We start from the raw sequence: 72,089 nt of genomic DNA, 5'->3' as shown, positions 1-72,089 counted from the left end.
TTATAATTATTCCACTCACCTCAACGATTTGGTGATGATTTTATACTTTCGAATGCTTTAAAGCCGAGTACCTAATTGTGACGATCGCTCCAAATCCATATGGACAATACGTCATTAATTGATTTCATTGCGAGGTATTTGACCTCTATATGATACGTTTTGTAAACATTGCATTCTTTTGAAAAGGCACACCATAAATGAATATTTAAATCAAAGGTTTTCGACATCTGATGATTTATACATATAGACAATCACCGTAAATAATAGTTTACAATAGTACTTCCATTGACAATGCAGTCAAAATAAGATACATGGTGATGATTTGGTGAATGCAACGTTTCCTTGATAAATATGCCATGTAAGACTCCATGCACATAGCTTGTCTAACATATAAGCAAACAGCGAAAGACTTCTAGGAAACCTGAGAATAAACATGCTAACAAGTGTCAACACAAAGGTTGGTGAGTTCATAGTTTTAATGTTTTGCATAATATGTACATAAAGGTGGATCACAAGATTTCAGTTGTTTCATCCAAAAACGTTTATCAAAATATTCTACGAAGTTGAGCACCCTGGTAACTAAACTTAACGTATATATAATTTGTACCCTTTGTATAATCATCTTAGTAATACACGCAAACCAACGTGTACGCTTCTTAAATAGCATACGTCCGTTAAAAGGCTAGTGCTCTAGCTCGGACGGGGATATCAAGCCCTATGGATCCATATACAACTACTCGCGCCCACCGGTTCTTATAACCGGCAGTTACTAGTTACCAAAGTTAAGGGATTTTCGGTTCAAACTCGGTGTAGAATTTAGTATGTATTTGTATCCATTGCATTTAAAATAAAGTGCATTTATTCTCAGCCCAAAAATATAGATTGCAAAAGCAATTAAAAGGGGAGCATATGAAACTCACCTTAGCAGCATATAAAGTCGTTCACCAAAATGTGACTGAAACTCAGATTACCAAATAACCGTATATCTCAACCTAGAGAACATATGTTGGTCAATAAATGTCTATCAGGCTAGGTCAGGTCATAGTGTATCACAATCCTAATGCTCGAGATCGATATACAAAAGTTTATCAAAAGTCATTTCAAAAAGTCATTCTGACTTAATACTATAGTTGAATGATCATGGCAATCGAAATATTTTAACATTTCACATAGTTTCCCAATTTTTGTAAAATTAGTCTATAGTTTTTATAAGGCTTTAAAACATGATAAAACAGTCAATTTTGACAATTGTTCAACAAAACGAGACGTGCCTTAAATAAGAATTCATTTACTCGGCTGGTAATATTTAAAAATCCATTTTATCAATCTCGTAAACAAGTTGTTTAAATCTTAATTGCAGATTCAAAAGCAATTTCAATTAACATTGATCATAATTCAGTTGCCCATATCTTTTAATTCGTTCATCGAAATTTCGCGATTTCTAAATGAAAAGTTATTGATTTTTCGCCAGCTTTCCAAAAACATGCATATCATATACCTTTTATCAGTAATATATATATTAAATTCGTGATTCATCATAAACTGTTTAACGACAAAATTTAGCATACAAGCATGCATAAACATATATACTCGAGCACTAGACATGGATACACAATTAATATATAAAAGATAAGATATGAATGCTTACATATCAATATTGAGATTCAATATTGTAGGAAAGTACGTAGACGCAACAGAGATGATAAACACTAGATTTGATTCACAAATATACCCTCGAACATTACCCATAACCTCCTTGGCAATAACCCATAATTTCCTTAGCTCTATCCCGCTCAAAAACCCATTTTGAAGGTGACACGCTCATAACCTCGTCGTAGTATTTTATGTATATATACTACTAATAATAATATTATAATAAGATTAATAATAATAATATTAATCTTAATAATAATAATAATAATAATAATAATAATAATAATAATAATAATAATAATAATAATAATAATAATAATAATAGTATAATAAATAATAATAGTATGTGGAGACCAGATCGAGCTTTTATAGTATGTGGCCTGCTACAGTACCTCATGCGATCGCATGAGTTTTCAGTGTTTTTTCCATGCGATCGCATGGCCGCCTTATCCGTTTTTGTTTGCTAGTTCGTCAACATCAAATAGTTCACTGTAGCAAATAGTGTTTTACTGTAGCAAATAGTGTTACTGTAGCAAATAGTGTTTTACTGTAGCAAATAGTGTTTACTGTAGGAAAGTTGTTTTTACTTTGTAAGACCCAAATATTTATTGTACATAATGTATTTATGGTGTACGATGCGTGTATGAAGTGTACGCAGCGTGTACGTGTTGCTTGCTCGAACGCCGAAGGAAACTGGACGTTGTCTGAAGTGGCAAAGTGTGTACGTATCTTTTCAACCCCAAATAAAGTTTGTGTTGATGTTTCAAAGCCTTAGCATTGGAAAGGAAATCTTATTACGTTTCCAACGATATTTGATTCATCGAAAACGGAGCTACGGTCAAAAAGTTATGGCCAAAACAAGTTTCTGAAAACTGACCTGTAGGTTGGAGCGGCGCTCCACCTTTCGGCGCGGCGCGCCGAACCCGTCTGAGCAATTTTCAGCCTTTTTAAAAGGTCTAAATGAGGGGTACTTTGGTCTTTTCATTTAGGGTCGGTTTAGGGTCATTAAGACTGATCTAGAACTCCACTGGAGCTCATTTCTCACCCACACAAACACTCTCATCCACATCTAGAGAGAGAGGAAGAGTTCTAGAGTGAGAGAGTTTGATTTGGAGAAGAAGGAGTCGAATTCTCGCCAAAGCTCAGGTTTTAAAGTTGTTCATCTCGCTCCTAGCTACGTTTTGGTAGTATTGGTAAGTTCTAACTCCGAATTTCATTTGTTAGATTTGATATTCAAGTTAGGGTTTGAGATTGTTAGTTATAAAACCCATTTGGTTGATGAAGAGGGTTTATGGAAACTTTCTATTTTGATATTTGGCGGGTTTTGGGTTGGTTAATGATTTAACCATGTTTAAGACTCGTAAATGGCGTATAATCACTAGTGTTAGTGGTTATTGGTGTTTTAGAAACCATTAGGGTTCTTATGGTTGACTAACTTTGACTAGAGTCAAAATTTGGGTTTGGTGATGATTATGACCCAATTGTCGATTTAATAAGGTTTATAAACTTAAAATGGATTAAGTTGAAGTATAAAACCGAGTTAAATATGTTTTGTTGTTAAAACTTGATAATGGCGCGATATTGACTTCTTATGGGTCAAATTAGGGTTTAAGTGCCATTTTGGGCAAGATAGGTGTTTAACACCTATGATTGGGTCTAATTGGCGTATTAGGACCATTCTCACTTGTGTTAGTGATTATTGGTTAGTTTGGACACGGTTTGTGCTTGGAAGTGCATTTGGGTCGAAATTGCACTAGTTGTCAATTTGGGTTGATTTGTAAATCCACCCTAATTGTGTTGTTATGTTTGTGATAATGGAATAGGTACATTCCATCGGTGTGTTGCGGATTATTCGGTGGCATTTCTTTAAGGCGACAAGGTGAGTGGAATATTTATACATGTATGTATGTAGTTTATTTACTCGTACGCGATGTGGGCCTTTGGTGCCACATCGTGAGTATTGGGTGTTATGTCACAAGATGGTGACTTATTGAGGTTAAGGGTGAAGAGAACTACGGGTTGGTAGTGTCTCGTTAGGTGCCTCACAAGTCGGTGACACCTCATGGTGGTTCACGAGGCGGTGACCCCTTTGGTAATTGGTTGATGGTTCACAAGTCGGTGATACCATAAGTTAGGGAAGTGATTCACAAGTCGGTGACACTTCGTAGTGTTCACGAGTCGGTGACACTAGATGGTGATTCACAAGTCGGTGACACCTTATGATGAGTCACAAGTCGGTGACATTTCTTAGTGTTCACAAGTCAGTGACACTAGGTGGGGCTTCACAAGTCGGTGATGCCACATGGTGATTCACAAGTCGGTGACACCTTACGATGAGTCACAAGTCGGTGACATCATACGAGTGAGACTCGACGTTAATGGTCGTCTACAAGTCGGTAGTGCCATAGCGGGGAACGGTTTGTTATATTTATGCATTATTGTGATTTAGTATATTATTGTGGCGATTTATATACTAACGTTGTTGCTAGTCGTATGTTTGGTGTTGCTAGCTCGTTTATGCATTTTGTTTGCATGGTATTGTAAGTGGATGCGTGTAGGTAAATTACATATGTATATATATAAGTATTGCATTCACTAAGCATTAGCTTACCCTCTCGTTGTTGACTTTTTTATAGATTGCATGGATGCGGAGGCTCGGGTAAGCGGGGACTAGTGGACTTGTGTAGTTGCTTTGGAAGGCTTGATTTTGGATTGATTAGGATTGGGTAGCGTATTCTCAATCGACATGCTCGGCCTTTATTTTGTATTTCAAATCATGTGGTTGAAAACTTGTATTTTCGTACGAAAGTCGTAAAACGGCCAATGTGGGCCCGGTCATCGTAAAACAAATTTTATTAATGGGACGTGTTAGTTCTACATATATTAATGTATGGTTAAAAGCGTTTTGTCTAAATAAGTCGGGAAGTGGTCAAACATTTTCGCATTTCATGACTTTTTGGACAGGCCAGTTTGGCGCGCCGCGCGGCCATATGGCGCGCCGCGCCATATGCTGTTCCAGTAAAAAAAAATTATTGATATTTCTGCGTGATCGTTTGTATTACGGGTTTGGATGTTACATACTTGTATATATATATATATACATACATATAATTGTTCATGAATCGTCGAGAGCAGTCAAATGTAATTGAATACATGAAACAGTTCTAAAATTTTGAGATTCAACTTCATAGACTTTGATTATCGTGTCGAAAACGTTAAAGATTAAGTTTAAATTTGGTCAGAAATTTCCGGGTCATCACACTAATACAATAAGTACTCAATCAACAAACAGACTTGTTGGGCTAAACACCAACAATTCACTCAAGTGCATTTAATGACTTAAATGCCCCATTTTCACCAAAACCGCCCCTTAAGGGTCAAGACCATCGTCAATCACTTAAAAGCTAGTGATTAAGGTCAATCATCACTAACTATAACCCAATTAGGGTAATTCATATCCATAATCCCAAACTAGGTCAATCATTAACCCCTTTGACTCATTTAAAGTCAACACACCCATTTCGGGTCATCCACTAACCCAACTAACACCCATTTACCAATTAGCTAGGTGTGCTGGTAATTAACTAACCAATTAGGACTTATAAACATCAATTAACACTTTAAAACCCTAGGTTAGTTACCATTGAGTCTTCATGACTCCATCTTACCCAAGAACACCCAAAATCAACAAATATGGGTTTTATGTTCTTCATTTACCCAAACCCTAACCCTTAAACAAAATCAAAGTAAGGAAAACAATATTAGAGCTTACCACTACAACCACAACGTAGCTAGTGAGTAGATGAACGACTTTAATACCCGCACTTTGGCCCGAGAACAACTTCTTCCTCTTGGATTTAAGCTTTCTCACTCAAGAAATCACACTCTCTCTCCAAAATTAAAGTGAAGAAGATAAGGTTGTTGAAAATGGAGTGAATGATACCCCAAGATCTGACCTACTGGCCTCCAACTCGTCCACAAGTGAAATTACCAAAATGCCCATCAAAATATCAGAATAAAACAAACAGAACCCGGCTACAGTGAGGAGTACGCCAGGCGCACCCCTAAGTGTGCGCTGAGCGCACCCAGCCCAGTTCGTTCTCTGACCTCTGTTTTAATATACAAAGTCACCCACACTTCATGTACCATAATTACACTGCTGTACAATTATTATTAGGGTCTTACATGATGTGTGAGTACTTACCCGATTGTTTGCCATGATTTAATAATGTTAGTTAGGGATGATTATCGTTTTGTACTTGTCATAACCCGTCCTTAACCATAAGAACGTGTTAGATAACGTATGATTTCATTGCGAGGTATTGACCTCTATATGCGACATTTTTAAAAGAACAACTGCATATATTTTACATTACAAACCATAATTCTTATTTTGATACAAGCTTTAGACAAAATAAAGATGATTATCATTTAGCGATAATCTTAGACTTACAAACTTTACATGTGATGATAACAATACGATTTCTAGCATATTTTACATTACAAATCCTCCGATATGCAGTTTTATTTTTGACACAAATATGCATACTCAAGATCTTGTTTAAATTCAACATGTTGCAGCGGAAACTTTTAGTTATCACCTGAGAATAGACATGTTTAAAACGTCAACATAAAGTTGGTGAGATATAGGTTTAATGCCGGCAGCAATATATATATAGACCACAAGATTTCATATATAAACGTTTTAATAAAAATATTCTAAGTGGTTGAGCACTTGGTAACCATACTTAACATTTAATCACGTCGCATATTCCCTTTATTATGAAATCTTACTACACCGTACCAAGTGTAGTCACGAAACGAAGTACTGTGCAACCGTTGAATACTGGTCGTCCAGTCCGGTTGGGGTTGTCAGGCCCGATAGATCTATCAACAGGATTCGCGTTTACAATACCGCTGTAAATAACAGTTACCAAGCTACAGGGAAGTATGCCAGTGGTACAACTCAACGTAGAATATATTTTTCAGTTACTTGTGTCCATAACGTAAAACATAAAATACATGTATTCCCATCCCGAAACATTTAGAGTTTAAAAGTGGGACTATATACTCACTTTCGTCTTGAAGATATATAATTTTGACTTGGTCTCCGATTGATATCACGAACCTATCCATACATAATATATCAATACCTTTTCTTTTTAAACAATCGTCACATATATATACTTGTTATACTTTTAATACTTGTAATAATTCCTTAGTCCGTAGTTAGCAGTTCGTTGTTAGTAATTCAATTTTAATGGTTCATATTTAGATGTTTAATAACCCCCAATGAAATAAATAAAACCCCCATCGTATATGTATTGGTCGAGATTAATCTTGACCCACGGTACCGGTGTTGTCAAATGACGTGTTGCGTACATAAAGTACCGGTGTTGTCAAATGACGTGTTGCGTACAATCATGGGATCTTATGATTAATCTTCTCGTGTTGTTTACGGGTGATCCTGAACCATATAAAATTAAATTATGAGTACATATATATAAAATATCATGTTATTTTAAAAAGATGAGATTTATTTAATTTTTCTCCAATTATTTTCGTAGCTAAACTAGTCTTAGATATCCGATCTCGTTTTGGTCATAGTTTCTTCGTTACAACTCCGTTTTCGTTGGTTCAACTTGCCACTTCCTTGGATCGAGTCCCTATTTAAGACTATGAACTGTAAATACCTTAGTTTGTATTCTAAATCACAGGTCATAGGTCAAACTTTAGTGAAACTTATGAAGTTAATCATTTTCCATCATGTAAACAACCTTAAATAATTATTTTTCTAAAAATACTTATACTTTGAGTTAAATCATGAAATTTTTTTGTGTTAACATATTCATAAGAAATATCATTTTTCCAGAATATAAACCTCTAATTCAAAGTTCAAGATGGTTTTTAATTATCCAACCCAAAACAGCCCCCGGTTGCACTCCGACGTCGTAAAAACAGTTTTTAAGGTGTTCTTTGAAAAACCAAGTTATACTTTGTTAAATTAGCATATATTTAAGTTATATTACAGGTCTTGAAGTATTTTAAAAGTTAAGTTAGAAGGATCTATTTAGTTTGCAAACAAGTTTGAAAACATTCAAACTATGTTCTTGTTGTTAAAATTTTATACCATAAAATAAGATAGCTATATATATATGAATCGAATAAGGTTATGAACAAAGTTACTACCTCAAGTTACTTGGACAAGATTGCTGTAAAAGAGGAGTAAGAACCTAGAACCAAAAGGGTGATGGAATTGGATGAAAGATTGGAAGTAAGTTTGTGTTCTTGGAAGGATTTCTTGAAGTGTTGTTGTAAGAGTTTTCTTATGGTGATTAAGTAAGGTTTTTATGGCTAGATCTTCTTGGTAACTTGCTGGATTGTTATGGAGTTTAAGGTTCTTGAAAGAGTGTGTGTTTTTAGCTAGAAAATGGAAGTTAAAATGAATCAAAATGATGATCCATGAGCCTCCTTAAAAACGTGATATGGGGGGGGGGGGGGGGCAAGGACAAAATTTTTAACTTGTAATCTTGTGTATTTGTCAAACAATCATACAAAAGCAATTACCTCTACCTTAGGGCAGTAACAAGGGCTAGTTAGGTGGTGATTTGATGTGTATATACCAATAGTAAATACGTATAGAAGTTAGGTATGATACGAGTACATATACTCTAGATATACGTATAGAAATCTTGTGAAAAATGGAATGAGAATTCAAATATAGCTATCTTTTGTGAATACACTTATATGGTTTTATGTATTTAAGTCCTTAAAAGTGATTAAATACATTACTTATACGATATATGTATAAACATTATATGTTATAAGTATTTATGTCAAATAACGTTACGTATGGTTATCGTTTTGAAAACTTAAGTTAGTAGTTTCAAAATATACTTATAACTTATTGTTATTAATACAAAATGAGATATTAAAACATCCTTAAATCATGTTAAATATGTATATATACATATATATACACAAACGTATAATTATCATATATTGTATAGTTCGTGATATCATCGGTCAAACTAGACGGTCAAACGTTGTGTAAAACTCATTTCAAAAACATAAGTCTCATCAATTTGGATTGCTTATCATGTTGGTAAGGTTTAATTTATGTAAATATTATTCTTATAAGTATAGAACGATCGAAAAAATGCGGGTCATTACAGTACCTACCCGTTAAATAAATTTCGTCCCGAAATTTTAAAATTGTACCTATTTTGCGTCATCGAGAAACAAGTGTGGATACTTTTGTTTCATCTGATCCTCTCGTTCCCAAGTAAACTCAGGACCTCTTCGAGCATTCCAACGAACCTTAACGATCGGTATGTTGCTCTGCTTGAGCTGTTTAACTTCACGGTCCATGATTTCGATTGGTTCTTCGACGAATTGTAGTTTCTCGTCGACATGGATTTATTCAAGAGGAATGGTGAGATCTTCCTTTGCAAGACACTTCTTAAGGTTTGAGACGTGAAAGGTATTATGTACTCCGGCGAGTTGTTGCGGTAACTCGAGTCGATAAGCTACCGGTCCAATGCGTTCGATGATCTTGAACGGGCCTACATATCTTGGGTTCAGTTTACCCCTTTTTCCAAAACGTATTACACCTTTCCATTGTAACGACCCGCACTTTTTCGATCGTTCTATACTTATAAGATTAATATTTACATAAATTAAACCTTACCAACATGATAAGCAATCCAAATTGTCGAGATTTATATTTCCGAAAAGAGTTTACACAACGTTTGACCGATGATATCACGAACTATATAACATATGATAATTATACGTTTGTGTATATATATGTATATATACATATTTAACATGATCTAAGAATGTTTTAATATCTCATTTTGTATTAATAACAATAAGTTATAAGTATATTTTAAAACTACTAACTTAAGTTTTCAAAACGATAACTATACATAATGTTTTTCGACGTAAATACTTATAACCTATATTACTTATACATGCATCGTATAGATATGTATTTTATCACTTTTAAAGGGGCTTACATACATAAAACAATATAAGTATATTTACAAAAGATAGCTATATTTGAATCCTCGTTCCGTTTCCTCAAAGATTTCTATACGTATACCTAGAGTATATGTACCCGTATCATACGCAGCTTCTAGATGTATTTACTATTGGTATATACCAATAAAAATCTGCTCCTTAGCAGCCTTAAATGATTAAGAAACATGTGGAACCAACCATTTGTCAAGTAGCATGAATTATTTAGCAAGAAAACAAAGTTAGGTATCTTTTTTTTCCTTTATAACCTAAAAACGTTTTTATGCATGCACACCATTTCTTCACCCCATTTTCTCATACTTACACTTCCATTTCTCTCTCAAAATACTCTTAACTTCATACTTGATCATCTCCAAGCATTTTCCCCATCATTTAGCTTCAAAAACAACACTTAAACCTCATAAGAAAACCTTACAAAAACACTTCAAGAAATCCTTCCAAGAACACCAACTTACTTCCAATCTTTCATCCACTTCCATCACCCTTTTGGTTCTAGGTTCTTACTCCTCTTTTACAACAACCTTGTCCAAGGAACTTGAGGTTCGTGATATCAACCGGAGACCAAGTCAAATTATATATATCTTCAAGACAACAGTGATAATTAGAAGCTTCCGCTGCATCATGTTGAATCTAAGCAGGATCTTGCGTACGCATATTTGTGTAAAAAATAAGACTGCATATCCAAGAACTTGTGTTGTAAAATATGCTAGAAATCGGGTTGTTATTATCATTTGTAAAGTTTGTAAGTCGAAGATTATCGCTAAACGATAATCATATTTATTTTGTCCAAAGCTTGTATCAAAAATAAGGATCATGGTTTGTAATGTATAATATATGCAGTTTTCTTTAAAAAAAAATGTCGCATATAGAGGTCAATACCTCGCAATGAAATCATACGTTATCTAACACGTTCTTATGGTTAAGGACGGGTTATGACATCCATGGTGACACCTTTAACATAACCATGTCACCGATCTGAAACTCTAATGGTTTCCTTCAAACATCGGCGTAGCTCTTTTGGCGACTACGGGCTGTTTTCAATCTCTCCTTGATTTGTACTATCTTCTCAGTCGTTTCGTGTATGATCTCGGGACCAGTTAATTGTCGATCTCCTACTTCATTCCAACAAATAGGAGATCTACACTTCCTTCCGTACAATGCTTCGAATGGCGCAGCTTTAATGCTCGCATGATAACTATTATTATACGAGAATTCTGCTAATGGTAGATATTTATCCCATCCGTTTCCAAAATCGATCACACATGCCCTGAGCATGTCTTCAAGAGTCTGAATTGTTCTTTCACTCTGCCCGTCGGTTTGCGGATGATATGCGGTGCTCATATCCAAACGAGTTCCTAGTACCTCCTGTAGTGATTGCCAGAACTTTGAGGTAAATCTACTATCACGATCGGATATAATGGAAATAGGTATTCCATGCCTTGAAACAATTTCCTTTATATACAATCGTAATAGTTTCTCCATTCTATCCGTTTCCTTTATAGGCAAGAAATGTGCAGACTTGGTGAGATGATCAACAATCACCCAAATGGTGTCGTATCCCCAGGCAGTCTTTGGTAACTTCGTGATGAAATCCATGGTAATACCATCCCATTTCCATTCTGGGATTTCTGGTTGTTGAAGTAACCCTGATGGCTTTTGGTGTTCTGCTTTGACTTTGGAACAAGTTAAACACTCCCCAACATATGTTGCAACATCTGTCTTTAAATTAGGCCACCAATAATGTGTCTTAAGATCTTGGTACATCTTTCCAACTCCAGGATGTATCGAGTATCTTGTCTTATGTGCCTCGTTCAATATCAACTTCCTTAATCCACCCAACTTCGGTACCCAAATACGATTTGCAAAATATCGAATTCCATCTTCCCGTATAACGAGTTGCTTCTCATACTTCTTCATTATTTCATTTCCTATATTTTCTTTAGTAAGTGCTTCTCGTTGAACTTCTTTGATTTGTGAGTTGAGATTCATGCGAATTTTTATGTTCATCGCTCGTACTCGAATTGGTTCTCGTTCCTTTCTGCTTAGTGCGTCAGCCACCACATTTGCTTTCCCGGGATGATAACGAATTTCACAATCATAGTCGTTTATTAACTCGACCCACCTACGTTGCCTCATGTTCAGCTGTTTCTGATCAAAAATATGTTGAAGGCTTTTATGATCAGTGAACACAGTGCATTTAACCCCATACAAGTAGAGTCTCCATATCTTCAATGCAAACACGACTGCTCCCAGTTCTAAATCATGCGTCGTATAATTCCGCTCGTGAATCTTCAATTGTCGGGATGCGTATGCAATAACTTTCTTCCGTTGCATAAGAACGCAATCAAAACCTTGTCGCGAAGCGTCACAATATATTTCAAGATCATCGTTCCCTTCTGGTAACGATAAAATAGGCGCCGTAGTCAACTTCTTTTTCAGTAATTGAAATGCACTCTCCTGCTCAGAAGTCCATTCATATTTCTTCCCTTTTTGCGTTAACGCTGTCAACGGCTTAGCTATTCGGGAAAAATCTTGAATAAACCTTCTATAATAACCGGCTAAACCCAAAAATTGGCGTATCTGCATTGGTGTCTTAGGAGTCTCCCATTTTTCAATGGCCTCAATTTTTGCTGGATCAACCTGAATTCCTTTGCTACTAACAACGTGGCCAAGAAATTGCACTTCTTTCAACCAGAAAGCACATTTAGAAAATTTAGCATATAGCTGTTCTTTTCTTAACAACTCTAATATCAACCTTAAATGCTGTTCATGCTCTTGCTCACTCTTGGAATAGATAAGAATATCATCAATGAAAACGATAACAAACTTATCTAAATATGGACTACAAACTCGATTCATGAGGTCCATGAATACAGCTGGCGCATTCGTCAATCCAAACGGAATGACCAAAAATTCGTAATGACCGTAGCGTGTCTGAAAAGCAGTTTTCGGTATATCTTCTTCTTTGACACGTAATTTATGATAGCCCGATCTTAGGTCAATTTTCGAGTACACACATGATCCTTGGAGTTGATCAAATAAGTCATCAATTCTCGGTAGTGGATACCGATTCTTGATAGTTAACTTATTTAATTCACGATAATCTATACACATCCTAAAAGATCCATCTTTCTTCTTAACAAACAAAATTGGAGCTCCCCACGGTGAAGTACTTGGTCGTATGAATCCACGATCCAGTAATTCTTTTAACTGACTCTGAAGTTCTTTTAACTCGGACGGTGCAAGTCTATATGGAGCACGGGCAACCGGTGCAGCTCCTGGTACAAGATCTATTTGAAATTCTACAGATCTAAATGGAGGTAATCCCGGCAACTCTTCCGGAAATACTTCAGGGAAATCTCTTGCCACAGGCACGTCATTGATGCACTTCTCTTTTTCTTTCTTTTCGACTTTATTAACATGTGCTAAGATAGCATAGCACCCTTTCTTCAAGCACTTTTGAGCTTTTAAATAACTAATGAGTTTTAGCTTTGAGTTACCCTTCTCTCCATAAATCATTACTGGCGTTTTATCCTTACGAGGAATGCGAATTGCCTTCTTGGCGCACACAACTTCAGCTCCTATTTTGGACATCCAGTCCATGCCGATTATTACATCAAAACTTCCTAATTCTACGGGTATCAAATCAATCTTAAATGTTTCTCCGGCTAAATTTATTTTACAATCACGGCAAATTTTATCGGCTTTAATTAGTTTACCATTAGCTAACTCAATCATGTACTTAGCATCTAGAGGTAATGATGAACAATTCAATTTAGCGTGAAAGTCTCTACACACGTAACTTCTATCAGCACCAGTATCAAATATAATAGATGCGGATAAGTTATTAATGGTAAACGTACCCGTAACAAGCTCCGGGTCTTCACACGCCTCTCTAGCATTAATAACAAACGCTCTTCCACGTGCAGCTCCATTATTCTTCTCTGGATTCGGACACTGGCTCTTATAGTGACCTTGTTTTCCACACCCATAACAAGTAATGGTAGCCAAAGCAGTTCTATTTGCATTGGTGGCAGGAGTCTTGGTACCATTTGTATTTGTAACGAGAGCCCTACAATCTTCAGCAAGATGACCCTTTCGATTACATTTGTTGCATACCACATTACAGTAACCAGAGTGATGTTTGTGGCATCGGTTGCATAAAGGATTTTGTCCTTTATAACCAAAGCTTAAACCACTACCCGCACCTTGCGTGATTTCTTGTTTCTTAAAAGATTGTTGTTGGTTACCTCGATCATAATTTCCATTCCACTTTCTTTTGTTACCTGATACCTTCACATCAGTATTGGATACTTTCTTATCCATGATGACCTGATCCATTAGCTCGTTTGCCATGGTTATAGCTTCATGAATTGTCTTAGGTCTCGATGCTGTAACGTTTGCCTTGACCTTTGTGGGCAAACCATCTTTGTACATTTCAATCTTCCGTTCTTCGGTTGGAACCAATTCAGGACATAGCAAAACTAATTCCATGAATCGCTGATTGTAGTTGGTGATTTCAGTACCAATAACCTTCAGACTTCGTAATTCATCTTCCAACTTCCTAACCTCGTTCCTTGGACAATACTCGTTGATTAACATTGTTTTGAATTCTTCCCAAGGAGTATCATAAGCTACATCTCCTCCTACAGCCTTCACATAATTTTTCCACCACGTGAGTGCACTATCTTGTAAAGTGCACGATGCATACTTGGTCATGTCCTTTTCAACACAACCACTTATTTTAAACACAGTCTCCATCTTTTCTATCCACCGGGTTAAACCGATCGGTCCTTCCGTTCCACTGAATGATGAGGGCTTGCAAGCTTGAAAAGTTTTGTAAGTGCACCCCACACGAGGATTTGGGTTAACTGCAGCACCTCTTGCAGCCTCGACCCATAACATTCTGTCGTTCACTCGCTGATTGATGAGTTCCTGGATTTCTTGTTCCGTCATTCGGTTCAATCGCGCCATAATCTTCAATAAGAATGAAAAAAATAATTATTCACATGGAATATTATAGATGTAGTATGTATTTACAGTACATCGTAGCTTATTAATAATATGAATCAGTTATTATTATAAAAGCTTTTTCTTCTTATTAGCATTTTATAATTATATCTAGGGTAGTACCTACCCGTTAAAGTTCATACTTAATAGCTTAGTACGAAAATCATTTACTACCACCCAAATAATACTTAACCATGGAAAATTATTGCATTTCACACTTCACTATTTTACATATGCTTATCTTACATCGAACATTAAGCAAACCACACTAATAATATTATACAAAACATTATATGATCCCATGGTTTAATACGGCAGCACATCGTTTGGTCTATTTTCTAGGACGTTTAGGTTCAAAGAATCGCTTAACGCTTATCCTGACTGTCTGCCTATATTTTGGCTGTGGGGCTGAAGAACTGGATGCCGGGATAGAATGAATAGGAATAGCGGGAATAGGGGTGGTAGTATCTAGTGGAGTTGGTGCCACATCATCCTTACTAAACTCGGGATTTGAATTTTCTAATTCATTAGCCTTTCGTTTCTTTCCTAGTTCGAACTCGTCTTTTGTAATTTCCTGTATTTCTTCCTCGGGTTCACTTTCCTCCTCTGGTTCACTTTCCTCCTCGGGTTCACTTTCCTCCTCGGGTTCACTTTCCGGGTTCTTTATTGTTGGTTCATCCGGAATTTGTGAGTCTTCCCCAAAGATATTATTTTCGTCATCGGATAGGTTAATGACTGAAACACCATCTGAAGATTCTGGTTCGGAGTCGCTGAATGTGATGACAAGTTTTGAGCCCGACATCTATCACACAACAACTAAGCCATTAGTACTACATAATATTTACATATAAATTTTAACCAACAATGATAAGCAATGGTTTTTAAATCAGACCCGGTCAAAGTCCAGACTTACTAATGTATCCTAACGACTTATCAGTTAGACACACTAATGCAAACCTGGTTCGCTAAGACCACCGCTCTGATACCACATGTCATAACCCGTCCTTAACCATAAGAACGTGTTAGATAACGTATGATTTTATTGCGAGGTATTGACCTCTATATGCGACATTTTTAAAAGAACAACTGCATATATTTTACATTACAAACCATAATTCTTATTTTGATACAAGCTTTAGACAAAATAAAGATGATTATCGTTTAGCGATAATCTTAGACTTACAAACTTTACATGTGATGATAACAATACGATTTCTAGCATATTTTACATTACAAATCCTCCGATATGCAGTTTTATTTTTGACACAAATATGCATACTCAAGATCTTGTTTAAATTCAACATGTTGCAGCGGAAGCTTTTAGTTATCACCTGAGAATAGACATGTTTAAAATGTCAACATAAAGTTGGTGAGATATAGGTTTAATGCCGGCAGCAATATATATATAGACCACAAGATTTCATATATAAACGTTTTAATAAAAATATTCTAAGTGGTTGAGCACTTGGTAACCATACTTAACATTTAATCACGTCGCATATTCCCTTTATTATGAAATCTTACTACACCGTACCAAGTGTAGTCACGAAACGAAGTACTGTGCAACCGTTGAATACTGGTCGTCCAGTCCGGTTGGGGTTGTCAGGCCCGATAGATCTATCAACAGGATTCGCGTTTACAATACCGCTGTAAATAACAGTTACCAAGCTACAGGGAAGTATACCAGTGGTACAACTCAACGTAGAATATATTTTTCAGTTACTTGTGTCCATAACGTAAAACATAAAATACATGTATTCCCATCCCGAAACATTTAGAGTTTAAAAGTGGGACTATATACTCACTTTCGTCTTGAAGATATATAATTTTGACTTGGTCTCCGATTGATATCACGAACCTATCCATACATAATATATCAATACCTTTTCTTTTTAAACAATCGTCACATATATATACTTGTTATACTTTTAATACTTGTAATAATTCCTTAGTCCGTAGTTAGCAGTTCGTTGTTAGTAATTCAATTTTAATGGTTCATATTTAGATGTTTAATAACCCCCAATGAAATAAATAAAACCCCCATCGTATATGTATTGGTCGAGATTAATCTTGACCCACGGTACCGGTGTTGTCAAATGACGTGTTGCGTACATAAAGTACCGGTGTTGTCAAATGACGTGTTGCGTACAATCATGGGATCTTATGATTAATCTGCTCGTGTTGTTTACGGGTGATCCTGAACCATATAAAATTAAATTATGAGTACATATATATAAAATATCATGTTATTTTAAAAAGATGTGATTTATTTAATTTTTCTCCAATTATTTTCGTAGCTAAACTAGTCTTAGATATCCGATCTCGTTTTGGTCATAGTTTCTTCGTTACAACTCCGTTTTCGTTGGTTCAACTTGCCACTTCCTTGGATCGAGTCCCTCTTTAAGACTATGAACTGTAAATACCTTAGTTTGTATTCGAAATCACAGGTCATAGGTCAAACTTTAGTGAAACTTATGAAGTTAATCATTTTCCATCATGTAAACAACCTTAAATAATTATTTTTCTAAAAATACTTATACTTTGAGTTAAATCATGAAATTTTTATGTGTTAACATATTCATAAGAAATATCATTTTTCCAGAATATAAACCTCCAATTCAAAGTTCAAGATGGTTTTTAATTATCCAACCCAAAACAGCCCCCGGTTGCACTCCGACGTCGTAAAAACAGTTTTTAAGGTGTTCTTTGAAAAACCAAGTTATACTTTGTTAAATTAGCATATATTTAAGTTATATTACAGGTCTTGAAGTATTTTAAAAGTTAAGTTAGAAGGATCTATTTAGTTTGCAAACAAGTTTGAAAACATTCAAACTATGTTCTTGTTGTTAAAATTTTATACCATAAAATAAGATAGCTATATATATATGAATCGAATAAGGTTATGAACAAAGTTACTACCTCAAGTTACTTGGACAAGATTGCTGTAAAAGAGGAGTAAGAACCTAGAACCAAAAGGGTGATGGAATTGGATGAAAGATTGGAAGTAAGTTTGTGTTCTTGGAAGGATTTCTTGAAGTGTTGTTGTAAGAGTTTTCTTATGGTGATTAAGTAAGGTTTTTATGGCTAGATCTTCTTGGTAACTTGCTGGATTGTTATGGAGTTTAAGGTTCTTGAAAGAGTGTGTGTTTTTAGCTAGAAAATGGAAGTTAAAATGAATCAAAATGATGATCCATGAGCCTCCTTAAAAACTTGATATGGGGGGGGGCAAGGACAAAATTTTTAACTTGTAATCTTGTGTATTTGTCAAACAATCATGCAAAAGCAATTACCTCTACCTTAGGGCAGTAACAAGGGCTAGTTAGGTGGTGATTTGATGTGTATATACCAATAGTAAATACGTATAGAAGTTAGGTATGATACGAGTACATATACTCTAGATATACGTATAGAAATCTTGTGAAAAATGGAATGAGAATTCAAATATAGCTATCTTTTGTGAATACACTTATATGGTTTTATGTATTTAAGTCCTTAAAAGTGATTAAATACATTACTTATACGATATATGTATAAACATTATATGTTTTAAGTATTTATGTCAAATAACGTTACGTATGGTTATCGTTTTGAAAACTTAAGTTAGTAGTTTCAAAATATACTTATAACTTATTGTTATTAATACAAAATGAGATATTAAAACATCCTTAAATCATGTTAAATATGTATATATACATATATATACACAAACGTATAATTATCATATATTGTATAGTTCGTGATATCATCGGTCAAACTAGACGGTCAAACGTTGTGTAAAACTCATTTCAAAAACATAAGTCTCATCAATTTGGATTGCTTATCATGTTGGTAAGGTTTAATTTATGTAAATATTATTCTTATAAGTATAGAACGATCGAAAAAATGCGGGTCATTACAGTACTCGCTTTCTGTCTATGATATTAAACCTCATTATATCGTTTTGTACTCGCTTTCTGTCTATGATATTAAACCTCATTATTATCATCCTTACACCAATAAACATGATTAAAACCTTTTATAAAGTCGACAATTATAAGGTAACTAATTATCTGTGTTTATACATTGGTCAAGGTTTGAACCCATTGAAAATACTATAAAGTACATGGAGAATTACCGTAGGACCAGATCAAGACATTGGTGAAGAGTATAAGACTCGAGGAAATACTGTTGCAACAACAGTAGAGTACAGTGTTGATGTACTATAGGACCACTTGAGCATGGCCAATGTTAGAAGCTATGGAACCACTATAAGTGTAGTACATGGTGGATAACTAAGGGATTTATTAGGTAGATTTAAGTAAGGGTTGGTTTGAACATTAATGGAAATTTAAGGCACTACAATACAAACTAAGCTTATAAATCTTTAAGGATAACTGAGAACTATCAGAGGTTCTAATTTGTTTACAAACCCTTAGATTTTACCAAACCATTAACAGAAATGAATTCGAAAAACAATCATAACCACTCACTTGGGTGATACACTAAGGTGTTAAGAAAGGTTATATATATATATATATATATATATATATATATATATATATATATATATATATATATATATATATATATATATATATATATATATATATATATATATATATATATATATATGGCTATGCTACTTTATTCGTGCGCCCAAGGTATGCATTGCATCCAAGATGGGTCGTTTATATCCTTAAACCAGATAAGCGTCGGGAGTTGAGCATAGTCCATCCGATCAGAATCACGATATCCTAGTTCCTCGTGACATGCTAATCGAGAAATCGATTAGTAGGGAATCTAGTGTTTACACCAAGGTATATCTATCCAATGGGTGTCTCAAAATCATCCCAACACTACGTTATCTTAAATCATGGTGAACCACATTTTCTCTATCATTAGCTGTTGCATGCTAGCTAGCTTATTCTAATTATATTACTTTAATATTTTAAATACAATTATAAATAAAATCAACCCAACTATAGCCTTTACACAACTTGATATTCTCGATAAAAGTGGTGTCTAGAATAAACATGTTGGACTTGGTTGTTGGATTTTCCGAACAGTCGCCAATTTATTGGGACCAAAAGGATCCTGTCTATCCACAAAAGGTGTACCTGGCCACTAGTTTGGATACTAAATTGTGTACGAACCCAATCTTAATTACTAAATTATCTGAATAAGCTCCGTTTCAAATTCGACCGCTCAAGGACGACCCTAGGTCATATTTGCCCTTGCTAATCCATAGGAAAAGAATAATAGATTTAGGTCCAGCAAAATATAAATTTCAAACTCTGTTAATAAGTTCGTATGGACACCTTGTGACGTAACGACACCGCATAAATAAACCGTCCAATTCGGGCATATCAGCGAACACACCTTGACTTACGGACATATCAAGGCCCTATTTAAGAACAAAAGGGGGCTAGAGACCACTGATGACGATCCCGTCCGACTAGCTATTATTGTTATCGTATAAATGGGAATGATGGGTAAGCAACCACATTACAAGATTGACAACGCGTTTTTACATTTCTTCGAGGATTTTAATGATTTAGCACAATATCCTTGGGGTTCTCGTGTCAGGGATTATACGTACCCAGGGTTAAAAGACCCTCTTTCAAAGCGTGATCTGGAAACAACTATTAAAGTCAAACACATCATTCTTGGATTCGTCTGGGCATTTCAGGTATTAATTAATTAATATTTAGTTAATTATTTAATAAAAGTTAACATATTTTAACTTAATGATTATATACTCGTAAATTGCATATTTGAATTTGGGAGATATTCTCGAGGCAAATTGGGAATAAAGTCAGGAAGGTCTTGAAGAATGGTATTCTGAGGGCGGTTTACTGGGCGCGTCGGAAGAAGACACTTTGGAATGAGTGTTTGACCCTGCTAGACTTGGTAATTTGTTTGTTATTTCCGCCCGTTAGCCTATTCATATATCTTTTAACATATTGTCGTGTTGATGAATCAGGATGGTGTTGCTACTGATGAATGATGACAGACCTCCTAGGACGCTGGAGCCAACGGAGCGGAGGCAGCGTCCGACTGGTGGGTCGCTTCTTGTAGTTATTTTAATGGTGAGTTGCCTGCTGCTCATGCACACGAAGCATCACCACCACCATCACCAAGAGCACTCCGATCACCACCACCATCACCATGAGCACTCCTATCACCACCACTATCACGAAGAGCACTCCCATCACCACCACCATTACCAACAAGACCCCTATCACCTGCAGCACCCCCGTGTACGTCTACCGCATCTTGTGATGTTCGAGAAAATTTGAATGACCTGACAAGACGGGCTGCAATGATTGGACGACGTATTGTCATTATAGATCGTAAGGTAATATCGTAAAGTTATGTTAAACGTATTATACTAATTAAATATATGTATTCATGTTTATAACTTAAAAGGTTGGTTTATGTATATGAGAATCAGTACGCTTCTGACACATATGTTGCGTCAGTAACTAGGGCGTTGCCTAAGTTACCGTTGCCCGGTTATCATCGACGGCCCATAAAAAGGAGTGGTCATGCCAGGTCACCGTATGCTACACCAGGGCAATATGCCCCTAAAAGACAGAAAAGGCTTGTTGCACAAGAAGAACAAACCGTAATCGGAGAAGAACCAAGTGAAAGGACTGAACATATTACAACAACATAAACGGATCAAGATATGGCGGCTACGAATATGGTTGGGCAGACTGTTGAATAAGAACTGCGAGAACAATAATAAACCAGAATCGTAGAAGAAGATTGTGAAAAGGGATGAACAGATTCCTACAACGGACAAGGATACTGCAGGTACTGAAATGGCTAAACTAATTGTTGCAACTGAATTGGATGAATGTAATGTTTGCTGAAATGGATGAAAAAATAGCACTTGAATAAGATAGATGGGAGAGTGTCAAGTTGGCCATGTGTCCAATTGATAACTTGAATTAATTGAATATTATGATGGTAAGAAGATGTATCTAACTTTGACGGATAAATCTGTAAAGATTTTGTTGTTGGAAGATCTGTATACACTTGGGTTTCCGGACTGGAAGGACATTGCTGTGATGTCAACGAAGTATGTGAAGGATAAGGATGAACGATGGTGGATTAAAGCCGAGATAATTTTTCTGTTAGAATTTTCAAAAGAAAAAGATTTTATAACCGATGAGTGGTATGACCAGTTCTGTGTTTGCGTTGGGGTTAAAAATAAGGGTAGACCGGCTGGTCTAGCTAAAGAAAAAAAGGATGAGACGAGGGTTCACAAAGTACCAGAAAAAGACAATGTTTGTCGACGGGATGTATGTGAACATACCGGATGTGAGGGCTTGTGTTATAAAGATCCAAATGGAGTGGAATGCTTTCAACATATGTTTACAATTCATAGTGAAACCATATCTCATAACATAGCATTGCTACAATAATGCAAAGACTAGTCATGCCTACCTTTTAGAAAAAGATTGATCAGCTGGTTATATAGCGGTGAGAATGTACACAAGATCGCAGCAATCAAAGGACTTGAAAACGTTGCAAAATAAATCATCGTTGAATATCAAAAATTTGAAAACATGTCTGATGAAGAACTTAAACGTAATATACTTATTTTGAGAAAGAAGCTAATAGAGAAACTAAAAGATGAGAAGAAAAGAAAAAGAAAAATATAGTTGTTTGTTACTAGACGATTGTATGATTTGTATTAATAATATTTTTTGTTTGTAGCCATGTTTTTATAAGTACTTTTTGTTTGTACGATTGTATTTAGTAGTATATGATGTTTTCACTACTTTATTGGATGGCGATATAACATCTCAAAATTTTTTGTGCATTCACTCGAGATGTTATATAATGTTTTTTGCTTGACAAATTAAACCACGCAACATTATAAATTAGTAATTAAACATTATAATTTTAACACCACTAAGTAACAGATTAAACAACTCAAAAGGGCGTCGCTTTGACTTGATGATAAATACATATATGCTGCATGATCTTGAAACAACGCATCAACTTCAACCAACAACTTTAGTTTTAAGGGTAAGTGATCTTGCTAATGCGAACCTCGATCTTACAAAAATCAAAAATCGATTTCAAAAAATTAGATTATTATCCATTTTATTTATTTATTTATTATTTTTCATCTATCATTCAATCATATATTACCATATCACTCAAAACATTTTCACTAATATTTGACATCTAAATTTGATATTCACCGTAACATAACTTCAAAAATTTAACACGTCACAAGTTAAAATCTCCTCTCCTTCAATTGGGAGAAATCTTAAAACACACTGAACTCGATCTCCTGCTAATGCGAACCTCGATCTTCCATAAATCACATATCGATCACGAACAATTAGGTTTTATATCTCAGATCTCATTTGTACTTTCATCTTTATTATTCAAATTTCAGTTGCAGTACCACTCCATAATTTCATACATTTCAACTGTATTCCTTAATTGTTGTTGCTAATGATGATGATCAGGTGATTAGTAAGGAAATGAATAGTACTACGACTAGAACAAGTGTTCCGAATTCAGAAGCTGTATCCAGAGGTTATAATTTCGCATCTACGTGGGAACAGGTGTTGTGCTTATGAATTTTTATTTTCAGTTTACTGTTTATTGATTGTTAATTATGATAATTTGTAGTTAATTGTAATTTTAATTAGTTGAAATTGATGCATGTTTGTTTTTGTAATGTGAAGCGTAGAATTAGGAAGTTGAATTTTAGGGTTGAAAAAATGTGAGTTAGTGAGATTTGTGATTGTGAGTCATGAATGAATGAAAATGTATATTCTAGCCTCGAATGTTATAATAAGGTGCACGATTTAAGTGATATGATCACGTAATAAAACTTAACAATGTAAAACATCATTGATATTCATATAATGAGGTTGTATGGGAAACATGAATAGAGAACTGAGCTAATGAAATAATTGATTGTTGTACAGTTGTGTAGATTTATGCTTGTGACAGTATAAAACGACATAGTTACTAACTCAATAAGGATGCAAATGAATAGAAGCGGAGAGAATTGATGTAGTTAGGTATATATTTTAATGTGGGGATTTGCATGTTGCTTTCGGTAATTAAGCCATATTCTTGTTTTTTATTCAATAGAATGCTCCACTGACTGAGCAGCAACAGGCAGCAATAGTAGCACTCTCTCATGCGGTTGTGGAGCGTCCATTTCCTTCCAAATTGGTGAGCTTTAGCGAATACATAATATTACTTGGTTATGTATCACTTTTAAGCATAAGTGAAAAATATTGCAACAAATAAAATGGTTTGCAGTCACAGGATAATGTATCTGGAAAGAATAATGGCCTATCTATTTCGATGAAGCATGAAACTGTCGAAGAATCTGGGGAAATTGATGGTGTTTTGGTCAATACAAATCAGGTATGAAACAATTCCCCTTCTGACTATTCTTCTTCCATATTCAATTTCAATTTGACATAATAGCTGCATGTTCTTAGATAAATAATACGGAGTGTATATTTATTTAGTATGTCATATAATAATTATACACTCATTGTCCTATATACTTTGGTAACAAAATTCTCCAGAAATGTGGATTGTTATGGAAATGGAAAAATGAGTTTGCCCCATGAACTAAAAAAACCTTGAACCTTAAGATCTGTATCAAATATGATGGTTATCTTTCTTTTGTTATTTTTCAGGAGTATCCCTGTTATGTAAAAACTTTCCTTGTTTGTTTCCTAATCCTTTTCAATTTCTCAACTCTCTTATAGTATTAGATGTCTCTTTTTGTTCAAAAACTTTGATGCAATCTTCGTTTTCTTTATTGTTTTCAATTTGTATAATCCACCTTTGTTGTGGGTGGCCGCTATATTGTTAAAAAGAAACTTGTGTGTGATTGAAGGGTGGCATGCGGGTCCAACCTGAATTGGTGAATAAGTTTTTCAGACCTGGATTCTTTTACACTTTAAAACTTATAATCTTTCTAATCTCACAATACTATTGTTGGTGGTGCTAAACCATCATACTATGGTGGTCTCGATGATATGCACTTCTTGAAGTTAAGAATAGTCACAGTAGGATAAACCTCCAAACTTATTAAGACCTAAGTTTGTCTGAATTACTAAGGTTTAATTTCCAAGACACTTTCTGTTTTTTCTTCCATTTTGGATTCTTTCTTTTAGGTTCATGTTTCAAAGTATCTAAGTTCAGCTGAACTTTATAATCAAACTTGTTGGAGTATTAGTGTAAATATTCATAGCTAATGTTCATCATTTTTTAGTCTATTAGTCTAAAGCATAGCAAGTTTGCTAATGCTATATATGTAAATTGAATGTTAGGGTATTTTATTGAAGACTTAATTAATGGATGGCTATTTGACCTTGATACAGTTCTACAAATGGTTTATGGATCTCGAAGCTGCAATGAAATCAGAGGTTAGTAGCATTTAGCTGCCCGGTTTTTCTTGTTCGTCACTAGCAATCTCTGTCTATTTCATGGGGTCTGATTTGTGTTAAATTTGTAGACAGAAGAGAAGTATCAGCAATATGTTAACACCTTAACTGAGAGGATACAAACATGTGATGGTATTCTTCAGCAGGTATACGTCTACCATTAGACACATTATTTCTCCAAATGTTCATGTGGCAACTACCACTCTATATTTTTTTCTTCTTTTAAGATAACACAGTTGATTTTTGACTTAACTACCACACTTTTCAGGTGGATGAAACACTTGATTTATTCAGTGACTTACAAATGCAACATGAAGTAGTTGCAACTAAGACCAAGACACTACATGATGCATGCGACCGAATGGTGGGTCCTGTTTATTCTTCTCTGAATGCATAGTTCTGTTGCCTATTGTTAGAATGTAGGAATGCATTTATCATTGTTAGAAAGTAGTTGTTAGATAGTAATTAATGCTAGAGGCTTCTAGGTGTTCTCTTGTATATATATGTTTGAGTGTTGTAAGCACCTTAGCAACCAAGTAATTCAAGATGTAGTCTTGTTAGTATTTGGCGTTATATTTTGTTCTTCTCTTTTCTTCTTTTCTCTTGTTCTTAATCTTTAGTTTTCGATTCCTTGTTTCTGATTATATGGTATCAGAGCTTGGTTATAGAGTTGTTTACGTATGAATGTGCCCATGTTTCAAGATATTACACCCAGGAGAGTGTAACGGTGAGAAAAGAAGCACCCAGAAGAGTGCACAATCAGCGAGGTTTTTATGAGTTAAGGTTCGGGTTTTTCAGATCTGTAATTCGAGATATTCTTACTAGTTCCCTGGTGTGATCTAGTCTAAATCTGAGATTTTAATTATTTTGGGATATGCTACTTTGAAGTTCGAATCCGAATATGTACAAGGGTTTATTGGCTGCTTCTATTTCCGATTTGATTATTGGCTGCTTCTATTTCTGATTTGCTTGTCAGTTGCTTCTGTTTCTTATTCCCGACCTTCTGATTTACTAAGTTTCTGTTCCTCTATGTATTTGGGTATATTTGGGGTTGTTTTGATCTGCATCAGTCTTAAGGGTTTGACTGCTTCAATCAGAATATCCCATATATATTTGGTCAAGAATGCCCCTGCCAAGGAAAATGATGATTTAAGCTTCATGTGTGGATGGGTTTTGTTGCCCTTGGTGAGGCAAGGAGAGTTTGGTTATTTGGTAGCCCCTTGTGAAGCTAATTCGGTTGTTGAGTAGTCCCTAGTGGGACTAGTTCGGTTAGTTGGTAGCCCCTCGTGAGGCTAATTTGCTTGTTTGATCGTCCCTAGTGAGACGAGTTCGGAAGTCCCTAGTGAGGCAAGTTTGGTTATTTGTTCATCCCTGTCGAGATGAGTTGTTGCTCCTGTGAAGCAAGATTAGTTGGTTGGTCGTCCCCAGAGAGGCGAGTTTGGATGCTCTTGGGGAGGCAAGTTTAGTTCTTTCTTAGTCCCCGTTGAGACGAATTTGGTTGCTCATGTCTTTCGGTTTTGTGACAAGTTGGATCATTATCTATGCTCTAACTTGAGGGGGAATGTTAGAATGTAGGAATGCATTTATTATTGTTATAAAGTAGTTGTTAGATAGTAATTAATGCTAGAGGCTTCTAGGTGTTCTATTATATCTATATATTATTGAGTCTTGTAAGCACATTAGCAATCAAGTAATTCAAGATGTAGTCTTGTTAGTATTTGGCGTTATATTTTGTTCTTTTCTCTTGTTCTTAATCTTTAGTTTTCGATTCCTTGTTTCTGATTACACCTATTAAATGTAGTCAATAACCTTTTCCCGTCTTTTATATATATATATATATATATATATATATATATATATATATATATATATATATATAGTGGTAGGATCAAGAGGGAAGTAACCAATCGGGGGAAGCTGGGGGAAGCAAAATCTTTTTTTTTTTTTTTTTTTCGTTTTTTGAAAAAACTTTGTTTACTAACATTATAGATTGGATGAAAATATGAACATTTAGTAAAGACACTTTGTGATAAATGTTTTTATTTTGGCTGGAAAACGCTCGAAGAACTAATATATAACAATTATCGTGTTTTTCGAGCGTATGTTGAGGTTTTAGATATTGGGGTTTAGATATTAGGGTTTAGATATTAGGGTTTAGATATTAGGATTTAGAAATTTAGGGTTTAGGGTTTAGATTTAGGATTTAAATTGAGTTTTTAACACGGATGGTTTAGAGTTTAGGGTTTAGGGTTTAGGGGTTGGTGTTTTGGGTTTATGGAATAAACCCAAAACACCAAACCCTAAACCCTAAACTCTAAATCGGGCTAAATTTTACTTCACAAAACATGAAAAAAAACGTTAACATTCTTCACGAACAATATTATCTTGAATGTTTTCATTGTCGATCGTTTTCCCGCCTAAATAATAACATTCGTCACGAAGTCTCTTTTCTAAATGTTCATATTTTCGTGTGATCTTGATGCCTGAAAAAAAAAATTCCAAAAAAACGAATTTTTTTTTTTTTTTGCCTCCCCCGCTTCCCCCCGATTGGTTACTTCCCCATTGATCCTGCCCCTATATATATATATATATATATATATATATATATATATATATATATATATATATATATATATATATATATATATATATATATATATATATATAAAATATGTAGTTATGACATATTTTAAACTGAAAAATAATGATTCGCTCACTTCTTTTGTGTTTTATGAGACTTTTTTGAATTTATCTTGTAGTTCCATGTCTTGCACATGGGTTGGTGCATGATAAGTTAAAGTATTCTACTTTTCTTTTTAGCTACATTTGCAAACCGTGGGTGTGTAAAGCAGTTGTCCTTGTTATTATTATTATTATTATTTTTTTTCTTTTTCTTCATATTGTCTACCTCTTGTAGAATAAGGATGCTCCTGGTATCCCTTATGTCCTAAATGCCAAATGAGGTGAGGGTTACATGGTTTAGATATTTTTGTTTAAACAAATGTTGTATGTCATGCCTTATAGTATTTTATGCTGTAACCCTTGTATGGTTTAGTAAGAAACAAACCTTTCATCACATGATCATACCTCCTGTATAATTTGGTGAGGTTGTTTTAGTTAATACATATCTGAGCTTAAACTATATAATTTTGTAGTTAATGTTACTCCTAATTAAATCAAAATATAACTTATATAATGTCATATCTGAGTATTTAGGTAATCAGCATGTTCTATATTTCAGGTAATAGAGAAGCAAAGATTGATCGAGTTTGCAGATACCCTTCGGAGTAAACTTAATTATTTTGATGAATTAGAAAATGTAAGTCTAAGCTCTTTGAATCTTGTTTGCATCTTGTAAGCTGTCGGAACCTTGTTCTCTAATGTAGGTACTTGATGAGTGAAGTAATTTATTTACTTGTCAAAACTACAATATATTTATTGTGTTTAGCAAGTCATGGGCAGGGTTGCAGAACTCGGGGAGTACTCTGTAAAAACTCGGCCAAAACTCGCGATTATTCGGAAAATCAGTCAAAACTCGATTAAAACTCGATTGAACCTCGGGATTACTCGGAAAATAGGTCAAAAATCAGTCAAAACTCGGCCAAAACTCGCGATTACTCGGAAAATCAGTCAAAACTCGACTAAACCTCGGGATTACTCGGAAAATTGGTCAAAAATCAGTCAAAGTCAAACTTGGCTCAACATCTGAGTACTACCGTAGTTTTGGAGTATTCCCCAAAATGTCCCGACGGAGTACTCCCTGAGTAGCGATTTTGATTTTTGCAACCTTGGTCATGGAAAAAGTAGAATGTTTACATGTTTATGTTTTTACTTTTTTGTTACAAAAAGTTACAGATACTATATACTATGATTTTAAATGTTGTTTTAATCTGTGTAAAAAGTAATCTTGCCATGTTCACTATAACTATTTTATATTACCACGTATGATGCATTCTTATACAAAAGAAACAGACTCTTAGTACTACTTCAGTTGCCATAGGTTGGTATCCTCTAAATGTATACGATCTTGATCTGTGGAGTGACTAGTACCTAGAAGAGATGATTGTGATAGATAGTTGTGAATTTAAGTTAAAGAATACTTAAGAAATGAATAGGATACCTGATACCAATCACTTGAACATATGCACATAACTGGCAAACTGAACTTAGATAGCTGGTGGATGTATGCAGTTTTTGCTGATGAATCCTGTAGGTTGGATCATATTCTTTTTCTAACTAAAAAACTTTGAAATTATTAGTATTAGTTTATGTCAACTAGTCATCCATTGTTCTGGCTGTTGACCTGTTGTAAATGTGCTGATTATATTATATATCACAGATTGCTACCAGCTTTTATTCTTCAAATACAAATGTTTCAAGTGAAGACTTCCTTCCCCAGCTTAAAAAGCTTGATGAGTGCATCTCGTAAGTAATTTCTCATGATACTAAGTCTCTTATATATAACTTCTAAGCTTGTGCAACTTACTTGATTCTCTGCCCCCTCCAAAATGAGAGCTCTAAGTTCCTTGTTTAGGTTGAAACTATTTTACTTGGTTCATGACTAGTGTCGGGATCGTGTATTAATGCGTCGATGTGGTGGGTGATTCAGGTATGTCGAAAACAATCCCCATTATGCCGAGTCCAATGTTTATCTGGTCAAGTTTCGTCAGCTTCAAGTATGTAGCATGTCTTTCATTTCATGTCTTATATAAATAAATATATCTCAGTTCCCCATTTTGAAGTTTCTTTAGGGTTGTACAATGTTGAGATCGTATCATATTACTGTAATTACAGTCTCGAGCACTAGGGATGATACGGACTCATGTTCTTTCTGTTCTCAAAAGTAGTACATCTCAGGTAAACCACCTAATTATGTTGAACCACTTCTGCGTTACTATAGTATAGATGTTCACAACAACAACAAAATGTTTACATACTTTGTTTCTTTCTCCTTTCCCCTCTTTGGACAGGCCCAAACAGCCCTTCGGGGTAGTAGCAAAACTGCTGTTTCTGAAGGTGTTGAGGCATCTATTATTTATGTTCGCTTCAAGGCGGCTGCAAGTGAGGTAATGTCCCACTTTATCTTTAATTCGTTTTAGTTTTCCGATAATTATTTCAGATTTTGAAGACATCACTTGTTTTTGCGTCCAGCAGAGTGGGACTGTTAAGCCTTCACAAATTTTCAAAAGCTCTGCACATTAAACTGATTGTTTGTAGAATTATAAGAATAAGTTTAAGCATATTACTGTTGAGGTGTAGGCTTCTTTAATCGGCAGATTACTTGGTGACCAAGTTAGGGAATGGCCAACCCTAATTTGGTTTGGGCCGGTTTAGGGTTACTTAGATTAGGGTTTTGCTTAATCCTTTTTCTATAAATACTCTCTCATATGTACTTGTAATGTATCACCTCCAAATTAATAATAATACTCTCTAGTTCCAAAGTGGATGTAGGTTTCACATCGAAACCGAACCACTATAATTCTCGTGTCCTTTTTTCTTGTGTTTATTATATTCGGCTATTGTGATTGTGTGTGTGATTTCTTAATCAATTAGGGTTGTTACTCTGATAAAGGCAGGTCTAGCCTTAACAACTGGTATCTAGAGCTCCAGATTTAACCCTAGCCGTCACCAACAGCTGCTGCAGTTGCAATCAAGGTCTGATTGCAGGCTGTTCCAGATCTGATTAAAGGCTGATCCAGGTCTGATCGAGGTCTGATCGCAGCTGATCTCCGGATTTAATTCTAGCCGACTGCAGGATCAACCCTAGCCGCCACCAAAATATCTACTGCTGCTGTTTTTTTTTTCTTTTTTTGATCCAGATAACAGGATCTAACAGCTGTTGCTGTTACGAAGATCATCACAGCTGCTATTCCTCAGATCTAAGCTAGATCAATGGCTAAAGAAGGGAGGATTAAAATTGATAAGTTTGATGGGCAAGATTTTGGGTGGTGGAAGATGCAGGTTGAAGACTTGTTATGTCAGAAGGATCTGATAGATGCTTTGAGTGAGAATAAACCAGAAAAATTGAAAGACGACGAATGGAAGACACTTGACAGGAAAGCCCTAGCTGTTGTCAGGCTCACGCTGACAAAAAGTGTTGCCTTTAACATTGTGAACGAAACCACGACACATGGTTTAATGAAGACCTTAGCAAATATGTATGAGAAGTCGTTTGCTTCTAACAAGGTGTTTTTGATCCGACAGTTGGTGAACACCAGGTTGAAAGAAGGTGCTTCAGTAACAAACCATGTTAATAACTTCAACAATATTATCTCTCGGTTACTGTCAGTTGATATCAAGTTCGATGACGAAGTTAAAGCTCTTCTATTATTATGTTCATTACCTGAAAGCTGGTCAGGTTCTGTCACAGCTATCAGTGGATCCACAGAGTCCTCAAAGCTCAAGTTTGAGGGCATTCGTGATTTTATTCTTGGAGAAGATATAAGAAGAAAGAGCTCAGGAGAACCATCAGGAAACTTGCTTAGCACCGAAGAGAGGGGTAGGAGAAAAGGCAGAAGTAACACCACCAGGGGCAGGTCAAAGTCAAGAAGAAGGAGTGTGTCGAGAACAAGGAATGGTATTAAATGTTGGAATTGTCAGGAGACTGGGCACTTCCAAAACCAGTGCACTAAGCCAGTAACATCATCAAATCCAAAGGAAGTTAATGTTGCAGTTGCAACAGATGATTATGATAACGTCCTTGTGTGCTGCATTGAGAATACAATTGATGCTTGGGTTATGGACTCAGGAGCATCGTTTCATGCTACTCCAAGTCCACATTTGATGAAAAATCTACGAACAGGTAATCTTGGTAAAGTTCGTTTGGCTAATGATCATTGTCTTGACATTACAGGGATTGGAGATTTAGAGCTGAAGACCTCTTTGGGCACTAATTGGACCTTGGAAAATGTCCGAGTTATTCCTGGCCTAAAGAATAAACTAATCTCTGTTGGACAACTTGATGATCAAGGATACAGTGTGCTATTTGGTGAAGGTCAGTGGAAAGTAATAAAGAGGAACTTAGTAATAGCCAAGGGTAAGAAGAGAGGCACTCTTTATATGGTAGAAGTTCCAGCTAATGAAGTAAATGCAGTTTCCAATGATCGAAGCTTAACCAGTCAGTGGCACCAACGTTTAGGTCACATGAGTGACAAAAGAATGAAAATGCTAGTGTCTAATGGTAAAATTCCTGGTTTGAAGAGAGTTGAATCAGACTTTTGCGAGTCATGTGTTCTAGGAAAGAAGAAGAAGGTCACCTTTGCAAAAGCAGGCAGAACTTTAAAGGCTCAGAAGTTGGAGCTAGTACACACGGATGTGTTCGGGCCTACTCCTGTTTCTTCATTGGGAGGAGCACGCTATTATGTTACTTTCATCGATGATTCAACACGCAAGGTATGGGTTTACTTTCTTAATAATAAATCTGATGTATTTGAAGCTTTTAAGAAATGAAAATCTGCTGTTGAATTATCTTGTGATTTGAAGCTAAAATGCTTGAAGTCGGATAATGGGGGAGAATACATCAGCACCGAATTCGTTAACTATTGTGCTTATCATGGCATTCGGATGATCAAGACGGTTCCAGGTACTCCACAAAAAAACGGGGTTGCAGAAAGGATGAATCGTACTTTAAATGAGAGAGCACGTAGCATGAGACTTAATTGTGGGCTACCAAAGACTCTATGGGCTGATGCAGTAAGCACTGCCGCTTATTTGATCAACCGTTCTCCATCAGCTCCACTTGATTTCAAAATACCCGAAGAAGAATGGAGAGGAAAAGCTGTTAGTTATGAGCATCTAAAAATCTTTGGGTGCAGTGCATATGATATTAATAAAGATGGTGACAAACTTGATGCAAAAGCAAAGAAGTACGTGTTCATTGGTTATGGGGGAAGTGACATGGGTTACAGGTTATGGGATAACAAGGGAAAACATGTTATTATAAGTAAACATGCCACCTTCAATGAAGTAGAATTGTACAAGGATTTCAACTCAATACCAAAAGAAAAAGAATCAGTTGAATTTGAGGTTGACACAGAGACAACAAGAGAAGATGAAAGGGAAACTCCAGAGTATGAAACTGAAGTTCCAGTGGGAGTTCCTAACAGTGAAAGCTCGGATTCTGATCACGAGCAGATTTCTGATAGTGGGAGCTCAGATTCTGATGATGAGCAGCCCCCACAGCCCCCACCACAACCTGACCAGTCCAATTGGGTCAGGAGATCTACATGAGTCACAAGACAGCCAAATAGGTTTAGTCCAACAGTTAACTATCTTCTTTTGACAGAAAATGGGGAACCAGAAAGTTATTCCGAGGCAATGAAGGTAAAAGATTCGTTCCAGTGGGAGCAGGCTATGAAAAGCGAGATGGAATCTTTATTGAAAAATCAAACTTGGAAGTTGACCAAGTTACCACCAGGAAAAAGGGTCTTACGGAATAAATGGGTTTTCAGAGTCAAAGATGAAGGGGATGGTTCTAAACGATACAAAGCAAGATTAGTTGTCAAAGGATTTCAACAAAAGAAAGGAGTCGACTATGCTGAAATCTTTTCTCCAGTAGTGAAGATGACGACTATCAGATTAGTTCTAAGTATGGTGGCAACCGAGAAGTTACACTTAGAACAGTTGGATGTTAAAATAGCCTTTCTGCATGGCGACATTGAAGAAGACATTTATATGTCTCAACCAGAGGGGTTTTGTGTCAAAGGAAAGGAGAGTCTTGTGTGTAATCTAAAGAGAAGCTTGTATGGTTTGAAACAAGCTCCCAGACAGTGGTACTTGAAATTTGATAATTTCATGGAGAAGACGGGATTCGTGAGAAGTTCTACAGATCATTGTTATTATTTGAAGAAGTTCAAGAGCTCCTATATTATATTGCTTCTTTATGTCGATGATATGTTAATTGCAGGTTCTGATATGGTTGAAATACGATATTTGAAGAAGCAATTATCTAAAGAATTTGAAATGAAGGATCTCGGGCCAGCTAAGCAGATTCTCGGTATGAGTATATGCAGGAATAAAGATGGGTCAGTTTCTTTATCTCAAGAAAAGTATATTCGCAAGGTTCTTGAAAAGTTCAGAATGAATGGTGAGTCTACAAAGCCAAGAAACACACCGTTGGGAAGTCATCTAAAGCTTTCTAAACATCAGTCTCCTAAAACTGAAGTAGAAAAAGCAGAAATGGCTAAGGTTCCTTATGCATCCGCCGTGGGTAGTCTAATGTACGCTATGGTGTGTACAAGACCTGATATAGCACATGCAGTTGGGATGGTTAGTCGCTTTATGTCAAGTCCGGGGAAAGAACATTGGGAAGCAGTGAAGTGGATACTGCGGTATTTAAAGGGTTCTTCCAAAGTTGGGTTATGTTTCAAGGGCAGGGATACTACTCTCAGGGGTTATTCTGATGCAGATCTGGGTAGATGCAATAATACCTTCAATGTATTCACTATAGGAGGAACAGCAGTGAGTTGGATGTCTAGACTTCAAAAGAGCGTGGCTCTATCTACTACTGAAGCAGAATACATACATGGCTTTGACTGAAGCCAGTAAAGAACTAGTATGGTTGAAGACATTCATGAAAGAACTGGGTAGCAAACAGACGAAATATGTCTTATATTGTGATAATGAGAGCGCAGTCAAGTTAGCGAAGAATCCAGTCTATCATGCTAAGACGAAGCACATTGGCATGAAGTGCCAATGAGGCCTTGCTTCATTGGTATCCATGTTTCATGGATTCGAGAGTGACCCAGGTTCGAGTCTAACAACTAACAACTAACCTTGCCTTTCAAAAAAAAAAAAAAAAAAAAAAAAAAAACATTGGCATGAAGTATCACTTTATCAGAGAACGGATAAGCAATGGAACATTTAATCTGGAGAGCATTCCAGGTTTAAAGAATCCAGCAGATATGTTCACCAAACCAGTAACGCTGGATAAGTTGAAGATGTGCATAGCTTCAACTGGCCTTCAGGAACATTGAAGAGAAGGCAGGAACTAGAGAGAGAAGAGATGAGCCGAGTCTTACATTGCAGAAGTACAAGAGTGCAGATCGATGATATTCGAAGCCTCCAAGTGGGAGATTGTTGAGGTGTAGGCTTCTTTAATCGGCAAATTACTTGGTGACCAAGTTAGGGAATGGCCAACCCTAATTTGGTTTGGGCCGGTTTAGGGTTACTTAGATTAGGGTTTTGCTTAATCCTTTTTCTATAAATACTCTCTCATATGTACTTGTAATGTATCACCTCCAAATTAATAATAATACTCTCTAGTTCCAAAGTGGATGTAGGTTTCACATCGAAACCGAACCACTATAATTCTCGTGTCCTTTTTTCTTGTGTTTATTATATTCGGCTATTGTGATTGTGTGTGTGATTTCTTAATCAATTAGGGTTGTTACTCTGATAAAGGCAGGTCTAGCCTTAACAATTACTTGCTATAGAACTGCAGCAGTACTATTTATCAACAAAGTATCTCTTATGCATATTTACCTCAACCTCCTTGAGTTTCTAGCTTAGGGGTCAGCAAACTTGACTGAAAAGTTGAACTCATAACATATCAATAGAGTAAGAAGATACACTAACCTCTCTAATCGAGTTTATTTCCTGCATGAGAAAGGTGTTTCTTGTGAATTCGGGCAGTATCTAATGTCCCACACTATGGTGAACACAAATAGATAACAAGAACAAGGTAGACAAGAAGCCTGTGGCTTTTTTTTTATTTCATGATAACAGTAATCTCAGAAAAAACTGATCAGTCCACCACTCCAAGAACTTCTTAAATACTGAAATAAAATAACATAATAGGTAACTGAATAGTTGAGTAAACCAAAGGTCTTCTTTGCCTCTTTTTCAAGTCATGGCCCAAATCACCCCTGGCCCAATCAGTCTTCAATTATCTCATGCCATTCTAAGAAATCCTGCAGGCCCACTTGAACATTCTTGGACCTACGTTGGTAAACTTGGCCCCACTTGCTATTGTTAGGCAATCCTGCATCATCCTCCCCACCTTGGGAAAGACTCGACCTCGAGTCTGAATCATCCTCATTATCACCAACATACGGAGACAAATCAGCAACGTTAAATGTAGCCGACACGTTATAATGACCGGGAAGTTCAATCTTGTATGCGTTGTCATTAATACGTTCCAACACCCGAAAAGGACCATCGGCTCGAGGCTTTAATTTACCGAAACGGCCAGCTGGAAAACGCTCTTTTCGAAGGTGGATCCACACGAGATCACCCACATTATATACCACCCGTTTACGATGTTTATCAACCCGCGCCTTGTACACATTATTTTGCTTAGTGATGCGATTGTGAACCTGTTTATGCAACTCTTGAATGTGTTCAGCAAGTTCACGACCCTCAACATTGGCCGGATCAGTTGTAGTCCGAGGGTGTAAGTCTAACGGAGTTGTTGGGTTTCGGCCATAAACAATTTCAAACGGAGTTTTACCCGTTGTGCGATTAACAGACCGGTTATATGCAAATTCAGCTTGAGGTAACGTTAAATCCCACTGTTTAGGATGATCACCCACGAGACTCCTTAATAAATTCCCCAAACTTCGATTCACAACCTCCGTTTGCCCATCCGTTTGCGGATGATGAGAGCTACTAAACGACAACTTAGATCCCACACGAGCCCATAACGTGCGCCAAAAATGACTAATAAATTTCACGTCACGATCAGAAGTTAATGATTTTGGAATTCCATGCAAGCGAACTATTTCGGCAAAGAATAAACGAGCAACTTGGCTTGCATCAAACGTTTTCGCACATGGTATAAAATGAGCCATTTTCGAAAATCGATCCACAACCACCATGACCGAATCCTTTTGTCTTCGTGTGAGTGGCAAGCCAAGTACAAAATCAAGACCGATATCCTCTCATGGCTTAGAAGGAACTGGAAGAGGCATATATAATCCGGCACTAGCACTTTGAGTCTTTGCTATATGGCAAGTACGACAACGGCTAACCACCCGATTCACATCCCGTTCCATATGAGGCCAATAAAAGTCGGACTTGACAAGTAACAAAGTTTTGTTTGTACCAAAATGACCCCCCAGACCCCCAGCATGGTTCTCGGTGATGATCGCTTCCCTATTTGATCCACCAGGTACGCATAGTTTATGGCCTTTAAACAGAAAGCCATTACAAATTACAAACAGGAGGTATGATCCACTAGCACATTTGTCCCATATGTACCTGAAATCTCTATCAGAAGGATAAAGATCCTTCCAGGACTCAAATCCACAAACATTAATTCTCACTGTTGACAACAAAGTATAGCGTCGACTGAGCGCATCAGCAACTTGATTTTGTGCCCCTGATTTATGTTTAATAACAAACGAATACGATTGCAACGTTTCAACCCATCTAGCATGACGTGCGTTTAACTTGTGTTGCCCATGAATATATTTTAGCGACTCATGATCGGAGTAGAGCACAAATTCCGAAGGTAATAAATAATGACGCCATGCTTCTAAACATCGAACAATGGCATAAAACTCCCTATCGTAAGTAGAGTATTTACGACGGGTATCATTTAATTTTTCGCTAAAAAACGCAATAGGACGCTTATTTTGGCTTAACACACCACCAATCCCTACCCCGGAGGCATCACATTCCACATAAAATACATCTGAAAAGTTAGGCAAGGCTAATACCGGTGCTTGGGTCACTTTCGCCTTCAATTCATTAAAGGCCTTAGTCGCGGATTCATTCCAAGAAAATTTTCCCCCTTTCATGCATTCTGTGACGGGGGCAATAATAGTACTAAAGTTTTGAATAAAACGGCGATAAAAAGAAGCTAACCCATGGAAACTTCGAATGTCGTGTAGTGTGGTTGGCACCGGCCACTTCAGAATGGCTTCAATCTTTGTTTCATCCATGCGGATGCCCTCGCCCGAAACAATATAGCCAAGGAACGTAACTTCGGGAGTGAGAAAGTGACATTTTTTCCGGTTAGCATATAATTGTTGGTTACGCAAAGTGGAGAATATTTCGCGCAAGTGCTCCAAATGTTCCTGAACCGTGGAACTATAAACGAGAATGTCATCGAAGTATACTACAACAAACCGTCCAATGAAGGGTTTAAAAACTTGATTCATCAGCCTCATAAAAGTGCTCGGGGCGTTGGATAGTCCAAAAGGCATGACCATCCACTCGTAAAGTCCGTCTCGAGTTTTAAATGTCGTCTTCCATTCATCACCCGGCCGCATCCGTATTTGATGATACCCGCTCCTAAGATCAATCTTGGAAAAAACAGTGGCACCATGTAGTTGATCGAGTAAGTCATCAAATCTTGGGATAGGAAAACGGTATTTAATGGTAATTTTATTGACAGCTCGGCTATCGATACACATGCGATACGTTCCCCCTTGTTTCGGTACTAGGAGGGCCGGAACCGCACATGGACTCATGCTCTCCCGTATCAACCCCTTCTCCAACAGTTCAGTTACTTGCTTCTGTAATTCTGCAAATTCTATAGGATTCATGCGGTATGCGGGTTTGTTTGGTATAGTGGCGCCTGGAATCAAATCAATACAATGTTGAATATCCCGCATCATTGGTAACCCTGGTGGGATCTCATCTGGCATGACATCCGAAAATTCCCACAATAAACTTTGAACCTGTTCCGGCACCACTTCATGAATTTCGTTAGGTTCCTCAATGACTACTGCAAAAACGAGGGGGGATGCTTTTGCCGAGTCTTCGAAATCTGCCCTGTTCAAGATAAGGGTAGACTCATGCTCTTGCGGTTTACGGACATCCAAAGGTGCGAGAGTAACATTAATTCCATCCTTGACAAAGGCGTACGTATTTTTGAACCCATCGTGCTTCACCCTGCGATCATACAACCAAGGTCGCCCCAGTAGCAAGTGACAAGCATCCATCGGAATAACTTCACACCATACCTCATCTTTGTATTTCTTCCCGATTGAGAATTTAACAAGACACCTTTTTGTCACCTTTATGCGATTTCCTTTCTTTAACCAAGTCAACTGATATGGTTCAGGATGATCTTCCGCCTTTAGACCCAACTTTTCCACCATCTCATTTGATACCACGTTTTCGCAACTACCACCATCAATAATCATATTACATACCTTTCCCTCGGCGGTGACCCGAGTTCGAAAAATATTATTTCGTAGCCAAGAATGTTCATCAGTTGTAGGTACGGGGATAACATTTAAAGCTCGTTGCACGACTAACGCTTCTCCTTGATCGGGGTAGACTAACTCCTCCTGATCTAGTTTTGTGTCCCCTTCATCTTCTTCAGTATCATACTTTGGTTCGTCATGATCGTCCCCCGTGGTAAAGGTGCGTTGGTTTGGGCAGTCACGTGAGTAATGACCCATTCCATTACACTTAAAACATCGAGGAGCCCGGACGTCATTAGCTTTATTATTGGGACCAACACTAGATGATGGTTGTTCTCGTTTTCCTTTTTCAACCGTTACTGGACTAACCTTGTTAACAGGTGGAAATCGTGAAAAAGGAGCTCGGGTTTTGACTCTGATTAATTGCTTCTCAACTTTTAAAGCTAACTTGCACACATCATTAAACGACCAGAATGGTTGTAAAGTTACCACGTTTGAAATTTCTGGATTTAAGGCTCCCAAAAATCTTGCAATCAACTGCTCTTCTTCTTCGTTTGAATCACACCGAATGCGTAGCTTATCAAACTCCCTAATCAATTCTTCAACACTTAAGGACTTTTGTTGAATTGCATGGTACTCCAAGAACGCTTCCTGTCGATAGTTTCCTGGTAGAAATTTGTTTTTTAACAACTTCATCTTTTCCCACGTCTCGATTTTTGATTTCCCCGCTAAAGCTCGATTCTTTTTAACATTATCCCACCACAACGAAGCATGCTTTCTTAACTTTATTGCGACTAACTTGACCTTCAAGCGCTCGGGAACGTCACGCAAATCAAAGATGCGTTCCACCGTACTTAGCCAGTCAAGAAAATCATCAGGTTGCAAGACACCCGTAAACTCAGGAATCTCAATCTTTACTCCCAGGTTCCGTAGCGGATCATCACGAATACCCCTTTGGAATCCTCTCGGCGCATTGGCGAAAGGATTCATGTCAGACAGATCACTGGAGCGATCTGAGTCACTCCCCACAAAGTCATGATCACGATCGAACTCTAGCTCAGCAATTCTTCTATTCAACCGATCAATTTCAGCATCCCTTGGATCAACATCGCCGCCTCTAGTGGCATGTTGGCGATGTGGTACTCGACGGTAACCTCCACGATGCATGTGTTCAGCCATAACCTGTGCTCTAGATACCAAATAATGTCCCACACTATGGTGAACACAAATAGATAACAAGAACAAGGTAGACAAGAAGCCTGTGGCTTATTTTTATTTCATGATAACAGTAATCTCAGAAAAAACTGATCAGTCCACCACTCCAAGAACTTCTTAAATACTGAAATAAAATAACATAATAGGTAACTGAATAGTTGAGTAAACCAAAGGTCTTCTTTGCCTCTTTTTCAAGTCATGGCCCAAATCACCCCTGGCCCAATCAGTCTTCAATTATCTCATGCCATTCTAAGAAATCCTGCAGGCCCACTTGAACATTCTTGGACCTACGTTGGTAAACTTGACCCCACTTGCTATTGTTAGGCAATCCTGCATCAGTATCTTTTGCTAATATGATGAGATAAACTTTATCTGGGGGAGACCCTTCAGGTAGTGACTTGTTACTACTATGTGGTGCCTCTAGGACCTGTAGATTTCATGGTTCACTCAAAAGTGATGACTAGTTGAAACGAGAACCAAACGTCAATTGTGAACTACCGTTTCTTTCTTATCTCTCTTTTTTGAGTTACTTTTAATGAGCAATATGATACTTATTGGATTTACCAGTTTACCACATTGTTTCATTCTTGACTGCGTCAATGTATAAACCTAATAGTAGCCACATATGTTTGCAGCTTAAACCGGTGCTAGAGGAAATCGAGAGAAGATCTTCAAGGAAAGAATATGTTCAGATTCTTTCAGAATGTCACAGAATATACTGTGAACAGCGGCTATCTTTGGTTAGCTGATCTATATTCATCTCATCATCTCACTTATGTAAATTGGCCATTCTATGAAGTTTTCTCTCTTTAGCATTTACAATTTTTCTTCTTTTTTATGTCATCCAGGTAAAAGGTATCGTATCGCAAAGGATTTCTGAGTATTCCAAAAAGGAGTCATTACCTTCATTAACCAGATCTGGCTGTGCGTACTTAATGCAGGTATTTGTGGTTGTAACGTTGGGGTAGCATTAGTCCATTGATTTTTTTAATCCAAAGAATTGTCTGTATTCATTTTGATAGGTTTGCCAGCTGGAGCACCAGCTGTTTGACCATTTCTTTCCTTCAACTTCAGAGGATATCTCGAGTTTAGCTCCTTTGGTGGATCCGCTGTAAATTGTGTTGCTAACTCACGTCTCCTAACACCAACATAGATATGTTTTAACATGTGTGTTGAAGAATGTATTCTTCTTCATAATTTAGTAACTGCTTTGCAGATGTACTTACTTGTATGATACACTGCGACCAAAGCTTATTCATGAAACAAATCTGGATGTTCTTTGTGAACTCGTGGATATTCTTAAAATTGAAGCCATGGGAGAACAACTCAGCAGACGAAGTGAATTTCTGGCTGGAATACGTCCTACGTTAGACAGAATTTTGGCAGATATCCGTGAAAGGTTAACCTTCCGTGCACGAACACATATTCGTGATGAGGTATGTGTATGTCTCTAACATGCATGATACATCATACATTGGGGACTGATTCTTTGAATTCAGCTTTGACATTATCTTCTTTCTGTTTCTCTTACTTGCATAGTAGGATAGAACGTTCTACTTTGATTATATTTCCTAAACAATACTAAACGTTGATGATTCATATAGGTTCTCTTCAAGAAAATACATTGATGATTCTTTCAGTAACAAACCTAAGCAACTGCACCATTAAAAAACCTCCAAATAATCAGTCTGGTTTTTCATTACTTGAGCCTCATGTAGAACTTGCTCTCCAGAATACCATTTTAAAAAAAACTTTGTCTATGGACACCCAATGGACTATATTTAATTGTAACCATTATAACAATCTACAATATTGTAGCTGATACACACCTTAACTATTTTAGCATGTCAAAAACGAGGCCTTTGTTCTAACCAACTGGTAAACAGCCTCTTATATATCTTAGATGGGCCAAATCAAGATGTTAAACGTTAGCTGTTGTTGCACAAGTAAACTACTTGTTAATATATCTGAAGCAGGACTTCGTTATGAATGGATAAGCAATTCTGCTGTTTGAATTCTTTTGCATGTCTCAGATAGCAAATTATCTTCCTCTAGAGAAGGATCTAGATTACCCTGGAAAGCTGGAACAGTCAGCTGAGACCAACCCTGATCCCAATTCTGTAAGTTTTTCAATTATTTTAATATAATTTTGTAGACTATATCTTTTGTTTAGTGTGGTTACATTTCTATGCTGCCATTGGTTTTATGAAGTTCCTATTGTATATGATGCAATATGGAATATGTGATTCGTCTTTGACTTGCTATACTGTCATAATTGTGTTTTGCTTTCATCGGTTAAATTCCTAAGTTGGGCATATATGGCTACATAACCAAACAGTTTAATTACTGTCAAAGTGTCAATCGAAATACTTGTTAACCAAACAGTCGGTTAAATTCCTAAGTTGAGTATTGCCTATAGATGAAACCATCTCCATATGACGTTAGTTTCTCTTTGTAATATCACTTTGCAGCTCGACCAGAGTTCGGATGTTTTCAAGACTTGGTACCCTCCACTAGAGAAAACTGTATCATGTCTTTCCAAATTATATAATTGTCTGGAGCAAGCAGTCTTTACCGGATTAGCACAGGTATATAAATAATTCATCATATTGTCGATTTTCTTCTCTCATTTAATTTTGTGCTGGATATATGATAATTTCATTTGTTTTCTATCCTTCAGGAAGCAGTTGAGTTTTGCTCTGTATCCATTCAAGTAAGTAAACTGAACTACTTTGGCTTTGTATGCTCAATTGATAATAGACAACAATTAAAATATCTATTTCGTAAGGTGTTTATATGACTGGAAATTGATGTCTTCTACACTTTAAAGGCCAAAAATCACGTTTCCTGATAGTTTAATGTCCATTTACCATTTTTTGAATGCTTATGATATTATCTGATGCAGAAAGCAAGCAAACTTATTGCGAAAAGATCGTCACAAATGGATGGGCAGCTATTTCTTATTAAGCATCTTCTTATCTTAAGAGAACAGGTCTTGACCCACTACCCTTTTTCCATTTACTAATAGTTTAATGTCCATTTACCATTTTTTGAATGCTTATGATATTATCTGATGCTTTTTCAGATTGCCCCTTTTGACATTGAATTCTCGGTCACGCACAAGGAATTGGATTTCTCCCATTTGTTGGTTAGTGTCTTCTTCAACTTTTCCTTCATCTGAGTGTTATTTTTTTCTATCCTCACTTATGTATTTCAGTATAGCTATCACACGCACCTTGATATAATTTTTCTTTTTATTTGCTTTATTTATATTTATATTTGTAACCTCCTTTGTATGTCACTTTTAGGTCGTCCTATTGTTACCGGTGATACTTCTATCTTTTGGTCTTTATTTTCACTAACTTGTATAACGATATTATGTATAAATGGAGTGGAAATACATCTGTTCATTAGAGCCTAAGTTGAATTATTTCGTAGCTAGTTACAAGTTCTTTCCCAATAACGTCTAATTATTTTACTATTGGGTTTACAACAATGCAAAGTTGCGTATTAAACTGGATGCCTATTTACTCATTTATAGTTGTCATATTGTTTGTATGTACTTAAAGAAGAATCTGAAAGCTTGTGCGTATTTGTATTTGCACAGGAGCACTTGAGACGAATTCTTAGAGGTCAGACCTCGTTATTTGATTGGTCAAGATCAACTTCATTGGCAAGGACACTGTCTCCTCGAGTTTTGGAGAGTCAAATTGATGCAAAGAAGGTATGTAGTTACTTTTTAGTTAATTTATATAAGTTTCCTTAATTATATTATCAGTTGTGATGCACATGCTATTAAGAAGGCAAAGAATTATGTTTATATTTCTTTGTTAAGGGCTAAAATGTTTTCATTTTGAATACAGGAACTCGAGAAAAACCTTAAAACCACATGCGAGGAGTTCATCATGTCAGTCACCAAATCAGTAGTAGATCCCATGCTTTCTTTTGTTACAAAGGTTAGCTGTCTTTCAACGCTGTTGAGTAGGCATAATGAATAATTACAGCCTGCTTGCAAACTCGGTAAACAAATTGAAAGGATGGCCTCATGTAACTTTCACCGATATGATTTTTATTCTTGTAGGTAACAGCAGTCAGGGTTGCATTGTCATCAAGTGCTCAAAATCAGAAGTTAGATTCGGCTATGGGAAAACCGCTTAAGGATCAAGCTTTTGCTTCACCAGATAAAGTTGCTGAAATTGTCCACAAGGTATGCATATAACTTCAATCATAATGTTGAATGTCTATGAGTAGGGCCTGTAGTCAAGGTTGTAATAGTCGCCGGTCGGGACCTTGGAGGACTAGTTGGGCGTTGACCAACGTTGACTCTTAGTAATAAATGTATATATTACACATAATTATATCAAACATACATATAGGGCACAAAATCAAATTATATAAAGTATTAAAATTTTGACACAACTTTGACTGATCAGCCCGACTTTTTAGCGTTGACCGACCCGTTAAGCGTTTTTGGACGAAATGGGATGGGCTAGTCCCGAAACCGACGCGTCATCCGACTCACCCGACCTTTACAACAATGCCTGTAGTTGATACGATGTTTGCGTTGATACAACTTCATCCCCTTCACTAGAATTTAGAAGCCAGTTTTTTTATAGCAGCCACTTAGATCTTGTACATTCTTCTCTGTGAATATAGGTGAATGCAGCTATGCAAAATGAGTTGCCAAGAGTGATGGAAAAAATGAAGCTTTATCTGCAAAATCCGTCAACACGTACAATACTGTTCAAACCGGTCAAGTAAGATGTTTATGTACATTCTTTCAAATTTATTTAACAGGCATTTTTTAATAGGCATAATGTATATATTGCAGGAAGTCAAAATCATCAAAACTTTATAAGATGTTATTGCTAGACTTAAATAGTTTTGTCATATTAAACTAAAATTAGGTTTATTTGGATTGTCTTATCCTACTGGTCGAAAGTCCCTTATGTGTGTTTAAATGCTTAAAACCCAAAGTATACTTGTGTGCATGTTTCCTTGTGTTTGCAACACTTCTCCGTGCCTATCTGTCCATTACTGTCACAACAAAACAAATGAATGCATTTTATTTGGATCTGCAATTTTATTTCAGTGATTAGATTTACAGTCAATGTCGAGTCAAACTAGGGATTGAAGTAGTTAAATATTGATCTTATTTTGTTTGTAATGGTGCAGAACGAATATCATAGAAGCCCATGAACAAGTACAGTCACTGCTAAAAAAGTACACTCACGAGGAGATTAGTGACATTAATATGGTATCTATACATGATCTGCAAGCACAGCTCGAGAATCTCGTATAAAGTTAATAACACAAATTTTACGATAGAAAGCCACATGTTAGGTTGTTGCCGATTTATTCTAAGGATTTGTTAATCATCCTATTTTTGTGTATGTGGTAGTAATTCGGTTCTGTTCTCATCCCATATGTTGGTTAAACATCCTATTTTTGTGTATATTTTGTGGTCATTGTGGACAACCTCCATAACCTATTTTATTGTGTATATTTTGTGGTCATTGTGGACAATGGCATGGATAAAAGTATCATTTTATATTTTATACCAAATACTACCATCTTTTTTGCTATGGGGTTTGGCTGATCATAACTGAATACTATCATCAATTGCCAATTCTAGTCATAAGATCACTTTAAATGCATAGTATAATGTATAATTATCGTTCACTCATCTCTGGTCATTGTTGAAAACCAAAGTCACACATCTTATAAGAGAATCACACATGGTACGAGATTGGTATTTTTGACACATTGCCAACAGCAGTAAAAACCTTTATTGCATATCTTCAGTTATGCATTATCATTTGTGAAGTCAAGCGTAAAGCTGAGAAGTCTTCAAAAGCACAATTCGAATATTGGTATTAACGAGGATAAAGAATTGCGCTTTGCTGCGGGGTGATTTTGATCGGTTAGCGGTCGTTTAACTTAACGTTTTAAAAACAGTTAACGGCCATTTGAGCGGTTTTGATCAGTTAACGGTCAATTAATTTAACATTTAAAAAGCGGTTAACAATCGAGTAACTAAACGTTTAAAAAGAGTGAAGAGAAAAGCGGAAAAATGAGGTTAAAAAAAGTTGTTAAAAAAGTGATGGGAAGAATTTTTTTTCTTATTTTTTAAAGGTTAAATACATGTTTATCAAAATACCCTAAAGAAAGGGATATTTACACTTGTGCCATGGTGAATAGGAAAAGCCTCACCATTATTAGTGTTAGTTATATTATAATTCACAGCATCAATAGGCACTATGTGAATTAGTATATTCGATAATTATAATAGACTTTTTGTCATGAAATGATTTAACAAAATGTTGCAAGTTTTTTTTTTTTTTTTTTTTGTTGCAAAAATAACGATAACATTAAAACAAAGTCTTCTCATCATGAGAAGATGAAGAAGGCGAACAAAGATACATCTGACAACATGATCACTTCGAGGCTTGGGGGCATTAAACAACCCCATACAAAAACTACGAGCAGAAGCTAACTAAACCCAAGCCTTGAACTATCGAGTCGTTGAAACGACCCCGACAACAACAAATCGAATAACTGTCAAGCTCTAATAACCGAACTAATCTAAACAATAATCAACAATAAAACGTAATAACCCAAAAAATATAAGAACGGAGCAAAAAGCACACGAATTACTTTAAACTTTGCAAGTTTTGATGATCGGCTTAATGACTACACCGTCAACCTTCCAGCGACTAATATTCTTACCCGGCCGATTCTCGATCTTCTAAGATGAAAACGTATTCGAAGAGCACCCAATAACAATACCCAGAACGGATGGAGGAATCACTCCTTCCTTCTCTAAACCTTCAAAAAATCCCACATTATTATCCGAATCTTCATCACATTCATCATCTCGTAACCCAGGTTCTTGTACGTCCACCCTACAACTCGAAACAACTTTATTACAAGACTTTGTAATAACCACAGGAGTATGAATTCCTTCACACGGTCCAGTTTCGACGTCAACTTCTGTACCAGTAGGTAGAAATAATTAATAGGAGCAGAAATGGATCAGAGAGACAGAGATGTTATTTGTAAAAATAATTACCATTCAAAAAATACCAACTCTTAAAGTGTAATGCTTTACAACCCATTCCAATTGAATTTGTACACACACTGAATACACACGACATAATAAAGAATGCAATTATATATAATTAAGAAATTAAGGAAATTGCAAAAGCTTCAAACTGTTGATGCAATTGATGCCATGTCCCTGTTTGATCTGTTGTATTTCATGTGACTTTTAACCAGCTGTCCTGCTGATATGGCAGACATCAATGACAGCTCCCCAGCCAACACCGAACCAGCTACCACTCTGGCCAACAGCCTTGCGTTTGATCCTGGCGACTCAATGCACGCACCTTTCACTCCAAGTAGGTTCAAGCATGCTGATTGTGATGCTAGTTGTGTCCCTCCTCCAACTGTACCAATCTATATATCAAATAAATTATAAAAATCAATTTTTTAGTGAATGATTAATTATTATCATCTGAATAGATTTGTGACAAATAATCAGTTTCAAAAGACAGATCGAAATACCCGTTACAAGTGGTATCTAGACAGGGGAATAAGGAATACCTCGATCGAAGGCATAGTAACAGAAATGTGCAGGTCTCTTCCATTATTGACAGCTTCCATCATAGTTATGCAGTGAGAGCTCTCGATGTTTTGGGCAGGATCCTGACCAGTGGCTATGAAGACTGCAGAGACGATATTGGCAGCATGGGCATTAAAGCCACCAAGAGAGCCAGCAATAGCTGAACCAGTAAGGTTCTTAAGCATATTAAGTTCTACAAGGGCAGGCACTGTGGTTTTAAGCACCTTTTTCACAATCTCTTCAGTAATGACTGCCTCACATACAACAGACTTTCCACGCCCCTCGATCCAATTAACCGCAGCAGGTTTTTTATCCGAGCAGAAGTTCCCTATTTGGTTGAATTACACATGTCAAAATTGCATGCAAAAGTTTCTGTAAATGTTTATCATACGTTGGAAAAAAAAACAATGCTTCAAACCCACTAAAGTTATATTTTTTCAAACATTAAACGTTTAAGAGAAGTTGAGAACCTACCCGATATACCAATCACATCCATGTCTGGGAAATCATTTTGAAGGAAATCTAATACATTTTGGACACCCTTTGACACCATATTCATTCCCATAGCATCACCCGTGCTGCAGGTGAATCTGATATATAGATTTTTCCCCGCAATTGAACATTGAATATTTTGGAGCCTAGCAAATCTGCTCGATCTGTGTATACCAAAACATAATATCAATTAAAGATCACAACTCATGAATTTGTACATGGGGACCAAGCAACATCAGCTATGACAATCACATGCTAGATCAACGATCAATAGAAGTGGACAAGAAACAAAGTAACCATAACCCGTATCAAAATATCCAAGTGTCATATTCAAAGAAAGGACCAATTTATTAAATAAATCCAATCCACACAAGGCCAGAAAATACATGTCACGAATATTTATCAATGTTCGCTCCACAACATGCAAAATTAATTATAAAACCTCACATAACAATAAAAATTTGCATCCATATAGGTCTTAAATGACCCACACTGTCATTACGTCATGGCCATAGATAGCAAACATATAAGTTGACAAGAAAGAGAAATTTTATACACAAGCATATAGTTCAAAAAGGTTAAGATCGAGCTCACCCAACAGCCACCCAATCAAAACTTATAACTGTTCTATATTAGGTACCATAAATCAAAACCTTTTCAGTTAGTTGTTCAATAGTAGTCCATCTTGAATGCAAAATTGTTATTTGTTAAACATTCAAGGCATTGTTGCTAGTGATTATGAAAAGTAAAAAAACTAAAGTCTCATACTAAAAAAGACCAAGTGAATAACCTTACTTATTAAAAACGATGCTCAATGTATCAAAATTGATAGCATCTTCCAGATAAAACTTAAGTTGTGACGCCCTCTCCGCCGTAGCAAACCTAACAACAGGCGCTCTAGTCATCCCATCTTTCAACAAAACAGAAGTAGCTCCACCACACGCATAAATCGCCTTACAACCTCTATTCGTACTTGCCACCAAACACCCTTCCGTAGTCGCCATCGGCACCATAGACTCACAACCATTCATCAACAAAGGTCCTGCAACACCTACAGGTACTTGAACGTATCCAACCGGCATTTCACAACACTGACCTAAAATCGACTCGTAATCAAACTGTTCCAAACCTAACCCTAACAACGACCTCCCCGTTGTCCTCTCCAATGCTCGCCGTCGAATCGAAGCAGCTCGATAACAATCTCCTAACTTCGATTCGAGCGAGTACGACTGAACGGATCCACAAATCAATGATTCAATTATCTCATCGTCCTCTTTCGACATACAATACACATCAGGTGCAGATAACACTGTATCCTTAACAGTATCTATAATTCTAGGTTTAGATATAATAGATTCAGTAGAATTATGATTAATATTATCATCTTCTAATTCTAATTCATTTTCATCACGTGAAGTGTTAATAAAAGATTGAACGAAATCGATACCGAAAAACCCTAGGAGATAAATGAATGATGCAATTAGCGATAAAATAGCGGCGAGTTCCGATAAGGTGACGACGTGTAGCGGCGTAGATGAACGAATCTTATCGCGCCACCTGTGAAGAAGATAATAAGCAACGGAAAAAAATAAAGCGAAGAAAATGCCGTTAGTTAGGTATAACGGAAGAGGTAATGCGTCTGATGCTTTAGGTACAGGAGATGGTGAACGATTGACGGAATTTGTACGGTTGTTATTGTTGTTGATGTTGTCGGAGGTGATGGATTTGTGGTTGTGGTCGACGGTAGTGGACGGAGGTTTGGGAGGCAGTTTACGGCGGAGATCCATTAGTGAGAGTGGTGGTAGAAATGCAGTGGTGTCGGAGGGTGAGTTGTTAATCGAAATGTATTTATATATATACGTAGTATCATATGCGGATTATGATATACATAATTTTTCACATTGTAAAAGTGAGTATTGTTGTTATTGTCCGTATAATAAAGTACAGTAATATATAATACTAGTGAAATGACCCGTGAAATCACGGGTTTGTTTACACGAAACAGTTTAATAATATGTTTTAGGTATTAGGTGAATGTAAATGTTATAGTAATTTTATTTAATAACCCGTGGAACCACGAATTCAGACTAAGAAACTTGTAAGTGAGAGATAAAGTAAAATCGAGAAGAAATCATACCTTTGTAAGTGAGAAATAGTGAAATAAAATGAAAATGAGAAGAATTAGTTGTTAATATCTCTTGTTTTGTAGCTGATAAATTGGTGTAGAAGATAAACCCCAAGTCGTCGTGCTAAATCGGTCTAGAGAAAAAACCCTAAGTTTTGTGAGGAGTCGAGTACTAAGGTCGTGATAAAAGGAAAAGAAACCCTAAGTAATACGGTACCGCCAGTTTTAATTTTGAAAAAAAAAAAGTGAAAAATTGGTGAAAAAGCAAAAAACCCGTTTTAACCCGTGTTTGACTATCGTTTAACCGTTTTTTGGTTGATTTCCGTTGTTCAAACGTTTCAGGTACAAACGGAACGGATCATTCAAAAATCCGTCTAGACCCCGTCTAGACGGCCGGCTGGCCCGTTTTTTACAACCCTGCAGAAGCATCACTATTTCTTTAAAAAAACAAAAAACAAAAAACTCTCAATTCGTCTCTATTGCTTCTGTATTGCTCCGCACTCAATTTCGTCTCCACGTCTCTATTTATGTGGAACATATGCATCTGAATTTTTTTAAGATAAACTACAAACATATTGATGTACTTAACTTGGACAGAATAAATGAACTATCTTAACATGCATATGTAACATAATAAATCCCGTAAAACGAACCTATACTTACTTAAGAATACAATATTTATATTTTTAATAATAATAATAATAATAATAATAATAATAATAATAAAATAATAAAGTTTACTTAATAATTAAATATTTATATTTTTATTAATAATGACATCATCATGGATGTTTTAGAATTTTTCTTTTTATTTTTGAATTATTTTTAACCTTGAAAATTGTTTTTTTATGACATCAGCAAGTTAGAAATTTAATAGATACTATAGATACTCCGTAATATAATATAATTTATAATAATTATAATAAATTATAATAAATAATAATTTAATAAGTTATTTATAAAGATTTATAATTTATAATAAATAAAATAAATAATACTATAGTATACAGATTCGTATGACCTAATAAGAGCACGAGGAGTCTATGTGTTTATTTTTCAATGTTCATTTGAGAGTCCAAAATAAACCTCGAAATGGACTTTCAGTGACATGAGTGGAGGTGTCCATTTCAATGTTAATTTCAATATCCATTTTTTATTTATTTTTTATTATATTACTAGTGAAATAACCTGTGAAATCACGAGTTTGGTTAAACGAAACAGTTTAATGATATGTTTTAGGTATTAAGTGAATGTAAATACTAAAGTCGTTTAGTTTAATGACCCGTAAAACTACGTATTCTGACTAAGAAACTTGTTGTTTTTACAAACATATAGAGACATGTATTTTCGCATACATATGTAATGTAATTAATCTCGTAAAGAGAATCCATATTTGAATATTAATATTATAATACTAATTATTATAATTATAATAATAATTAATAATAATAATAATGTTTGCTTAAAAATTGAGTATTTATATTTTTCATAATAATTATTACTAATAACAAATGCCTTTTGAAACTTTTTTAAAAATTAAAATACAATTATTATATGAAAGTTGTGCTATGATTTAAAATTTGTACATTTGTTCATTGAGTGTTTTGTAGAAGATTGTACAATTTGTTTTAAAATTTGTACATATGATCATGTGAGTGTTTTATCATAAGTTTGTACATAATGCTTCAACTATTGTAAATATGGTTATTGATAATGCTAAAAACGAACATATATTTTATAGCATTATCCCTCAAGAAAGACAAGCTTTTAGTTGCAATTGTTCTATTTACAAGTGATATTCGTTTAAATATTAAAAGGTGAAGACAAAAGACAGATTCGACGATTTGAAGACGCAAACGACCAAAAAGCTAAAAAGTACAAAGTACAAATCACGATGTTCAAATTATTGATGAGAAACGTCTAAAAATTACAAGAGTACGAGCCGCGAAACGCAAAGTACAAGATATTAAATAGTACGAAAGGACGTTCGAAAATCCGGAACCGGGACCAGAGTCAACTCTCAACGCGCGACGCAACGGACTAAAAATTACAAGTCAACTATGCACATGAATATAATATAATATATAATTAATTCTTAAAATTATATAATATAATATATAATTAATTCTTAAAATTATATATATATTATATTATATATTAAAACCGTCGAAAAACTAGCAAACAAATAATTCTGAGCTGGATTCCCAGGCCATGCGATCGCATGGCCAGAAGGCACAAATGCCATGCGATCGCATGGAGCAAAAAAGTTTTGCCACATTGCTATAAAAGGCGCAGTTTCAGTCAAATATGATACACAATTTTTCAATCTCTCACTCTCTGATATATATATATATATATATATATATATATATATATATATATATATATATATATATATATATATATATATATATATATATATATATTATAATTTTAATTTTAATTTTAATTTAAGATTATTAATAATAATGGTATGTTAGCGAATGTTGTAAGTATGTAAGTCGAAATTCTATCCGTGTAACGCTACGCTATTATTAATCATTGTAAGTTATGTTCAACCTTTTTAAATTAATGTCTCGTAGCTAAGTTATTATTATGCTTATTTAAATTGAAGTAATCGTGATGTTGGGCTAAAATATTAAAGACGGGGTAATTGGGCTTTGGACCATAATTGGGGTTTGGACAAAAGAACGACACTTGTGGAAATTAGACTATGGGCTATTAATGGGCTTTATATTAACTAAATGATACCTCGTTAATTTAATATATAGACTTATAATTTGACGTATTTATATATAACTGATAACGCCAAAAGTATACATGTTTATTGTCGTTATTTCGATCCATTGTTGTTCCATTTGTATGTAATTGTTATACGTATGTATTGTAATTCATGTACATTTGTAAAAAGTCCATTGTGAATGAATAAATGAAGACCAACAGCGAAAACAGAGTTAAAACGAAGATCGAATGCATAAAACAGCCCGAAACCACTGAAACAGGTCCAAATGCGGCGCATCTCTCTTAGATGCGGCGCATCTTTACACCAAATAACTTCCGACAGTTTCAGATGCGGAGCATGAAGACTTCTGGGCCAAAATAGCAACAGATGCGGCGCATCTGAGATGGATGCGGCGCATCTGAGATGGATGCGGCGCATCTGTCCCAGATGCGGCGCATCTATCCCAGATGCGGCGCATCTGACCCCCTGCCGACAGTCCTGAGTGCAGAATCGAGCTGGAATCTACTAAACGTAAAGAGATACGGCGCATCCCAAAGAGATGCGGCGCATCTGGTCACTTTCTGGCCAAAATACCTAACTTTTGAGGCTATTTAATGAAGCAAATGGTTACTTACTGAAGGACTCTTCACTACTACGTTCTCCCCCAGTTTTAAGACGATTTTCAAGGTCCAAGGAAGGCTGCAAGTTAATCTCCACTCTTTCAACATCAATATTAAGCTAGGATCGTTTATCGCAATTGGTACTATTGTTCTATATCTTTTTAACATGAATTCAACTTGTATTTACTGTTTCATTAGTTCTACTATGATTATGTTAGGCTAAAAGCCTTGTGTGTTTGCTTCAATGTAAGATTTATGGCTTGGGATTGTTCTATACTTTGATGTTATGCTAGTTATACATATGTTTGATTGATTTAATTATCTAGTTCAACCGTAAGAACCATTGTTATGTATGTTTAGATCATTACTTCAATTATATAGATTGCAACCTATTAATGTGAGTTAACTAGGAAAACAATCTATACTTCAATACATCTAGTAATCTAGACGATTAGATACATACACTTTAGTGATTTTGTTATGTGTTTAATTCGGTAATTGAATAAGTTCCAAAGCAACATAGTTCTGAAATTACCTCAAGTGATTGTTGTAATTAAGGTTTTAACCGGGTTGAATCTAGTTAGTTAATCAATCTAAATCACCATGTTCTTTCAAGAGATCCATTGTTGTAACTATCTTTATATTCTAGTTCAATTATACGAGTTATGACTTGATTTATGTGAATTTATCAAAGGCTATAATTTGTACTTCAACACCTAGTAATCTAGACACCTATATGTGAATATAGGATGGTAATTGGATGATATTTAGGTTTTACAATCATGTAGTTTACTTAGAGTGATCTTATTAAACTAGGTTTTATGTGAATTTAACCAAGAAAGAATCCTGTTGATTAAACATAGTTCTTAAGTTTATAGATATTGTGAAATTGATATAAACTACTCTTTTGTAACTATCGCATAACGGTTTTAATTATAAAAGAACAATCCCTGTCATCTATCAAGCATAGAAGTAAACACCGCATTCTCATTATTGTCATTCATTATATTTATTTACTGTTTCGTTAAACAAAAACACAACTTCAAATATAAACCCCCTTTTTAGAATAATTAATCGTGGTAAAATCATTTAAACAAACTTCTCCCTGTGGATCGAACTGGTCAATTTACTTGCTAGTTACTACATGATCGGGTTTTAGTTGCCTGTATTATGTGTTAATTATTAAGCATATTGTCTACATTTTAAAGGTTACGTTTTAACACATCAACTTTTTGGCGCCGCTGCCGGGGAGCGGTTTTGTTAAAAGATTTTAATAGACTTTGAATTATTCGATCCTTTTGTAGGAATTCAATTCTTAGAAAAGTTACTTTTTATTGTAAGCTTGTATTTTTGCTATTGGTTTGTTTGTAGTGTTGTGATTGCAGGATAAGCATTAGTGCATGAATCTACGTTCTTCCAACTCTAATTTAATTCCTTCATATCCTGAACCTGAAAGAGAACTTCACGAACGCTTAAGAGCTCAAGAAGTAGAATCTCTTGCTCAAGGTTTAGAATCACTTTCGTTAGATTCTAACTCTGAACCAATTGTTCAACCAATCATCGAGCCAGTCATTAAAGAAGAGGAAGAGATGACTACTACAAATCAAACGATGGATGCTTTGATGAAGGCAACAAGGACAGGACAAGGCCACGCAATTGTTCAACCTACGATGACTGACAGTTTTGAAATAAAGGGACAATTTCTCCACATGGTGACTAATACATGTCAATTCGGTGGAGCCCCAAATGAGGATGCTAACGAGCATCTTCGTAAGTTTGTAAACATTTGCAAGCTTTTCAAAATCAAAGATGTCTCCGATGAAGTTGCATGTCTAAAAATCTTTCCATGGTCCCTAAAGGATGATGCAAGAGATTGGCTAGACTCATTACCGGAAGGTTATATTGAAAACTGGAATGATATGATGAACAAATTTTTGTCAGAATTCTTCCCCGCTTCGAAAGCAGCAAAATTGCAAAGTGACATAAATCACTTCAAGCAAAAGTCTAACGAGACTCTTTATGAAGCTTGGACCCGATTTAATAAAATGCTTAGGGTATGTCCTCAACACGGGTTGAATACATTCCAAAAAGTCCAAATTTTATATAAAGGAGTCAATGTGGCTACCCGGAAGGATATAGATGTTGCAGCAGGAGGATCAATCATGAAAAAAACGCCCGAAAACGCTCACACGATAATTGCCGATATAGCAGCCCATTCTCATAATTGGCATCAGGAGATGGAATTCTCTAGATCGTCAACAGTTGCTAATGTCGAAAGCAATGATGAAATCGCTGCATTAAAAGTTCAATTGGCAAATCAAGCAAGGAAAATCGAGAAGGTAACCAAAGAAATGCACGCTATCAGGGTAGGGTGCGAGTTGTGCCAAGGTCCCCATCTCACACGAGATTGCGACCAAACGACGATGGAAGAGCAAGCAAATTTCCTAGGTTACATGCGAAAAGGTGAGATGAATTTTGACGACTTTCCGGCGGTTGAAGCAAATAACCGGAAATATCCTCCTGTCAACAGTTATCAACCAGGAGGACCTTCAAGTTCAAACAACAACTACCACGGAGGGAATGCAGGTTACCAAAATAACCGAAATTTCCAGAATCAAAATCAAAGAAATACACCACCGGGTTACAATCATCTAAACAATCGTAATCAACCGCCATGAAATTACCAAAATAATTTCCAACACAATCAACCACAAGCACAACCACAAGCACTTATACAACCACAACCTGAGAAGAAATCCGGTTTAGAAGATCTGTTGAGAGATTTTATGGTTAAACACGAACAAAATGCAGAAATTCAAACTCAGCAAATTCGCAATCAACAAGCTACGATTCAAAACTTAGAAAGGGATGTTGGAAGGATCTCACAGTTACTAGCAGAGAGACCACCTGGTGCTCTCCCCTCAAATACTCAAGTGAATCCTAGTAACAATCAAACAAGGAATGAGCATGTAAATGCTATAACCACTAGAATCGGTTTAACTACTAACCCAGAGACCCTTAAGTCCCCGGAAGTTCCCTTGTCTCCTTCTGTTTTACAGGAGCCTGTTGATATAGATGAGCCTGTTGAAAAAGAGCAAGAGAAAGGTGATCCACCAGAGGTCATATCGAAGAAAAGTGAAGAACCACCAGTGAAGGTGTACAAGGCACCTATTCCATACCCAAAAGCGTTAAAGAAAGACAGACTCGCGGGCCAATATCAGAAATTTGCGGATATGATCAAGCAAATCAGCATTAACATGCCACTCGCAGAGGTTCTTAAGGGTATGCCCCATTACGGGAAGTTTTTGAAAGATCTCATATCCTCAAAAGGAAAATACCAAGAAGTATCTGCCACATTCCTCCATGAGGAGTGTTCGGCCATCTTGAAAAAGCAAAATGTACCTCCAAAATTGGGAGATCCGGGTAGTTTTATCATACCATGTATGATGGGTGATTCGGTAGTGTATGATGCACTAGCCGACCTAGGTGCAAGTGTTAACCTAATGCCTTACTCGTTATACTTGAAACTTGACTTAGGAGATTTGAAACCAACCTGGATGGGTATTCGATTAGCAAACCAATCATTTGATACCCCTATAGGTATAGCCGAGGATATTCTTGTAAAAGTTGGCTCACTTGTCTTTCCCGTCGACTTTGTTATTCTAGAAATGCAAGAGGACACAAAAGTTCCTATCATTTTAGGACGTCCTTTCCTTAACACTGCAGATGCTATCATTAATGTCCAAAAAGAACAATTAAGTCTAGGTGTGGGAGACGAGAGAATAGTTTGTAATATTGACAAAGCCATGAAAAGACCCACTTCCACCGATGACTCTTGTTTTCAAATTGATGTTATAAAATTTTGTGTTGAGAATGAATTACAGGAGCTACTTGAAATTGATACCTCGGGGTTTGCCCCGGTGAGTGAAAATCAATATTTCAATATTGATGAGGATTTTGATGAGTTGATGAAAGCGGTCACGGATGATGAGACCCTGAAAGAAGAGTTTCCTAAGGAAGAAGAATCATTTGAAGATATCGGAAATAAAGATAGATTCCGAATAAAGAATTCCTTGGAAGAACCACCCGTACTAGAGCTTAAGGAGCTACCCAAACACTTGGAGTATGCTTACCTCGAAGGTACATCTCAATTGCCAGTAATTATTGCTTCACATCTTTCCGGTAACGAGAAGAAAAGGTTAATCTCTGTTTTGAAAACCCACAAAAAGGCTATAGCCTGGAAAACGACCGACATTCCAGGGATAAACCCGTCTTATTGTACACATAAAATTCTCCTTGAAAATGACTTCAAACCAGTAGTACAAAGACAACGCAGGCTAAATCCCAACATGAAAGAGGTTGTTAAAAAGGAGGTAGTCAAGCTTCTTGACGCCGGGTTAATCTACCCCATCTCCGATAGTCCTTGGGTTAGTCCAGTACAAGTAGTACCCAAAAAGGGGGGTACAACCGTTATTGTAAATGAAAATGACGAACTCGTTCCAACTAGAACGGTTACCGGCTGGAGAGTCTGTATTGATTACAGGCGTCTCAATGATGCCACTAGAAAAGATCATTTCCCGTTACCTTTTATTGATCAAATGATTGAACGATTAGCGGGGAAAGAATACTATTGCTTTCTAGATGGTTTCTCCGGTTACTTCCAAATTCCAATTGATCCCAACGACCAAGAAAAGACCACATTCACTTGTCCTTTTGGGACCTTTGCCTATCGCCGCATGCCATTTGGTTTATGCAATGCACCCGGAACCTTTCAAAGGTGCATGATGGCAATTTTTGATGATATGGTAGAGGATTGTATGGAAGTCTTCATGGATGACTTTTCCGTGTTTGGAGACTCCTTTGAATCGTGTCTTTTTAACCTTGAACGTATGCTTATCCGATGTGAAAAAGCAAATTTGGTCCTGAATTGGGAAAAATGCCACTTCATGGTGAAGGAGGGCATTGTACTTGGTCACAAAATATCTCGTGCGGGAATAGAGGTAGATAAAGCTAAAATTGAAGTTATCTCTAAGCTACCTATACCAACGAATGTCAAGGCAATTAGAAGCTTTCTTGGTCACGCGGGATTCTATAGGCGATTTATCAAAGATTTTTCTAAAATCGCCCGCCCATTGACCAAGCTTCTTGAAAAGGATGCTCCATTTGACTTTGATTCTAATTGCGAAAATGCATTCTCGATTCTAAAGTCAAAACTCACACAAGCTCCCATTATCGTATCTCCGGATTGGAGTATGCCATTTGAGCTAATGTGTGATGCAAGCGACTATGCCTTAGGTGCTGTCTTAGGACAACGACCCGATAATCATTTTCTTCCAATTTATTATGCAAGCAAAACGCTAACGGGAGCTCAAATTAATTACACTACCACGGAAAAAGAGCTCCTAGCGGTTGTTTATGCGTTTGATAAATTTCGGTCATATTTGGTGTTGTCCAAAACCATTGTTTACACGGATCATTCAGCTCTTAGGTACTTATTCTCGAAACTAGATGCAAAACATCGTCTCATACGTTGGGTTCTTCTACTTCAAGAGTTTGACATTGAGATACGTGATAAGAAAGGAGACGAGAATCTAGCCGCTGATCATTTATCCCGACTTGAAAACCCCGAATTAGATAAACTCGATGATACAATCATCAAGGACACATTTCTGGACGAATCTCTAATGAGGGTTGACAAGGAATCTGAAATCCCATGGTTTGCCCATTTTGCAAACTATCTTGCTTCAAGCATTCTTCAAAAAGGACTTTCTTATCAACAAAAGAAGAAATTCTTTGCGGATTTGAAGTCCTATTTCTGGGAACATCCCGACCTATTCCGTGTTGGTGCAGATCAAATGATTCGCCGTTGTGTGTACGGAAAAGAGGCTCAACAAATTCTCGAGCATTGCCATCAAGGGCCCACCGGCGGTCATTTCGGACCAAACCACACCGCAAGAAAAATCCTTGACTCGGGCTTTTATTGACCCACGATCTTTAAAGATGCCCATAATTTTGTTCGGACTTGGAATGCATGCCAACGATCGGGTAACATCACGAAAAAGGATGAGATGCCTCAAACCGGCATCCAAGTTTGTAAAATCTTTGATATTTGGGGAATCGATTTCATGGGACCATTTCCAAGTTCCCATAAGTGCAAATACATCCTAGTAGCCGTTGACTATGTATCTAAGTGGGCTGAAGCAAAAGCTTTACCTACGAATGATGCTAGGGTGGTGGTGAACTTCTTGAAAAATCTCTTCTCGCGCTTTGGAATCCCAAAAGCGCTCATATCCGATCGGGGAACTCATTTTGCCAACAACTTTCTTGAAAAGGTGTTGAAGAAGTATGGCGTAACTCATCGTTTCTCTACTCCGTACCACCCGCAAATGAGTGGTCAAGTGGAGAACACAAATCGTGCCTTGAAACGCATACTTGAGAAGACGGTTGATAACAACCCTAAGATTTGGCAACGCAAGTTGGATGATGCGTTGTGGGCCTTTAGGACTGCTTTTAAAACACCAATCGGTACCACACCATTTAAACTTGTATACGGTAAAGCATGCCATCTTCCGGTTGAAGTGGAACATAGAGCATACTGGGCATTAAAACTTTGTAATTTAGACATGGAAAAGGCTGGTGAAAACCGATTCATGCAATTGCATGAATTGGAAGAGTTGAGGTTAGAAGCGTACGAGAATTCGAGCTCGTATAAGGAGAAAACGAAAAGGTGGCATGATGCCCGATTGAAAGAAGTGAAAGAATTTAAAATCGGTGATAAGGTTTTGGTTTTTAACTCACGGTTTAAATTTTCTCCCGGAAAGTTGAAGTCCCGATGGACGGGACCTTATTTGGTGAAACAAGCATTCCCATCAGGATATGTTGAGTTGTTTGGAAACGGAAATACCTTCAAGGTGAATGGTCATCGCTTGAAACTCTATTTCGATGGAGTGGACACCACGGTTCGAGATGACATCACCCTATTCCCCAACGCTAATTAGCTTGGGACGGAGTCGCGTGAACGACTCGTTAAACTTCACAACATGTATATAGTCCCACTCGTGTACGTATTTTAATATATTTGAGTGTTTTGAGTGATTTCTAAGTTATTATACGAACCAAGTTGTTTAGGGACCTTCCGAAATGTTTAAAACGCGAAAAAACGTCAAAAGCTGGTGCAACAGGTGCAGATGCGCCGCATCTGTGATGGATGCGCCGCATCTGCAGACAAGAAAAATCCCGTGAACTTTGAATGCACCGAGAAAGGGTCATGCGCCGTATTTGGACCATCTGATGCGCCGCATCTGCTTCAGATGCGCCGCATCTGAGCCAGATGCGCCGCATCTGCTACAGATGCGCCGCATCTGTGTCTGTATGTTGGATTCTGCCCATTTTTTTCGCACAAATACGGGAGTTTATCATTTTTTCTCATTTTTTCACCTACTACTCCGAATTCCATCTCATTCTCTCTCAAAATTTCAATCTCTACTCACTAATTGAACCGATTAATCCCATCTTTGAGCATCAAATCCGAATATCAACATGAGAAAGGTAAGATTAATCCTAAACACTTCATGATTCTTGTGTTCTTCACTCTAAAAATCAGATTTAGCTTGTTCTTAGTGTGAGGATGTTTGAATGTTCATGTTTTGGTCATTATATGCTTAAATTGTTGCTACTAATCCTTATTCATGCTCTAATTTCATGATTATTTGCTTAAATCTTTACTTTGGAAATTAGGGTTCTTCATGAATTTAGGGGTTTCAGACTTTTGGCCATTAAATTATTCAATTGAGATATTTTGAAGTTTGATTACTAGTATACATTAACAAAATCACATGAACCTTTGTTGAATTACACGAACACACAAATTATTGAATTTTAGGGTTCTTGAATTAGGGATTTTAACTTTTGTTAACTAGTAAGTGTTCTAAGTTGAAGTTATGCAAATCATTACTTATGGTAAACACATGTGAACCTTAACTTGGTGTTATTTTGATTTGAAAGTAATTATTATATAAGTTAAGGATTATATGATTAACCATTTTGATGAAGTTGTTGACTTGAGATGAATTTAATGTTCTAAATGTATGAAAACCATTGATTGCATATTGTTTAACATGCTTTTTGATGAATGCCTATGGTTCCATATGTTATGACATTGCAAGTATTTGGTGAAATGAAGCATGCTATGTATGATTATACTTGTAAAGTGATTTGAATCAATTGGCATACTAGTTCATGTTTGCTAAGAGTGAAAATAGTTCATACCATGTTAAGATATTGGTTAACATAAACATTGAGATTTAATTGGAACTTAACATATCCACATGGTTTTCGCTAGGTACAATATGAAAGATGTTTTGAAATTCTTTAACGCTAATCAACTTGGTTTGTTATTTTGTTTGTTTGGTTTTGTTGTGTTTTTGTAGACTAGAGCATCATCATAAAACCCTAAATCAAAGAAGCAAAAAGCCCCAGCAATTGTAGATGAGGATACAAGTGAAGAAGAATATGCTGCTGAAGAGGAAGAAATGGATATTGATAATCGGCAGTTAAATGTCCGTGGATTAACCACTCCGGATCCATGGATCAATGCAGTTTTGAGGCATCCGGAATACCATGAACGGATGAAGGCACTTCTTCACAAAGATGTATATCCGGGGAAATATATCGATTGGACACCATTAGAGGAAGCCGGCGAATATCAAAATTTTCGCAACCTTTTCCGAGTTACGTATCACGGCCATCGAATATATGCTTGGGAAAACCTGTTTAGAATGCAAGAAAAAGTGTATCCACTTTTAGTCAAAGAATTCGTTGGTTCACTTAGGGTTGATTACACGTCACCAACATCGGGTACATTTATGAGATTTCGTCTTGGAGGATAAGACAGGACATTAACGCTGCTGCAATTTGTGAAGGCGTTGGATATTTACGAAGGGTTGCCACATCAACTGATGCAAAATTACTTTAATCAGTGTATATACTATGTTTCTTCTTTTAATCATTCAGAAGCATGGGTGGACATGAGCAATACCGCATATAGTGCAAGCAAGCAGACTTGTAGCAAGCTACGTACCAATGAGCACCGATGCATCCAACGATTCATTTCAAGTACCATAAACTGTCGAAAAGACAGTAGTGAAAAAGTCACCAACTTGGATATATGGTACATTCATGCAATAATGGATCACTCCTATGTTCATATCCCGCGAATGATTCTCACTTTCCTCCTCGAAGAAAGGAAAAAGATTACACCAATCATGGGCGGCCATTTTGTAACCAGGATTGCCGAACATTTTCGAATCAACACAAGTGGGTTAGAGGAGAAACATATGATTGCCTTTGATAGAGTGAGTTATACAAGGGTGAACATTTTGATGAGAGGGTCGAACGGCCTTCTAACTAGGTATGAGGATCCCGTGAACAGGCAACCAGAACAACCCCAACAGCAACCAGATCCACAGCCGAATGTTGGAAGTAGTTCGGGTCCGGGAAATGATTGGGAGGCTTACATGGCGCGCCAGTTTTCAGATATGCGACTACATAGTGATCAAAACACCCAAAGGGTAATTGATCACTACGATGCAGGTAACAGGGAGATGCAACATTACATTGATGTTGCGAATGATCGAACATGGTATACTCAAGCAGGGCAGCAAAATCAGCTTAATTGGATACATGAACAGGCAGTGTCATACGCTGCAGATCCCGCTAACTATACCCCCTCTCCTTGGCCTGCATACGATCCTTGGGTTCGAATGGGTGATCCATATCCTGCGCCTTATCCTCCTCCTCCTAACCCGCCTACTGAAGACACTGCGGTCGTCCCTGCTCAAGGAACTTATCAGGGGTACAACCCCTCAATATTTCAGGACGACGATGCGGGAAATCAAAGCGAAGGTGGAGCTGGCCCAAGTAACTCATTTTGGGGATTTTTCTGAGGATGATGTAATTTTTCCTGATGTGTGACAGGTTTGGTTGATGTTGGTTTATTTCAAAAACAATTTCTTTTCAAGTTTGGTGTGTAATAACTAGATAATATTTTGGATAATTGTGATTTGAATAATTTAGATAATTGTAAGTGGGGTTTTTAGTACATGGAGTACACCCCCATTTATTTGTGTGAATCGTATGGTACCTTTGTTTGAATTGCTACAGGTGAGCATTGTGCTATATGCTGCATTTTTACAAAGACTGGCAGTAAGTTCAGCACATACTTGATTGGTGATTGTTTTGTGGTTGCAAGAAGCGGATGATGTTCTTATGCTGGCATTCAGTTCAGCGCCATCATCCCATGAACTTCGGTTTTAAACCTTGAAAGTAATAAACTCTCTTACACTCTTTGACCCTCTTGAATTTAAATTTTTCTGATTTCATGTAACGAGGACGATACATGAACTCAAGTGTGGGGAGGAAGTTATAAATTCTTTCGGGTTTTTGATTTTAGTTAAAAAGGCTAAAATGGTGAAAAATTTTAAACTTTTATCTTCATAAATTCAAATTTTGTTTAAAATTTGTAGATTTTAAAACTAGGTGTATACACCGAAATTATTATCACCAAACAAATTAAGAAACAACCAAATGATTGAGTTTGTCATATAAAAGATATAATCATCATGCTATACCACATTCTAGATGAAATGAAAGTCATCAAGTAATTTGTTGTTCTAACAATCTAATCCAATGCTCATTCATGTAATGATTGTGATGGAAGTCAAGTCTTCCAATATGACACACTTGCTAACTTATGTTAGAAGTCGTAGTCCAGAACAGCTGTAGGTTGACGAAAAATCTTGAAAAGTCATCTCTATCATCGACTGGAAATCCACCTCACCTCAGCATCAAACAGGGTTTTTGGTGGTCAGACTTATCCTAACCATGGGATGGATCTGTCTCGTACAATGGGGGGGGCACAGTGCAAATTAGCTTTTAAGACTAATGAATCTAATCCCCAGATGGATGATCTCCGTAAAGATCAACCGCATCTATGTTGACCGCGGTTAACATACATATGCCATAACAAATTGAGGTGTGCAAACTCATGGTTCACCGATGATATTTGGGCATGATATAGTTTCTTCTAAAACTTATGCTATTTTATGAACTATATTGTGTAAAACCATTTTTAGGACATCCGGTTTCAAGTTCCATGATACTTCAATCATGGGGGCGAGTAGCTTGCTAAGCGCCGACTGAGGCTTCAGTTTTCAGTTACCCTCAACCGGACTTTGAGGTTAAAACCGGAAAACTTGATTAGTATAAAAACTGACATGAATAATTTTCAAAACATAAAAGGTTTTTAGCAAAGGTCCTAATTTCCCTAAGGATCCAAATTTTCAAGAAATGTGGACTTTAAAATCCACCTCTCGACTTTGGCGAGATTTCATTTCGCGTGTGTACTCCAAAGGTGTGTGTACTCAAAACGCGTGAGTTTAATTCGTGTGTGAAATAAGTGTGAGTGTGTATATATTATGACCCGAGTGTGATTTCCATATAGCGTGAGTTATTGTGTTACTAAAAAAACTTGTGTGTCTTGTGTATTATATCGAGAGAGTGTGAGTCCCATTTTTTTTGTGTTCTCATTTAAATAAGTGTGTTTACTGTAGTAAATTTCGATTTCTTGTAAGTCTTGCTTGAGGACAAGCAAGGTTTAAGTGTGGGGATTTTGATAACGCCAAAATTATACATGTTTATTGTCGTTATTTCGATCCATTGTTGTTCCATTTGTATGTAATTGTTATACGTATGTATTGTAATTCATGTACATTTGTAAAAAGTCCATTGTGAATGAATAAATGAAGACCAACAGCGAAAACAGAGTTAAAACGAAGATCGAATGTGTAAAACAGCCCGAAACCACTGAAACAGGTCCAAATGCGGCGCATCTCTCTTAGATGCGGCGCATCTTTACACCAAATAACTCCCGACAGTTTCAGATGCGGAGCATGAAGACTTCTGGGCCAAAATAGCAACAGATGCGGCGCATCTGAGATGGATGCAGCGCATCTGTCCCAGATGCGGCGCATCTATCCCAGATGCGGTGCATCTGACCCCCTGCCGACAGTCCTGAGTGCAGAATCGAGCTGGAATCTACTAAACGTAAAGAGATGCGGCGCATCCCAAAGAGATGCGGCGCATCTGGACACTTTCTGGCCAAAATACCTAACTTTTGAGGCTATTTAATGAAGCAAATGGTTACTTACTGAAGGACTCTTCACTACTACGTTCTCCCCCAGTTTTAAGACGATTTTCAAGGTCCAAGGAAGGCTGCAAGTTAATCTCCACTCTTTCAACATCAATATTAAGCTAGGATCGTTTATCGCAATTGGTACTATTGTTCTATATCTTTTTAACATGAATTCAACTTGTATTTACTGTTTCATTAGTTCTACTATGATTATGTTAGGCTAAAAGCCTTGTGTGTTTGCTTCAATGTAAGATTTATGGCTTGGGATTGTTCTATACTTTGATGTTATGCTAGTTATACATATGTTTGATTGATTTAATTATCTAGTTCAACCGTAAGAACCATTGTTATGTATGTTTAGATCATTACTTCAATTATATAGATTGCAACCTATTAATGTGAGTTAACTAGGAAAACAATCTATACTTCAATACATCTAGTAATCTAGACGATTAGATACATACACTTTAGTGATTTTGTTATGTGTTTAATTCGGTAATTGAATAAGTTCCAAAGCAACATAGTTCTGAAATTACCTCAAGTGATTGTTGTAATTAAGGTTTCACGTGAGTTTAACCGGGTTGAATCTAGTTAGTTAATCAATCTAAATCACCATGTTCTTTCAAGAGATCCATTGTTGTAACTATCTTTATATTCTAGTTCAATTATACGAGTTATGACTTGATTTATGTGAATTTATCAAAGGCTATAATTTGTACTTCAACACCTAGTGATCTAGACACCTATATGTGAATATAGGATGGTAATTGGATGATATTTAGGTTTTACAATCATGTAGTTTACTTAGAGTGATCTTAGTAAACTAGGTTTTATGTGAATTTAACCAAGAAAGAATCCTGTTGATTAAACATAGTTCTTAAGTTTATAGATATTGTGAAATTGATATAAACTACTCTTTTGTAACTATCGCATAACGGTTTTAATTATAAAAGAACAATCCCTGTCATCTATCAAGCATAGAAGTAAACACCGCATTCTCATTATTGTCATTCATTATATTTATTTACTGTTTCGTTAAACAAAAACACAACTTCAAATATAAACCCCCTTTTTAGAATAATTAATCGTGGTAAAATCATTTAAACAAACTTCTCCCTGTGGATCGAACTGGTCAATTTACTTGCTAGTTACTACATGATCGGGTTTTAGTTGACTGTATTATGTGTTAATTATTAAGCATATTGTCTACATTTTAAAGGTTACGTTTTAACACATCAATAACCACATACACTTGACTGGGTACGGTGGGCGGGATATCTATAAATACTAATAATTATTCATTTGACCGGACATGAGGATGGATTAATAATCAATAGACTTGTTGAAACAGGGGTGAATTACATACAAGGGTAATTGGTGTAATTGTTAACAAAGTAATAAAACCTTGGATTACACGCAGTCGATAACCTGGTGTATTCATTAAACAAAGTATTAAGATCTTGTTACAATTCGAATCCCCAATTAGTTGGAATATTTGACTTCGGGTATAAGGATAATTTGACGAAGACTCTCGCACTTTATATTTATGACTGATGGACTATTATGGACAAAACCGTATGGACATATCGAATAATCCAGGATAAAGGACAATTAACCCATGGTAATAAACTAAAATCAACACGTCAAACATCATGATTATGGAAGTTTAAATAAGCATAATTCCTTTATTTCATATTTTATCGCACTTTTATTTACTGTCATTTTATTTATTGTATTTTTAATTATCGTACTTTTTAATTATCGCAATTTTATTTATCGTAATTTTATTTTATCGCACTTTAATTATTGTCATTTACTTTACGCTTTAAATTAAGTTATTTTTATTTTTAATATTTTACATTAGGTTTTAACTGCGACTTAAGACATAAAATCGACAAACCGGTCATTAAACGGTAAAAACCCCTTTTTATAATAATAATTATACTACTTATATTTATATATATATTTATACAAATATAGTTTTTAAAAATATAGCGTTAAACTTGGCTAGTTCCCTGTGGACGAACCGGACTTACTAAAAACTACACTACTGTACGATTAGGTACACTGCCTATAAGTGTTGTAGCAAGGTTTAGGTATTTCCAATCTATAAATAAATAAATAACTTGTGTAAACTTGTATCGTATTTAATAGTATTTCGCAATAAAAATATAACTATTTCGTATACACCTCTACGCACATCAAGTATTTTTGGCGCCGCTGCCGGGGACCTTCTTAAACGCCGGAAGCAAAACGCTATATATAAAAATAAAAATAAAGATTTTTTTTAAGTTTTAATTTCTTTTTGTAAAAATACGTTTTAAATATTAAAAATACAAAAATATAAAAATAAAAACAAAATATATATATTTTTAAGAGTTGTTCAAAATATAAAAAAATTAAAAAGTTTGTATTATCTTTTAGTTACAAAAACTAATAGGTAGTTTTTTAAAAAAAATTAAGTTTTTATTTATTTTATATAAATATTCTATATAAATTAAAAACAGAAAAATAAAAAAAATAAAAAAATATAAATATAAAAAGTATATGGGCCATACTGTAGCAGCCCACAACTTCTGGCCCGGTTTCCTAATTCATGCGACCGCATGATAATTTAACTAGCACTCCATGCGATCGCATGGAGTGATTTGACTGGCCTGATCCTAGTACGTACGAATTAGGGTTACGTATAATTATTATTATTATTAATTAATTAGTTAATTAGGGTTAGTTTATTTTAATATCTAGTTTAGTTTTAAATTAATTTGTATTTTTAAGTTTTATTTAGTTTTATTAATTATATAAAAATCAATACTTTTATAAAATAATAATATAAAAATTGTATTTTTATAACCTTAAGTTTTATTTTTAAATTTTGTATCTTTTTAATCGTTTAATCGTAATTTGTATATTTATCGTTCGTACTTAGTTTTAAATTTAGTATTTGCCATAGTTATTTTTATTTCTAGATTTTTAGGCTTTGCCGTAAAATCCCTTAAGTGCTTTTTCTTTAGATTAAGACTTAGGCGCTTTAGAATTTTGCGACGCCGTTTTAAGATTTTAGTACTTTTTAAGTTATTGCCGTTTTGGATATAGAATTCCTTTTAAGCTTTAATACCTTTAGACATAAGTTTTAATATTTAGTTTTTAGACTTTTAAGTTTCGACGCTGCATTTTATTATTTTTCGACGCTTATTTTTCGACCTTTTATTTTTCGACGTTTTTCGACGCGCTCTTTTTCTTTCTCATTTCTCGACGCTCTAGTTTTTAGGACATAGAATTTTCTATTTCTTCTCTAAAATTTCTTTAAATTTCAACGAAAAATTATTTTAAGCGGTTAAATTGATAGACATCCAAAAATTTTATGGTTCGTAGTAATAGTTGGATTTGTTAGTTGCGAGTTGTGGGCTTCCGATTTAAAGGGTCCTGGCTACCTGCTGCATCTATTGGCTATTCAAAACGTGGGCAAAATCAGAAAAGTCTATTAATTTGATAACTTATATAATTTTTTATTTTTATAACTAATAGGATATTCAGTGAATGCATCGAGCAAAACGTTCACCACCTTTCATACGTTCACCACCTATAACTCGATCAAGACATCTAGCCAACATTGTCGCCGTTAATTTTTCTTTAGAATCGTCATCTAGTCGACCAAGTACTTCAATTCAAATTTCCGATAATCCATTTTTTGAACCCGACCTCACAATTGAGAATCCGAAGGATATTCAGGGACAATTTAGAGATCCTGAACTACTAATCATTCCTCCTGAACCACAAATCACTCATCTAGAAATTGTCGAGGAAGAAATCATTAAGTCAGAATCCTCTAGTGATTCAGATTCAACAAATTCAATCATGGAAAATCTGGAACCTCTAAGTATGGAAGACCGAATGAGAGCTAAACACACTGGCCAATGTCACGCAATTACTCAACCAGACATTAATGCGCCAGATTATGAAATCAAAGGACAAATCCTACACATGGTAACTAATCAATGCCAATTTAGTGGTGCGCCGAAGGAAGATCCAAACGAACATCTTCGTACCTTTAATAGGATCTGTACTCTATTTAAAATCCGAGAAGTGGAGGATGAACAGATATACCTCATGTTATTTCCCTGAACTTTAAAGGGAGAAAGCCAAAGATTGGTTAGAATCGTTACCTGAAGGGGCGATTGATACATGGGACGTTTTAGTTGAAAAATTTCTTAAACAATTCTTTCCGGCATCTAAAGCCATGAGACTTCAAGGAGAAATTGTTACGTTCACGCAAAAGCCAAATGAAACTCTATATGAGGCATGGACAAGGAGAATGTTTCATATATAAACCAAAGGCCTAAAAATAATTATCAGAATAATTATCAACCGCCAAGACCAATCTACAATCAAAATTAGAATTATAACTGAAATGTTCCATACAATACCCAACAAGGTCCTAGCAATCAACAAGTATCTAACAATACTTACAATCAGCAAAGACCTATTTTTCAAAACAAACCACCACAAACCGATGATAAAAAGCCAAATTTAGAAGATATGATGTCAAAGCTAGTTGAATCTCAAACTCAATTTTTTACATCTCAGAAACAAACCAATGAACAAAATGCTCAAGCATTTAGAAATCAGCAAGCTTCTATTCAAAATTTAGAACAAGAAGTAAGCAACCTAGCAAGGTTAATAGGTGAAAGAAAACCAGAAAGTCTACCTAGTGATACAAATGCTAACCCCCGGAATGAAACAGCTAAAGCCATTACCACGAGAAGTGGTATTACACTTAAACCACCTGAAATACCTGTAATTTCTGATGACTCTATTCTTACTCCACAAGAACAACAACCTGAGCAAGATAAGGAAAAAGAACCGGTAGTTGAAAAGGTTAATGAAGATAACACAGTTAAGGCTAAACCTTATGTTAAACCATACCAACCACTACTTCCTTACCCGAGCAAAATGAGAAAAGAAAGACTTGAAGCCGAGCAATCTAAATTCTTGGATATGTTTAAACAAATAAATGTAAATCTTCCTTTCATTGATGTAATTTCAGGAATGCCTAGATATGCTAAATTCTTGAAAGATCTAATTACAAATAGAAAGAAAATGGAAGAACTCTCGGCTGTTACAATGAATGCTAATTGTTCTGCAGTGTTGTTGAATAAGATACCAGAAAAATTATCTGATCCAGGAAGTTTCACAATTTCATGTTTTCTGGGTAGTCTTAGTTCAATAGAAGCATTGGTAGACTAGGTGCTAGTATAAATTTAATGCCATATTCACTATACGCTAAACTAGACCTTGGAGAATTGAAACCAACACGAATAAGCATACAACTAGTCGATCGATCAGTAAAATATCCTAGAGGGGGAACATGCTAGTTAAAGTTGGTTCTTTAGTATTTCCAGTAGATTTTGTTATTCTGGACATGGAAGAAGATTCTCGAGTTCCTCTCATATTAGGAAGACCATTCTTAAACACGGCTAAAGCAATAATAGACGTGTTCGGTAAGAAACTGACCCTAAGTATAGAGGACGAGAGTGTTACTTTTTCTGTTGATAGAGCCATGCAACAACCACAATCTGCAGATGATACATGTTATTATATTCAAACTATAGATTCACATGCAGAATTGTTAGAAGAATTTCCAGAATTACAAGGAACATGAGAATGTTCTTTAGGAGAAGGAACTGAACCAATTGATGAAGCTGAAATGATAGCTGCACTTATGGCTAATGGATATGAACCAACAACAGAAGAAATTCAAATGCTAAAAGAGGAAGACAAATATCGATACAAATCATCGATAAAAGAACCACCGACATTAGAGTTAAAGCCACTTCTAAACCATTTGGAATATGCTTATTTACATGGTGAA

The 72,089-nt window shown here is 36.0% G+C and overlaps 2 protein-coding genes across 6 annotated transcripts; one reads left to right on the top strand and one right to left on the bottom strand.

Annotated features, from left to right (window-relative positions):
• Nucleotides 1-22,941: 22,941 nt before the first annotated feature.
• Nucleotides 22,942-45,987, top strand: LOC139892899 (conserved oligomeric Golgi complex subunit 3-like). 4 transcript variants are annotated; one of them, XM_071876024.1, is made up of 26 exons: nucleotides 22,942-23,054; nucleotides 23,181-23,279; nucleotides 23,818-23,901; nucleotides 23,998-24,099; nucleotides 25,071-25,115; nucleotides 25,205-25,279; nucleotides 25,402-25,497; nucleotides 28,375-28,452; nucleotides 29,473-29,558; nucleotides 29,743-29,809; nucleotides 29,928-29,990; nucleotides 30,104-30,199; nucleotides 41,080-41,184; nucleotides 41,293-41,385; nucleotides 41,467-41,555; nucleotides 41,661-41,880; nucleotides 42,478-42,564; nucleotides 42,916-43,032; nucleotides 43,125-43,157; nucleotides 43,350-43,436; nucleotides 43,530-43,592; nucleotides 44,052-44,168; nucleotides 44,308-44,400; nucleotides 44,526-44,651; nucleotides 45,101-45,201; nucleotides 45,620-45,987. In XM_071876024.1, the coding sequence occupies exons 2-26, from the start codon at nucleotides 23,196-23,198 to the stop codon at nucleotides 45,744-45,746; spliced, it is 2,334 nt and encodes a 777-aa protein (XP_071732125.1). In that variant the 5' UTR covers nucleotides 22,942-23,054; nucleotides 23,181-23,195; the 3' UTR covers nucleotides 45,747-45,987. The 4 variants fall into 4 exon arrangements, with proteins under 4 accessions (XP_071732125.1, XP_071732124.1, XP_071732126.1 ...); XM_071876023.1 differs by having other exon boundaries at nucleotides 23,992-24,099; XM_071876025.1 differs by lacking the exon at nucleotides 22,942-23,054 and having other exon boundaries at nucleotides 23,220-23,279; nucleotides 23,849-23,901; nucleotides 23,992-24,099; nucleotides 45,620-45,986.
• A 1,084-nt stretch (nucleotides 45,988-47,071) lies between these two features.
• Nucleotides 47,072-50,456, bottom strand: LOC139892898 (3-hydroxy-3-methylglutaryl coenzyme A reductase 1-like). Of its 2 annotated transcripts, XR_011774282.1 has the most exons (5): nucleotides 49,356-50,456; nucleotides 48,543-48,724; nucleotides 48,050-48,396; nucleotides 47,517-47,902; nucleotides 47,078-47,437 (listed from the first exon to the last, which is right to left on the bottom strand). XR_011774282.1 is itself a non-coding variant. In XM_071876022.1 (4 exons), the coding sequence occupies exons 1-4, from the start codon at nucleotides 50,345-50,347 to the stop codon at nucleotides 47,654-47,656; spliced, it is 1,770 nt and encodes a 589-aa protein (XP_071732123.1). In that variant the 5' UTR covers nucleotides 50,348-50,456; the 3' UTR covers nucleotides 47,072-47,653. The 2 variants fall into 2 exon arrangements, 1 of the variants encoding a protein (XP_071732123.1); XM_071876022.1 differs by having other exon boundaries at nucleotides 47,072-47,902.
• Nucleotides 50,457-72,089: the final 21,633 nt, after the last annotated feature.

Source organism: Rutidosis leptorrhynchoides, chromosome 2 (genome assembly GCF_046630445.1).
Source record: "Rutidosis leptorrhynchoides isolate AG116_Rl617_1_P2 chromosome 2, CSIRO_AGI_Rlap_v1, whole genome shotgun sequence".
In the NCBI taxonomy this organism is placed as follows: Eukaryota; Viridiplantae; Streptophyta; class Magnoliopsida; order Asterales; family Asteraceae; genus Rutidosis; species Rutidosis leptorrhynchoides.
Note: the sequence above shows the minus strand (reverse complement) of the source record. Positions and strands in the feature narration are given on the sequence as shown.

Coding starts and splice junctions, on each gene's coding strand:
- LOC139892899 (XM_071876023.1), top strand. CDS start 23,196: ATGAATAGTACTACGACTAGAACAAGTGTTCCGAATTCAGAAGCTGTA. Junction 25,116..25,204: donor AAGCTGCAATGAAATCAGAG/GTTAGTAGCATT, acceptor TTAAATTTGTAG/ACAGAAGAGAAGTATCAGCA. Junction 44,652..45,100: donor TTGCTGAAATTGTCCACAAG/GTATGCATATAA, acceptor CTGTGAATATAG/GTGAATGCAGCTATGCAAAA.
- LOC139892898 (XM_071876022.1), bottom strand. CDS start 50,347: ATGGATCTCCGCCGTAAACTGCCTCCCAAACCTCCGTCCACTACCGTC. Junction 48,725..49,355: donor TTGAGCATCGTTTTTAATAA/GTAAGGTTATTC, acceptor TGGTATACACAG/ATCGAGCAGATTTGCTAGGC. Junction 48,397..48,542: donor GGATGTGATTGGTATATCGG/GTAGGTTCTCAA, acceptor TCAACCAAATAG/GGAACTTCTGCTCGGATAAA.